This window comes from Aotus nancymaae, unplaced genomic scaffold (genome assembly GCF_030222135.1).
Source record: "Aotus nancymaae isolate 86718 unplaced genomic scaffold, 86718_ANA_hifiasm-v0.15.2.pri h1tg000049l, whole genome shotgun sequence".
NCBI classification, from domain to species: domain Eukaryota; kingdom Metazoa; phylum Chordata; class Mammalia; order Primates; family Aotidae; genus Aotus; species Aotus nancymaae.
This window is the reverse complement of record NW_026988463.1, coordinates 26,659,889-26,715,483: the sequence shown is the minus strand read 5'-3', so window position 1 is coordinate 26,715,483 and position 55,595 is coordinate 26,659,889. Positions and strand designations below refer to the sequence as shown.

The 55,595-nt window shown below is 51.7% G+C and overlaps 3 protein-coding genes and 1 long non-coding RNA gene across 6 annotated transcripts; 2 read left to right on the top strand and 2 right to left on the bottom strand.

Annotated features, from left to right (window-relative positions):
* Nucleotides 1–2,815: 2,815 nt before the first annotated feature.
* LOC105725513 (uncharacterized) lies at nucleotides 2,816–20,284 on the bottom strand. 2 transcript variants are annotated; one of them, XR_001109307.2, is made up of 5 exons: nucleotides 20,201–20,284; nucleotides 15,170–15,331; nucleotides 13,585–13,680; nucleotides 12,275–12,437; nucleotides 2,816–2,905 (listed from the first exon to the last, which is right to left on the bottom strand). It is a non-coding gene; the product is annotated as an uncharacterized LOC105725513 (long non-coding RNA). The 2 variants fall into 2 exon arrangements; XR_010337430.1 differs by lacking the exon at nucleotides 20,201–20,284 and having other exon boundaries at nucleotides 15,170–15,579.
* Nucleotides 20,285–20,484: 200 nt separating this feature from the next.
* On the top strand, nucleotides 20,485–28,012 carry IL27 (interleukin 27). Of its 2 annotated transcripts, XM_012464578.3 has the most exons (5): nucleotides 20,485–20,631; nucleotides 23,418–23,590; nucleotides 23,675–23,773; nucleotides 25,368–25,526; nucleotides 27,451–28,012. In XM_012464578.3, the coding sequence occupies exons 1-5, from the start codon at nucleotides 20,601–20,603 to the stop codon at nucleotides 27,706–27,708; spliced, it is 720 nt and encodes a 239-aa protein (XP_012320001.2). In that variant the 5' UTR covers nucleotides 20,485–20,600; the 3' UTR covers nucleotides 27,709–28,012. The 2 variants fall into 2 exon arrangements, with proteins under 2 accessions (XP_012320001.2, XP_012320000.2); XM_012464577.3 differs by lacking the exon at nucleotides 20,485–20,631 and having other exon boundaries at nucleotides 22,747–23,590.
* Nucleotides 28,013–28,394: 382 nt separating this feature from the next.
* On the bottom strand, nucleotides 28,395–33,260 carry APOBR (apolipoprotein B receptor). Its single transcript, XM_064362611.1, has 5 exons — nucleotides 33,110–33,260; nucleotides 31,673–32,758; nucleotides 29,351–31,144; nucleotides 28,995–29,266; nucleotides 28,395–28,908 (listed from the first exon to the last, which is right to left on the bottom strand). The coding sequence occupies exons 1-5, from the start codon at nucleotides 33,164–33,166 to the stop codon at nucleotides 28,839–28,841; spliced, it is 3,279 nt and encodes a 1,092-aa protein (XP_064218681.1). The 5' UTR covers nucleotides 33,167–33,260; the 3' UTR covers nucleotides 28,395–28,838.
* Nucleotides 33,261–33,524: 264 nt separating this feature from the next.
* CLN3 (CLN3 lysosomal/endosomal transmembrane protein, battenin) lies at nucleotides 33,525–52,830 on the top strand. Its single transcript, XM_064362610.1, has 17 exons — nucleotides 33,525–34,487; nucleotides 36,080–36,275; nucleotides 36,471–36,592; nucleotides 36,747–36,825; nucleotides 39,193–39,289; nucleotides 40,868–40,939; nucleotides 41,791–41,870; nucleotides 41,990–42,075; nucleotides 42,876–42,948; nucleotides 43,036–43,179; nucleotides 45,285–45,397; nucleotides 47,006–47,052; nucleotides 47,133–47,201; nucleotides 47,296–47,351; nucleotides 47,479–47,572; nucleotides 52,260–52,400; nucleotides 52,502–52,830. Exons 3-17 carry the CDS (start codon nucleotides 36,547–36,549, stop codon nucleotides 52,619–52,621), a joined length of 1,317 nt encoding a protein of 438 aa, XP_064218680.1. The 5' UTR covers nucleotides 33,525–34,487; nucleotides 36,080–36,275; nucleotides 36,471–36,546; the 3' UTR covers nucleotides 52,622–52,830.
* Nucleotides 52,831–55,595: the final 2,765 nt, after the last annotated feature.

Below are 55,595 nucleotides of genomic sequence, written 5' to 3'. Positions count from 1 at the left end.
TTATTATGCTGTATTTACTTGGCATTTAAAAACTACCTCCTTACCCTTTTCACTCAAATGTACTTAAAAAGGAAGCTACAGCATACAACCACCAAAAATGGAAAACCACGGTCATGTGTCATAAATAGAAAACCCACCAAAAATGGAAAACCTCAGTCATGTGTCATAATTAGAAAATAACTTCAGGCTAGGCACAGTGGTTCATGCCTGTAATCCCAGCACTTTGGGAGACTAAGGTGAGTGGATCACCTGAGATCAGGAGTTTGAGACCAGTCTGACGAATATGGTGAAACCCCGTCCCTACTAAAAACACAAAAATATTTAGCCAGGCATGGTGGCAGGCACCTGCAATCCCAGCTACTAGGGAGGCTGAGACAGGAAAATCGCTTGAACCCAGAAGGCGAAGGTTGCAGTGAGCCAAGATTGCGCCACTGCACTCCAGCCTGGGCAACAGAGTGACACTCCATCTTAAAAAAATAATAATAGGCTGGGCATGGTGGCTCATGCCTGTAATCCCAGCACTTTGGGAGACCGAGGCAGGCAGATCATAAGGTCAGGAGATCAAGACCATCCTGGCCAACATGGTGAAACCCCATCTTTACTAAAAATACAAAAATCAGGGCCGGGCGTGGTGGCTCATACCTATAATCCCAGCACTTTGGGAGGCCGAGGTGGGTGGATCACGAGGTCAAGAGATCGAGACCATCCTGGTCAACAAGGTGAAACCCCATCTCTACTAAAAATACAAAAATTAGCTGGGCATGGTGGCACACGCCTGTAGTCCCAGCTACTCGGGAGGCTGAGGCAGGAGAATTGCTTGAACCCAGGAGGTGGAGGTTGCAGTGAGCCAAGATTGATTCACTGCACTGCAGCCTGGGTAACAAGAGCAAAACTCCCTCTCAAAAAAACAAAAAACAAAACAAAACAAAAAAATTAGCTGAGCATGGTGGCGTGCACCTGTAATCGCAGCTACTCGGGAGGCTGAGGTAGGAGAATCTCTTGAACCCGGGAGGCTGAGATTGCAGTGAGCTGAGATTGGACCATTGCACTCCTGCCTGGGCGGCAAGAGCAAAACTCCATCTCCAAAAAAAAGAAAGAAAGGAAGAAAGAAAGAAAGAATGAAAAGAAAGAAGAAAGAAAGAAAGAAAGAGAAAGGAAGGAAGGAAGGAAGGAAGGAAGGAAATAAATTAATTGTAAAAAGAAAAACAGAAGTAGTTAGTCCCAGCCACTCGAAAGGCTGAGGTGGGAGGATCATTTGAGCACAGGAGTTCAAGGTTGCAGCGAACTGTGATTGCACCACTGCACTCCAGCCTGAGCAACAGAGCCAGACCCTGTCTCAAAAAAAAAAAAAAAGAGAAGAAAAAGAAAAAAAAGGAACACCTAACTAAAGCATTTTTAAAAGTTAATCCATGTAGGGCCAGGCGTGGTTGCTCACGCCTGTAATCCAAGCACTTTGGAGGCCAAGGCGGGTGGATCACCTGAGGTTGGGAGTTCAAGACCAGCCTGACCAACATGGTGAAACCCTGTCTTAAAAATAAAATAAATAAATAAATAAATAAATTTTAAAAAGTTCATCCATGTACTACCTATGATGACCTTGACCTAAGAGTCACAAGTGTGTGTGTGCTAACCTACCCTGTGTTAGCCAAACTGACTCCATTTTTAGATGAGAGCCAGACAGACGCCATCTTAGCCTCTCCCCTCCCCACCATTTGTCCCTCAGGTGTACAGCTGGGTCACACTGTACCCAGTACCTTGTAATGGTTGTAACCACATCCTGCTCGGCAAGTCCCCAGCTGTTGTGTGCACCCCCATGGCAACCAGCAATCATGGGAACCACTTGTGTATACCCTCCCTAGTAATCAACAATCATGAGAACCACTTGCTTCCTGGTAACCAGCTCCCCCCTCCCAACTTGCTCGTTCTGCTTCTGTAAATTTTGCTTCAGCTAGGCTCCCCCTCCCCTCCTTTAAGCAAGGTATAAAAAGGAATCAAGCCCCTTCTTCGGGGCGGGGGGGGGGGGTGGGGGGGGCGGCGTGAGCTGCCTCTTGGTTGAAGGCAATAAAGGACTCTTAATTTGAAACTCAGAGTGTGGCACTTTCCTTCTGACTCGCTCGGTTGCAACATATGCACTTGGAGCACTGCTGGGTTCTGTCTGCGTGAAAACAGGGTGCAGTCCCTTCTGCACTCTGATGTCTCCAAACTACTCAGAAAGAGCAGGGCATGGGAGTCCTTTCTCAGTGACACATAAGCTCTAGGTGTTTGCTCTCCAAATTGCCTTTCCTTGACTTGGGGAAATTGCTGAAGGTTTGCGTCCCCCTGCCACACCCTAGCCCCATCCACCTTGCTGCTACATAATCACGGCTCTCAGTCTTGAGTCCTCTAAGGCTGTGCAGTGAAGAATGAAGCCATGATGATGGCTCTTCCCTTGATCTATGAAGCAACTCACTGATTGAAGGAGAATGGGCTGAGGACTTGGAAATTAGGCCAGTGCAGTGGCTTACACCTGTAGTCCCAGCACTTTGGGAGGCCGAGGCGGGTGGATCACCTGAAGTCAGAAGTTCGAGACCAGCCCGGCCAACATGGCAAAACCTGTCTCTATTTAAAAATATAAAAAAAAATTAGGGTGGGCATGGTGGCTAGTGCCTGTAATCCCAGCACTTTGGCAAGACAAGGCAGGCAGATTACTTGAGGTCAGGAGATCGAGACCATCCTGGCCAACATGGTGAAACTCCATCTCTACTAAAAATACAAAAAATTAGCCAGGCATGGTGACACGTGCCTGTAGTCCTAGCTACTTGGGAGGCTGAGGCAGGAGAATCACTTGAACTCGGGAGGTGGAGGTTGCGGTGAGCCGAGATCATGCCGTTGGACTCCAGCCTGGACAACAAGAGGGAAACTCCGTCTAAAAAAAAGAAAAAATTATGAGAGGTCATTGTTTTGGGTTGAGCTCCTGCACTAGGCCCCAACAGAAAAGACCAAACCAAAATGGAGTTACTCATGCTAAATGCCACATAATCCAACTGAAACTTGAAGGAAGATGATAGATCCCCCAAACAGACCAGTTTTTCCTGAAAATAGGAGATCCCAGTCAACCCGAGTCAGTGTAATATGGGTTCCTTTTGCTTTAACCCTTACAAAAAGTCACATGAAGAAACCTGATGTTAACCAATCAGCTTTTTTCCTATTGGTCTGTTTCCTTGGCCAGTGAGAGATCTTGATTCTATTTTGTAGAATGAAGGCTACACCAATTCATGAATTGCAAATAAAAGCTAGTTAGATCTATATTTGTTGTCATTTTGTCTTTTGACAGGGTGAAAGGTGACTAGGAGAAACTCCACCTTGGTTTGCATATAAAAATATTATTCAGGCCGGGCGCAGTGGCTCATGCCTGTAATCCCAGCACTTTGGGAGGCTGAGGCGGGCAGATCACCTGAGATCAGGAGTTCGAGACCAGCCTCACCAACATAGTGAAACCCTGCCTCTACTAAAAATACAAAAATTAGCCAGGCATGATGGCTTGTGCCTGTAACCCCAGCCACTAAGGAAGCTGAGGCACAAGAATTGCTTGAACCCAGGAAGCAGAGGTTGCACTGAGTCGAGACACACCACTGCACTCCAGCCTGGGAGTGAGACTCCGTCTAAAAAAAAAAAATCCAGCCACAACAGTTATTATCACACTGGATATTTACCGAAGCTTGCAGGAGGGGAAAAACACCTGGGTCATGGGTTCACTGCTGGTTGGAAGCTGAGCCAAGAGCAAATCAAGTGTGCTGATACCCACGCCCCTGCTTTCTAGAGAGTTCTGTGGCCTTCAGGGAGTCCCAGGGGAGCAGGATAAGAAGAACACCCAGTCCCTGAGTGCCCTGCTATCAGCCGGCCTTGATGGAGGAGATCTCTGCCTGGCGGCTGGAATCAGCACCCAGGGCTCTGTCAACTATTATAGAAACATTTCCTCTTCTCTTTGTAAAACTAAAGTTATCTTTTCTTTTCTGATTGCAAAAGAAGTTATTGCTGTGGAATTGCAAGACAATCCTCATCCTCTGGTCTCTGTCCTTTGTCCCCATGACTGAACTCCAACTTTTGCAAAACACTTACTTTTATTTTATGTTTTATTTTAGAGATAGGCTCTTCTCTGCTGCCCAGGCTGGAGTGCATTGGTGCAATCTCAGTTCACTGAAACCTTGACCTCCTGGGTCTCAAGTGATCCTCCCACCTTGGCCTCCCGAGTAGCTGGGACTATAGGCACACACCACCACACCCTGCTAATTTTTGTATTTTTTTTTTTTTTTTTGGAGAGATGGGTAGGGGATGGGTCTCCCTATGTTGCCCAGGCTTGTCTCGAACTCCTGGGCTCAAGTGATCCTACTGCCTTGGCCTCCCAAAGTGCTGGGATTACAGGTGTGAGCCACTGTGACAGGCCTGCAAAAACATTAAATTATAAAATTAATGTTTCTCTGTCAGTGCTTCATGGAATTCTCATATCAGCTCTGTGCAACCACATCCTGTTCTCTTTTCTGGAAACTAGCTCCTAAAGTTTCATTTCTTTCTTTTTAGATAGAGTCTTGCTCTGTCACCCAGGCTGGATGCAGTGGTGTGATCTCAACTCACCGCAATCTCTGTCTCCCAGGTTCAAGCGATTCTCCTGCCTCAGCCTCCCGAGTAGCTAGGATCACAGGCGTGTGCCACCACGCCTGGATAATTTTTGTATTTTTAGTAGAGACAGTGTTTCAGCATGTTGGCCAGTCTGGTCTTAAACTCCCGACCTCAGGTGATCTGCCTGCCTCAGCCTCCCAAAGTGCTGGGATTACAGGCATGAGCCACCGCACCTGGCTGGAAAGTTTTGTGTCTTTCACTGTTTGGGGAAATATCATTTATTCCTTCAACAAATACTTACCTACCATATGCCAGGGAATAGTCTAAAACTGTGGACATCGTGGTAGCTAGACACACTGTCCTTTCCTTACGGAACTTACGGTAGGGGCACACAAACTATTATGAGTGAACAAACAAATAAGAATTTCAGCACGGCTTGCACAGCTTGGACATTTTAAAATGTCTTGTTTAAGGAACGCTTCACTGAGGAGGCATTTAAGCAAAGGCCAGAAGGAAGTTTCAGTCATGCTGAAATTCCTGTTTGTTTCCTTTAGAGCAGGTATTACCATTTGGCATGCTACATCTTTTACTTATTTATTTACTGGCTGATTTTTTTCACCACTGTCTCCTCAGTGCCTGAACATGGTAAATACTTAACGAATATTTATGGACTAATAATGCTTTGAAGAAAATAAGCAGGGCCAGGTGTGGTGGCTCATGCCTGTAATCCCAGCACTTTGGGAGGCCAAGGTGGGCAAATCACGAGGTCAGGAGTTCAAGACCATCCTGATCAACATGGTGAAACCCCCATCTCCACCAAAAATACAAAAATTCGCTGGTCTTGGTGGCTTGTGCCTGTAATCTCAGCTACATGGGAGGCTGAGGCAGGAGAATTACTTGAACCCAGGAGATGAAAGTTGCAGTGAGCCGAGATCACGTCACTGCACTTCAGCCTGGTGAAAGAGCTAGACTCTGTCTCAGAAAAGAAAAGAAGCAGGGCCAGGTGTGATGGCTCACGCTTGTAGTCCCAGCACTTTGTGAGGCTGAGGTGGGAGGATTGCTTGAGGCCGAGAGTTCGAGACTAGCCTCGGCAATATGGTGAAACCCTGCCTCTACAAAAAAAAAGAAAGAGAGAGAGAAAGAAAATTATCCAGGTATGGTGTCATGCACCTGTAGTCTCAGCTACTCGTGAGGCTAAGGATCGATTGAGCCCGGGAGGTTGAGGCTGGAGTGAGCTATGACTGCACCACTGCACTCCAGCCTGGGTGACAGAGCAAGACCCTATCTCTAAAAGAAAAACAACAACAACAGAAAAAAAAAAAAAAAAAAAAGAGAAGGCGAGAGAGAGGAAAACAAAGCCAGACAGCAGTTAAAGTCATAAGGACAGATCTTACTCTGTAATATACTGTTGCAATAGGGACTGTCAGCGTGTACTGAACTCAACTTCTATTTGTACAGAGAATCAGCGAATAAGAGGGAAGATGAGGAGCAGGGGCTCAGTAAAGACAAGGTGGTGAATTACAAGATGGGGCGGGGCTGGCTCACGTGAAACCCATCTGGGCTTGCTAACTCGTGCTTATCAACAGTGACATTGGGCTGTCACTCTCCCACAGGGGCTGGGAGATGGGCCCTATCGTCAGGTGTTGGCTGGAACAAACGGTAAGTTCTTTTTTTTTTTTTTTTTTGAGACAGAGTTTCACTCGTTGCTCAGGCTGGAGTGCAGTGGCGCAATCTTGGCTCACGGCAACTTCCACCTTCCGGTTTCAAGTGATTCTCCTGCCTCAGCCTCCCGAGTAGTTGGGATTACAGGCTCATACCACCATGCCTAGCTAATTTTTTCTATTTTTAGTAGAGACAGGGTTTTGCCATGTTGGCCAGGCTAGTCTCAAACTCCTGACCTCAGTTGATTCGCCTGCCTCAGCCTCCCAAAGTGCTGAGATTACAGGCAGGAGCCACGGTGCCCAGCCTTATACCTTCTATTAAACAAGTCCCAGGCCAGATGTGGTGGGTCATGTCTGTAATCCCAGCACTTTGGGAGGCCAAGGTGGGCAGATCACTGGCGGTCAGGAGTGACCTACTTGCGAACAATATTTGCTAGTCATGCCAAGTTAAAGAACATGGTCAACTTAACAAATGCCTCTATAAACTCCCCTGGATCCTCCAAAACCCGGCCAAATTTCTCCTGGCAGAAAGCCATATCAGACATAGAAAAAGGCACACGTACTCTGATTGTCCTCCCAGCTCTGTCAGCCACCTCCCTCGGTGGACATAGAAAGAAACTGAAGCTCAAAAGCAAAATAAGCCACACAGCTGTCTTCCGGCACGTCCGGAGCTGCAGCCCTTAGGCCAGGTCAGAGACTGTCTTGCAGGAAGTCCCCGCGGACTCTCCTCATAAGAATGACTCTCTCCTTACCCAGAGCTTGTACCCTTTGCGCCTCTTGCTCCAGTCCCACCTATTTTAAGGTAGTTTGTGTCTATATCTGCTTCCCTTTTGTTTTGTTTGAGAGAGGGTCTTGCTTTGCTGCCCAGGCTGGAGTGCAGTGGCGTGATCTCACCTCCACCTCCCGGGTTCAAGTGATTCTCCTGCCTCAGCCTCCTGAGTAACTGGGACTCCAGAAATGCGCCACCACACCGGGCTAATTTTTTTGTATTTTTAGGAGAGACAGGGTTTCTCCAAGTTGGTCAGGCTGGTCTCAAACTCCCAACCTCAGGTGATCCATCTGCCTTGGCCTCCCAAAGTGTTGGGATTACAGGCGTGAGCCACCGTGCCTGGCCTTAATTTTTTATTTTTAGTAGAGACAAAGATCCACTATGTTGGCCAGGCTGGCCTCGAACTCCTGACCTCAGGTGATCCAACCACCTCTACCTCCCAAAGTGCTGGGATTACAGGCGTGAGCCACCACGCCCCACCATTTTTGTTGTTGCTGTTGTTTTGGAGACAGAGTCTCGATCTGTGGCCCAGGCGGGAGGGCAGTGGCACAATCTCAGCTCACTGCAACTTCTGCCTCCCAGGTTCAAGTGATTCTCCTGCCTCAGCCTCCCGAGTAGCTGGGATTATAGACATCTCCCACCACACCCCACTCATTTTTGTATTTTTAGTAGAGATGGGGTTTCACCATGTTGGCCAGGTTGGTCTTGAACTCCTGACCTTAAGTGATGCCTACCTCAGCCTCCCAAAGTGCTGGGATTACAGGTGTAAACCACTGGGCCCGGACGTGCCCTCGATTCATTCTCTTGTTCATCCATTATAGGCAGTACGGACTAGTGGTGAAGCATGTGGACACTTGAGCCAGACTGCTTTTGTTCAAATTTCAGTTTGGGCTGGGAGGGGTGGCTCATGCCTGTAATTCCAGCACTTTTGGAGGCCAAGGCAGGCAGATCGCCTGAAGTCAGGAGTTCAAGACCAGCCTGGCCAAAATAGCGAAACCCTATCACTACTGAAAAAAATACAAAAATTAGCCGGCCATAGTGTCGGGCACCTGTAATCCCAGCTACTCAGGAGGTTGAGGTGGGGAGAATTTCTTGAACCTGGGAGGCAGAGGTTGCAGTGAACCAAGATCACGCCACTGCATTCCAGGCTGGGCGACAAAGCAAGACACATTGTCAAAAAAAACAAAAGTTCCATTCTGGGCCAGGCATAGTGGCTCACGCTGGTGATCCCAGCACTTTGGGAGGCTGAAGAGGACAGATCACTTGAACCCAGGGGTTCAAGAGCAGCCTGGGCAACAGTGAGACCCATCTCTATTAAAAAAAAAATTCAGTTCTGTCACTGTTGTTTAATCTCAGTTTCTGCATCTGTAAAATGGATTGTTTGAGCAGCCTCCTGTTATCCATGGGGCACACGTTCTAAGACCCCCAGTGGATGACCCCCTATATATAATTTTCTCCTATACATATATACCCATGGGAATTGGTTTTGTTTGTTGATTAGTTTGTTTGAAATGGAGCCTTGCTCTGTCACCCAAGTGGGAGTGCAGTGGCAAGATCTCGGCTCACTGCAACCTCCACCACCCGGATTCAAGTGATTCTCCTGCCTCAGCTTCCCAAGTAGTTGTGATTACAGGCGTCCTGCACCACCCCCGGCTGATTTTTGTTATTATTTTTTTTAATAGACAGAGTCTCACTCTGTCACCAAGTGCCAGGCTGGAGTGCAGTGGCTCGAGCTCAGCTCACTGCAATCTCCACCTCCCTGGTTCAAGCAATGCTCCTGCCTCAGCCCCCCAAGTAGCTGGGGCTACAGGTGCACGCCACCACCCCCAGCTAATTTTTGTATTTTTTAGTAGAGACGGGTTTCACCATATTGGCTAGGATGGTCTCGATCTCTTGACCTTGTGATCCACTTGCCTTGGCCTTCCAGAGTGCTGGGATTACAGGCGTGAGCCACCGCATCCGGCCAATTTTTGTATTTTTAGTAGAGATGAGGTTTCGCCATATTGGCCAGGCTAGTCTCAAACTCCTGACCTCAGATGATCCATCCACCTCGGCCTCCCAAAGTGCTGGGATTACGGGTGAAAGCCACTGTGCCAGGCCCCATGGGAAAATCTGATGTATAAATTACATACAGTAAGAGATTAACAACAATAAGTAATAATAAAATAGAATAATTATAACAATATACTGTAATAAAAGTTATGCAAATGTAGTTTCTCTCTCTCAAAATATCTGATTGTAACATATTCTTCTATGTTTTCTTAATTTAGCCTTGACTTGAAACTCACGGAATCACCTATTTTGGAACCGCAGTTGACCAGGAGTAACTGAAACTGAAGAGAATGAGACCTCGGATGCGGGGGGTTACTGTGTGTAAGTTTTGCATGGAAAACCACTAGAACAATGTCTGGCATACAGGGAAGGCTCAGTAAATGCTGGCTGCCACACCAGGCAGAGACGTATAGTAGTTAAGAAAGCTGGCCAGGTGCGGTGGCTCATGCCTGTAATCCCAGCACTCTGGGAGGCCAAGGCGGGTAGATCATGAGGTCAGGAGTTTAGGAGTTCAAGACCAGCCTGGCCAACATGGTGAAACCCCGTCTCTACTAAAAATACAAAAATTAGCCAGGTATGGTGGCACATGCCTGTAATCCCAGCTACTAGGGAGGCTGAGGCAGGAGAATCACTTGAACCCTAAGACAGAGGTTGCAGTGAGCTGAGATCACACCACTGTACTCCAGCCTGGACTAGACCTCCTGGGGTTGAAATCTAGCTCTGTGGCCCTGGGAAGGTCACTTAACCTCTCTGAGCCTGTTTCATCTTTTGTGTAAAATGAACGTAACCAGCTCCTGCCCTGGCCCCAGACCTGGGTTCAGCCTCAGGAAACAATAAAATAATAAATAAAATAAAATACAATCTAAAATAAGATAAAATTAAACTAAATTAATAAATTAAAATATTAAAAAACATGAACAGTAATATGACATGTAGATAAAACATGCAATAACCTAGATAATAGATAACTTATTGTGAGGATTGTATTTATTATTTATTTATTTTTGAGACAGAGTCTCACTCTGTCACCCAGGCTAGAGTGCAGTGGCACAATCTCGGCTCACAGCAACCTCCACCTTCCGGGTTCAAGCTATTCTCCGGCCTCAGCCTTCTGAGTAGCTGGGACTAGAGGGGCACGCCACCACATCTGGCTAATTTTTTTGCATTTTTAGTAGACATGGAGTTTCGCCATGTTGACCAGGCTGGTCTTGAACCCCTGACCTCAAGTGATCCTCCCCCCTCGGCCTCCCAAAACACTGGGATTACAGATGTGAGGCACAGCGTCCAGCCTATTGTGAGATTAAATAAGTCAATAGTTGAGAAGTGCCTGGCACATATAAGCATTTGATTATATTTTAGTGGTTATTTTACATTATTCAATATAAACACACGGAGCTTTGTATCAGCTTCATTCACCTCTGTATCTCCAGTGCCTGGAACAATGACTGGGGCATACTGAGTTGGTGCTCAGCAAATCTTGACTGAAATATTGACACTTTTCTATCTAAATTGCCCTTGCTGCTGGCTTCTGACACAGTACTCTTTCCACTATATTATACTGTTTGACTTTGTCATGATTTTTTATTTTTTGAGATAAGTCTCGCTCTGTTACCCAGGCTGGAGTGCAATGGCATGATCTCAACTTGCTGCAACCTCTACCTCCTGGGTTCAAGTGATTCTCCTGCCTTAGCCTCCTGAGTAGCTGGGACTATAGGCATGTGCCACCACACCCGGCTAATTTTGTATTTTTTTTTAAGAAGAAATGGGGTTTCACCATGTTGGCCAGGCTAGTCTGAAACTCCTGACCTCAAGTAGTCTAACTCCCTGGGCCTCCCAACCTGCTGGGATTACAGGTGTGAGCCACTGTGCCTGGCTATGATTTCTTTATCTAGTCTAATTTTTTTTTTTTTTTTTGAGACAGAATCTTGCTCAGTTGCTCAGACTGGAGTGCAGTGACGCGATCTCGGCTCACTGTAACCTCCGCCTCCTGGTTTAAGCCTCCTGAGTAGCTGGGATTACAGGTGCCCACCACGCCCAGCTAATTATTTGTATATTTTTAGTAAAGACAGGGTTTCACTATGTTGGCCAGGCTGGTCTTGAACTCCTGGCCTCAGCAATCTGCCTGCCCTGGCCTCCCAAAGTGCTGGGATTACAGGCATGAGCAGTGCACCCAGCCTATCTAGTTGGATTCTTTTTTTTTTTTGAGACAGAGTTTCGCTCTTGTTACCCAGGCTGGAGTGCAATGGCACGATCTCGGCTCACTGCAACCTCTGCCTCCTGGGTTCAAGCAATTCTCCTGCCTCAGCCTCCTGAGTAGCTGGGACTATAGGCACGCGCCACCATGCCTAGTTAATTTTTTTTTGTATTTTAGTAGAGACGTGGTTTCACCATGTTGACCAGGATGGTCTCGATCTCTTGACCTCATGATCCACCCGCCTCGGCCTCCCAGAGTGCTGGGATTATAGGCGTGAGCCACCGCACCCAGCCCCTGGTTGGATTTTTAACATTAGAAAATTAATTTAGAAGAGTAGATCAAAATGAGGAAGAACATCTGGTGCAAGTGATAGAAAAAAATCTAACTAACAACAAAAAATCAAGGTTGACACATGAAACTGAACATTTCAGAAGTAATTGCTCCAGAAATGGTTGGATCTAGGAGCTCAAAGTAAATAACAATCAAGATTCTTGCCGCTTAAGCCCGGGAGCTTGAGGCTGCAGTGAGCTATGATTGCGCCACTGCCCTCCAGCCTGGGTGATAGAGGGAAACACTGTCTCAGAAAAAAAAAAAAAATTCTTGCCAGGCACAGTGGCTCACAACTGTAATCTTAGCACTTTGGGAGGCCAAGGCGGGAGGATCACTTGAGCCCGAGAGTTTACGGCCTCTGCCTGGGCAACATAGTAAGACCCGCATCTCTACAAAAAATAAAATATTTAGCTTGGCATGGTGGTTACATGCCTGTGGTTCTAGCTACAGGGGAGGCTAAGGCAAAAGGATCACTTGAGCACAGGAGATCAAGGCTGTGCCACTGTACTCCAGCCTGGGTGACAGAGCAAAACCCTGTCTCAAAAAAAGGAGAAAGAAAAGGAATAGGGAGCCATGGGAATTAGGGAGCAAATCCTGCAGGCAGCCCGTTGAGACCCAAAACCAGAACCGAGGCTGAGGAAGCAAAGTGGTGGCGGTGGGGCAGAAACGTACATGGTTCACAGACTTTTTTTCTGAAGAGTCTCGCTCCATCGCCCAGGCTGCAGTGCAGTGGTGGGGAAGAGTCTCGCTCCGCGCTCCGTCGCCCAGGCTGCAGTGCAGTGGTGGGATCCTGCGACCTCCAACTCCCGGGTTCAAGCGATTCTCCTGCCTCAGCCTGTTGAGTAGTTGGGATTACAGGTGTGAGACACCACGCCCAGCTAATTTTTGTATTTTTGGTAGAGACGAGGTTTCGCCATGTTGGCCAGGGTGGCCTTGAACCCCTGACCTCAAGTGATCTGCCCATCTTGGCCTGCCAAAGTGCTGGGATTACAGGCATGAGCCACCACACCCAGCCCATAGATTCTTTTGTACAAATCAACCAATATGTAAAAATATTAGCAGCGAGTGGGCACATGTTCTAGGGTGTGTCCTCTTCCTGAGGAGTAAATGGTGCACTCGCCTAGGTGTTCCACAGGACAGGACATGACGGTCCGGAGTGACCGAGCTCCCGGGGAGGCAGCCAGCTGAGGGTGCTGGGACAGGCATGGGGACCCGTGGTAGTCCAGGAGCTGGGGGCCACTGGAGGACCAGGCATGTCAGCCCAGGGCCTGCCACCCCTCTCGGACCCTAGGCAGGGCCTGTCCTAGGGCTCAGCCTGTCTGTGTCCTCATCCCAGGGAAGCTGATGAGCCTGCCGCCGTGCAGAGTGAGGGCTCCTGAATACAAGCGGCACTTGGGGTGGAGCCCACCCCACCCAGCTGGCCTGGGAGCTGAGTCCCACCCAGTGGGACTCACATCTGAGGCTGCACAGACCCTGGCCCAGGGCCTGACTGGCCAGGCCCCCGAGATTTCTGCCTCTGGCCTGAACTCTGCTCTGACTTACATCTCCATCCACTTCTGCCTGTGTGGCTCTCCTTTGTCTTTTTTTGCAGGGGGAGGCGGGAGACAGGGTCTCATTCTATCGCCAAGTCTGGAGTGCAGTGGTGCAATCATAGCTCACTGCAGCCTCGAACTCCCAGGCTCAAGCAATCCTCTCACTTCAGCCTCCCAAGTAGCTAGGACTACAGATATGTGCCACCAACCCAGCTAATTCTTTTTTTCCTTTGTATTTATTTATGGCAACTGACGTGTCTTGAGAATTCCTGTGGGTCAGGCCTTGTGCTAATAACAGCTAAAATCTGTGTCTTATCACAGGCCAGGCCCTGTTCTAAGTGCTTTATGCTCAGTAGCTCACCGAATCCTCTAAACAGTTGTATGCATTTGTGTTATTTCCCTCACATTCTAGATGATAAAACTGAGGCACAGAGAGGTTGAGTAACTTGCCTGAGATCACAGAGCTCTTCAGTGGCAGGGCCATTTTAGATGCAAAATGGTCACAGCAGGTCCTCTCCAGCTGCCGTGAGTAAGTATCCTCCTCACCTGGCAGATAAATCAGCAAACACAGAGGGGCTTCAGGCCTTGATCAAGGTCACACACTGGGAGGTGCTGGAGCTCTGAGGGGAGGGACAGAGGTCTGTTTGGCTCCTGACTCAGCTAGGGGTGCTTGGACCCATGACCACTCCCAAGTTCATCTTTTTTTTTTTTTTTTTTTTTTTTTTTTAAGACAGAGTCTTCCTCTGTCTCCCAGGCTGGAGTGCAGTGGTGTGATCTCGGCTCACTGCAACCTCTGCCTCCCTGTTCAAGCAATTCTTCTACCTCAGCCTCCCTAGTAGCTGGGATTACAGGTACCTGCCACCACGCCTGGCTAATTTTTTTTTTTTACTTTTTACTAGAGATGGGGTTTTGCCATGTTGGCCAGGCTGGTCTTGAACTCCTGACCTCAGGTGATCCACCCACCTCAGCCTTCCAAAGTGCTGGGATTGCAGGCTTCAGCCACCGCACCCGGCCCCAAGTTCATACTGGGAGCATAGGCCTCATTTGACAGAAGTGGAAACTGAAGCCCAGAGAGTGCGACCATCTTGCCCAAGCCGGCACACACAGGAAGTGGCAGAGCCCAGCAGAAATTGAACTGGGACTTTTCATGTGCAGGCTGGTGTTTTTCCTCTGAAGCCCCTGCCTCCTGTAAGCTCTTCCTTCTCTGAATGCAACAGACCTGGCCTCTCACCTTCCCACACCCTCAGAACTCAGTCTTCCCAGGCCTGCATTCACATGTCATTTATGCCAGGAAGAGTGGCCCCTTGCCCTCTTCCTCTCAGCCCTCCCCAGGTACCTACCATGGCTGCGAGAGTATGGGGCACCTGGCACCCCTGTTACAACGAAAAAAATGGTGGGACCAAGGGAGAGAAGCCCTTTCCCCTCTCCAGGCTCTCCTTCCTGGGTCATTGGTCCCATGACAGATACAACACTTAAGGTCAGGCTGGACGCAATGGCTCACATCTGTAATCAGTCCCACCACTTTGGGAGGCTGAGGTGAGTGGATCACCTGAGGTTCGAGACCAGCCTGGCGAACATGGTGAAAACCTGTCTCTAGTAAAAATACAAAAATTAGCCGAGTGTGGTAGCACACGCCTGGAATCTAAGCTACTCAGGAGGCTCAGGCAGAAGCATCACTTGAACCCAGGAGGCAGAGGTTGCAGTGAGCCAAGATCGTGCCATTGCACTCCAGCCTGGGTAACAGAGTGAGACTCCATCTCAAAAAAAAAAAAAAGAAAGAAAGAAAATAACAACAACAAAAACCACTTAGGGGCAGTCCCCAAGGTAGGCAGGAGCAGGCTGGACACACAAGCCTCTGGATGCTGTCTGAGTGCACACTGCTGGAGAAATCCAGGCGCTGTCCAGGCCTAGCGTGGTGTGAGGTGTGTGGGCATACAGGGAGGGAGGTCCAGGAATCAGAGGTTCGGGGACTGTGGGTCTCAACCACAGCGCCTTTCTTGGGGGAACAGGAGCTGTCGTAGCCTCAGGGTCTCACCTTCTGTGCTCGGGAGTCTCTGAGGCGAGACCTCCACTGCAGCCTGGCTTTACCTTCTCCAGCCTTCCTGTCTTCACCAAAGCATCTTGTTAATCCAGGGCTTAGTTCCAGGACTTGCAGCTGACATCACAAAAGTGCAGGGATTCCCCGCACTGGCCAATGCTGAAAATAGGGGACTTGAGTTCCAGTCTTCCTTCTGCTACCGATCAACTCTGTGACCTTGAACAAGACTTCCCCTCACTGACTCCATCCTCTCGTCACATCTGAGGCCTCCAACTCCCGCCCCTGAGCTCAGGATTCCCAGCCAACACCACGGAGTGCCCCACAGGGTCAGAGCCGTAACAGAAGTTGGAAAATAACCCGAAAATTGGTGCATGGTTCTTTTCTTCTGTCTCTCTCTCTTATTTTTATTTCTTTGTTGTTGTTATTCAGATTTTAATTTCCCTATGTAATAATACTGGTTTGCTATCACTTTTCTTTTTTATTTATTTCTTAATTTATTTAGAGACAGGGTCTCACTCTCTCACCCAGGCTGGAGTGCAGTGGTGGGATCATGGCTCACTGCAACCTTGACCTCCTGGGTTTAAGCGATCCTCCCGCCTCAGCTTCCGGAGTAGCTGGGATTGCAGGTGAGCCCACCACGCCCAGCTAATTTTTTTTTTTTTTTTGAGAAGGAGTCTGGCTCTGTCACTTAGGCTGGAATGCAGTGGCACGATCTCTGCTCACTGCAACCTCCCGGGTTCAAGTGATTCTCCTACCTTAGCTTCTCAAGTACCTGGGATTACAGGCACGTGCCTCCATGCCTGGCTAATTTTTGTATTTTTAGTAGAGATGGGGTTTCACTATATTGACCAGGCTGGTCTCGAACTCCTGACCTCGTGATCCACCTGCCTCAGCCTCCCAAAGTGCTGGGATTACAGGCATGAGCCACTACTCCCAGGCTGCTCTCACTTTTCAGTGAGGAAAATGAAGTCCAGAGCAGGCCAGTGACTCCCCTGGGGTGAACACAATAGATGGCTACACCCAGGAGTCTACATCCCAGGCTTCCCAATTTCCCTTCTCTCTGTCCTTATCCGTTGCTACATCCCTTCCATTTTCTGCTGACACTAACCCAAGCCTCAGCTCATAGGCCAAGACCCACCTGGCTTGTGGAACCTGTATTCTAATGAATGGAAGCAGTCAAAAAAGTAAATTAAATTGGGCCAGGTGTGTTGGCTGATGCCTGGAATCCCAGCACTTTGGGAAGCCCAAGGCAGGAGGATCACTTGAGGCCAGGAGTTTGAGACCACCTTGGGCAACATAGCAAGACCCCTGTCTCTACAAATGGTTTAAAAAATTAGCCAGGCGTGGTGGCACACACCTGTAGTTCCAGCTACTCAGGAGCCTGAGTGGGAGGATTGCTTGAGCCCTCAGTGAGCTGTGATTGCATCACTGCCTCCAGCCTGGGCAACGGAGCAAGACTCAGTCTCTACAAAACTGAGACAATAAATAATTTTTTTAATTAAAAAAATGTAAAAGTGAAAAAAATGTTTAAAAATGTAAAAAAAGGGCCAGGTGCAGTGACTCATGCCTGTAATCCCAGCACTTTGGGAGGCCGAGACCGGCAGATCACTTGAGGTCAGGAGTTCGAGACCAGCTTAGGCAATGTGGTGAAACCCCATCTCTACTAAAAATGCAAAAATTTGCTGGGTGTGGTGGCAGGCACTTATAGTCTCAGCTACTCAGGAGGCTGAGGTAAGAGAATTGCTTGAACCAAGGAGATGGAGGTTGCAGTAAGCCGAGATCGTGCCACTGCACTCCAGCCTGGGTGATAGAGTGAGTCTCCACCTCAAAAAAAAAAAATGTAAAAAAAGATGTAAAAGTGAAATGTTCATTTGAGACAAGACAAGGATAGCCATTCAGCGGGGCAGCCAGAGACAATGTTGGTGCATAGATTGGAAGAGAGGGCACTCCAGGCAGAGAGGAGTTTCCACAAGGGCCAGGAAGTACCAGGGGGCTCATCACATTCACACGTTGAAGCAGCAAGTTGCTGGAGCTGGCACAGGATGAGGATGAGGTGTGAGGCTGGAGGCATTGGCTGCAGCCAGGTTAAGAAGAGAAGAGGACAGGTGCAGTGGCTCATGCCTGTAATCCCAGCACTCTGGGAGACCGAGGTGGGTGGATTGATTGAGGTTAGGAGTTTGAGACCAGCCTGGCCAACATGGTGAAACTCTGTCTCTACTAAAAATACAGACCAGGATCGGTGGCTCACACCTGTAATCTCAGCACTTTGGGAGATTGAGTCGAGCAGATCACTTAAGGCCAGGAGTTCGAAACCAGCCTGGTCAACATGGTGAAATCCCGTCTCTACTAAAAATACAAAACTCAGCCAGGTGTGGTGGTATGTGCCTGTAGTCCCAGCTACTTGGGAGACTGAGGCACGAGAATCACTTCAACCCAGGAGGTGGAGGTTGCAGTGAGCCAAGATCGTGCTACTGAACTCCAGTCTGGGTGACAAAGCAAGATTCTTGTCTCAAAAATAAAACTAAATTAAATAAAAATAAAAATAATTAGCTGGGTGTGGCAGCACACACCTATAATCCCAGCTACTCGGGAAGCTGAGGCGGGAGGATTGCTTGAACCTGGGAGTCAAAGATTGCAGTGAGCCGAGATCGTGCCACTGCCCTCTGGCCTGGGCAACAGAGAAAGACTCCATCTCAAAAAAAAAAAAAAAAAGCAGAGGAGCAGCAAGGGATGGGGGGGTGTCAGGGAGCCCTAAGAGAAGATGGAGTTCAGGACTTTTTTTAAAATTAGAGATAGAGGTCTCACTATGTTGCCCAGGCTGGCCTTGATCTCCTGGCCTTAAGTGATCCTCCCGCCTTGGCTTCCCATAGTGCTAGAATTACCAGCATGTGCCACAGCACCCAGCCGACCATCTCCTACCCTTTCTTTTAAAGACAGGATCTAGCTTTGTCGCCCAGGCAGGAGTGTGCTGGTGCAATCCTAGTTCACTAATTGCAGCCTCCAACTCCTGGACTCAAGTGATCCTCCTCCCTTAGCCGCCCAAGTAGTTGGGACTACAGGTGTGCACTACCATGACTGATTAACTTTTTTCTTTCTTCTTTTTATTTATTATTTTATTTTATTATTTTAGAGATGGGTTTTCACCATGTTGGTCAGGCTGGTCTCGAACTCCTGACCTCAGGTGATCTACCTGCCTCGGCCTCCCAAAGTGCTGGGATTACAGGCATAAGCCACTGAGCCCGGCCCCTGGCTAATTTTATTTTATTTTATTATTTATTTGTTTGAGATGGAGTCTTGCTCTGTCGCCCTGGCTGGAGTGCAGTGGAGTGATCTCAGCTTACTTCAACCTCTGCCTCCTGGGTTCAAACTATTCTCCTGCTTCAGCCTCCTGAGTAGCTGGAATTATAGGTGCCCATCACTATGTGCCTGGTTAATTTTTATATTTTTAGTAGAGACAGGGTTTCACCATGTTGGCCAGGCTGGTCTCAAACTCCTGACCTCAAGTGATCCACCTGCCTCGGCCTCCCAAAGTCCTGGGATTACAGGTGTGAGCCACTGCGCCTGGCCTTATTTTATGTTGTTTTTAATAGAGATGGGGTCTTGTTATGTTGTCCAGGCTGGTCTGGAACTCCTGGCCTCAAGGGATCCTCTCACCTCAGTTTCCCAAAGTGCTGAGATTACAGGTGAGAGCCACATCACCCAGCTGGGATTCAAGATTTGAGACATAAGGCAGTTCTGGGTGACAGTAGAGGTTGGGAGGGGTGGTGGAGAAAGCCGAAGGGAGGCTCAGTGTGGTCAAGGCGGTGAGCAGGTGGCAAGCCTCCAGGATGACAGCAGGACTCGGGGACGTGCTAAAGACATTCCAGGCCTCTGTCTGCCCTCACCTTCTGTCTCCGGATATTGGAGCCCCAGCTGCATGGGCTGCTGGGGAGTGAGCTGCCACCAGTAGGCGGTGCTGCAGGGGAAACCTGTCTGGACTCGGGAGGCTCCAGCCCCACTTCCCTGTCCAGCTCCAGCGGGTGGTGGGACTGCTCCCCTGGCGGCCTGCGGGACTGCTCCCCTGGGGGGCCTGTGGGACTGCTCCCTCTGCAAATGCTGGTATTTCCCTGGTGCACTCGTTCCCACATGGCCTGGTGGGCAGTGCCCAGGGAGGCCGAGGAGGCAGAGAACAGGAAGAGGAAACCCCCCTGGTTTCTATCTCACAACAGGGACCTGGCAGGGAAACCCCACACATCCTAAAAAGAAAGTGGCAGCAGTGGTTCTCGGGGAAGACCAAGAAACCCCATCCTCTCCCTGAAGATGGGAAATCCAGGGCGGGGCTGAGGGCGGGGCTGTGCTGGAAGGGAGATCTGTGGTCCATGCAGCCCAGCCCTGATCATGGTCTCTACAGAGCAGAAACATCAAGATTATTCTGGGACCTGGCTGAGACCTGATCCTGACCTCAGTCAACCCGAGCCTGGCCCCAGGCTGAGCCCCAATCCTGGTGACAGACTGAGCTCTCATCCGAGCCAAAGCCTGGCCCCCCCCAACAACACTCCGCACTGAGTCACGGCACCAGTCAGCACCTTGGCCAAAGACCAAACTGTAGACCCAACCCTATAGGCCACAGGCAAAGCCCCAGGTCACCAATAGCTCTGATCCTAAACAAGACACAGCAGGAACACTGGCCCTGGACTAGGTTGTGAGTTCAGCTGTAGATTGAGTCCTGATCCTGATTATAGGCTGAACTCAAATCCTATGTCTGACTGTGATTAAAGGTGGAGACAGAGCCCTTGGCCCTGGAGGAAGCCCTAACCCTGGTTCCAGACATGGCCTCAGACCTGGTTTTATCCAGCCCTGACTGTAGTTACAAACTGAGCCCCAATTCCACCATCACACTGAGCCTCTGCCTGGCCCCATGCAAAGGTGCATATGGCCATCCCTTGAGCACTGACTCTCTTTGCGCCACCTCCCTTAGCCATCTGGTAAGCCATAAGGGAGTCAGATGACTCAAGCCCCGAGTTCCCTTGGGTGGGCCAATCCCCTTACCTGGTCATCCATCTTTGGAAGGACAGGAGACCCTAGGATGGTGGTGGCAGAGCTGAGAATTAGAAGGGGGTTTGGGACTCTGGGATCAACCAGTGAATAGGGCTGGATGGCTCACCCAAGCATGGGGCATTGAGGACAGGGCTCGACATGGGAGCTTAGCAGTGGGTCTGGAGCTTGGATGGCCCGAAACCCCAGCTTCCTGTCACCCCCGACCATACCTCCCACCCTCTCCGGGAAGGGAAATTACATTTCCCCATTTTAGCAAGGGGTGGCGAAAGGGAAGAGTGAGTGAACACAAAGCTGAAAGTACAAGCAGGACGGAAAGTGAAACTGGGCACAGCCCCCAGTATAAGACCCCCCCTACCCAGGAGATGGCTGACCAAAGAGGCTGGGCCCCGGCATGGACCAGATGGCAGGCGACCTTGGCTGGCGTGAGTTTGAAGCCAGGGGTGGGGGGCTTGGCTGAGTTTGGGCAGAGGATGGATGAGCTTGGCTGGTGCAGATGGGGGCTGAGAGCTGAGAGCAACAACTTGACCAAGACTAAGGACTCAGCTGGCTACAGGATGGGAAGAAGGCTAGCGTAACCGGGTGGGGCCCTGAGGCAGTGGGGTGGTGGTTTGACCCAGGGCCGGGCAGAGGATGGGAAAGAAGCCTTGGCTAGCGGGAATGGGGAGGGTTCGACCAGCAATTTGACAAGGACCAGGTCTAGGCAGATCAATGAAGAGTTTGGAGTGAACAAGCAGAAGCCAAACAGCTTGGCTAAGACTGAGGATGGGGCTGGCTGGAGGAAGAGCAGAAGGAGGCACTAGCACGAGTGGGGCACTGGGACCAAGGCATCAGCAGCAGCTTCACTGGGCCAAAGGTCTTTAGTTTGATGCTTGAAAGGAGGTTCAATCTGCGGCTGGTGGCTGCAGAACTCAGGGGCTAGAACCAGAGCAGTAGGCAGAGGAGAAGGTAACATGCCATGTAGGGCAGGTCGGGACCAAAGGCTGGATGACGGAGACAGAACCTTCAAAGGCCAGAGCCAACAATCCAGGATTGGCTACAGAGGGTAAAGAGAGGGTCTGGGGACTCCAGAGCTCAGGTAGGAGATGGCATATCTCACTTATGGTTGCGCTTGATCCACCAGGGCCTAGGGGCACCCACTCCCGTCCCCAGCACTGAGCTAGGAAGAACCCCACTCTGCCTTAAATCTCCAGGATGTCAGAGGGTCCGAGTGGCCTCCGAGCCAGGGAGTCTGAATGCCAGAGATCTTAGGTTAGGCATTGCCCACCATACCTGGAAGTCCATGAAGGAGGTGGATGTCCCTAGAAGCTCCCCTTCACCTTTATCAAGGGGACATTTAGAAGAGCAAAGCCCAGGGGTTAGAGATCAAGAGAGGACAGGGAAGAGGCAGGGAGAGAAGGGAGAGCAGGATGGACTTCGGGTCAGTTTTGGTTTGTGTTTTGCGGAGAACTGTGTAACTTTTGTGCTTGCTAGATTTCCTTTCCCTGAGCGGGAAATTGCTGAAGCTGTCCTCTTCCTAGAGCCCCCACCTCCTACCCCTCTTTCCAGGAAAACAGGTCAAGAAGCACACTCAGAATTCAGCCACTCTAGGCTGGGCGCAGTGGCTCATGTCTGTAATTCCAGCACTTCGGGAGGCCAAGGCGAGTGGATCACCTGAGATCAGGAGTTCAAGATCAGCCTGGCCAAATGGCAAAACCCCATCTCTACTAAAAATTAGAAAAAAATTAGCCAGGCTTGGTGGCATATGCCTGTAATCCCAGCTACTCGCTGAGATTACAGATGAGGCAGGAGAATCGCTTTAACCCGGGAGGTGAAAGTTTCAGTGAGCCAAGATTGTGCCACTGCACTCCAGCCTGGGCGACAGAGTGAGACTCTTTTTTTTAAAAAAAAAAACAAAACTCCCACATTGTCGATTCTCCCCAGGCAGGTTCCCCTGCCAGGATCCACCTGCCGTGTGGAGGCTGGACCAACCTGTCCTTTTGACTCCCTGGGATAGAGCCTCGGGCATTGCCAGCCCATCCCTGGGGACCACATGGCCAGTTCAAGCCATCAGAGCTGCCTGGCTGAGCCCAAGGAATCCCTGGCAGAACATGGTGTGCCCACTCCTGGGGCAGGTGGCTGCCTCCCTCTGCATTCCCTGGGGAAAACCCATGGGCTCTGCATTTGGAAAAATCTGGAATCCAGTCCTGGCTCCCCACCTTCTGGCTATTTGACCTTGGGCAAGTCAACCTCACTGAGCCTCATCCGCAAAATGGGGAGAACAATAGCACTGAGTCTGCCACACGTGGTTGTGCAGGTCGCTCGCTGGAAAAGGCATTTGGCCAAGGGAGTTTATGGGGATCAAAATCCAGCCTCTGTCCTGGCACAGTGGCTCGTGCCTGTGATCCCAGCAGTTTGGGAGGCTGAGGCAGGAGTATCTCTTGAGGCCAGCAGGAGTTCAAGACCACTCTGGGCAACATAGTGAGACCCTGTCTCTACAAAAAAAAAAAAAAAAAAAAAAGAAATAATTAGCTAGGCACAGTGGTGTGTCCCTGTGGTCCCAGCTACTGGGGAGGCTGAGGCGAAAGGATCATTTGAGCCCAGGAGTTCAAGGCTACAGTGAGCTGTGATCACACCACTGCACTCCAGCCTGAGTGATGGAACAGAACTCTGTTAAAAAATAAAGGAAAAGGATCAGGCTTCTGGTCTTTCTGCAAAAGTGGGCACTCCATATGGAGATGCCATATGAGGGCCGTGCTGGCTGCATTGTGGGGTTTTATTTTGTTTTGTTTGAGACGGAGTCTGGCTCTGTCATCCAGGCTGGAGTGCAGTGGCGTTATCTTAGTTCACTACAGTCTCCGCCTCCCGGGGCTCAAGTGATTCTCATGCCTCAGCCTCCTGCGTAGCTGGGATTACAGGCATGCGCTACCACGTCTGACTAATTTTTGTATTTTTTAGTAGAGACAGGGTTTCGCCATGTTGACCAGGCTGGTCTTGAACTCCTGGCCTCAGGTGATCTGCCCGCCTCGCCCTCCCAAATTGTTGGGATTACAGGCATGAGTCACTGCATCTGGCCTCTATTGTGGTTTTGAGGGGGCAGTGAAATGATGCTGGTGAAAGTGCCTGCACCGTGCTCACAGCTAGCACGGGCTCAGAAAAGGCATGCTCCCTTCCTTCCCCCGAGTTCTCAAGCTCTCTCCTCATCTTGTCCAAACTCTCCCCATCTCTCCAGGGCTCAGCCTGTTGCTGCTTCCCTTGCTCCTGGTGCAAGCTGGTGTCTGGGGATTCCCAAGGCCCCCAGGAAGGCCCCTGCTGAGCCTGCAGGAGCTGCAGAGGGAGTTCACGGTCAGCCTTCATCTCGCCAGGAAGCTGCTCTCCGAGGTTCGGGGCCAGGCCCACCGCTTTGTAAGTCTTCCTAATGCAGCTGGTGCTGGGCATGGGCAGACCCCCAATCCCTTCTGGCCCCCACTAACAGACCTTGCCCTCCAGGCGGAATCTCACCTGCCGGGAGTGAAACTGGACCTCCTGCCCCTGGGAGAGCAGCTTCCCGGTGTTTCCCTGACCTTCCAGGCTTGGCGCCGCCTCTCTGTGAGTGAGGGCTGGTGGGGTGGGGCGGAAAGCTCGCTATAGGCTGGGGCCAGGGTGCAAGATGAGGCTGGAGATTGAGCCGGAGATGCACCGGGGATAGAACCTGGATGAGGTTGAGTATGTCATTGGACATAAAGATGAAAGCCAGGCACTGTGACTTACACCTATAAACCCAGCACTTTGGGAGGCCAAGGTGGAAGGACTGCTTGAGGCCAAGAGTTCAAGACCAGCCTCAGCAACATAGAGAGATTCTGTCTCTACAAAAAAACTTTAAGAGTTAGCCAGGCACGGTAGTGCAGACCACTGTGGTCCTAGCTACTCAGGAGGCTGACGTGGGACAATGGCTTGAGCTCAAGAGTTAGAGGCTGCAATGAGTTATGATCATGATGATCATGACACTGCACTCCAGCCTGGGTGACAGAGGGAGACCTTGTCTCAAAAAAAAAATAAATGAACAGCCAGGCGTAGTGGCTCATGCCTGTAATCCCAGCACTTTGGGAGGCTGAAGTGGGCCGATCGCCTGAAGTCAGGAGTTCAAGACCAGCCTGGCCAACAGGAAAAAAACCCATCTCTGCTAAAAAATACAAAAATTAGCTGGGAGCAGTGACTCACGCCTGTAATCACAGCACTTTGGGAGACTGAGGCAGATGGATCACCTGAGGTTGGGAGTTCGAGACCAGCCCAACCAACACAGAGAAACCGCATCTCTACTAAAAATACGAAAATCAGCCAGGTGTGGTGGCATGGGCCTGTGGTCCCAGCTACTCAGGAGGCTGAGGCAGGAGAATTGCTTGAACCCAGGAGGTGGAGGTTGCAGTGAGATGAGATCGCACAACTGCACTCCAGCCTGGGTGACAGAGCGAGACTCCATCTCAAAATATATAATTAAACAAACATACAAACAAACAATAAAGATGAAGCTGGAAATAAGGAAGTGGGGTTGGGAAGAGGTCAGAGTGGAGCTGGGTGTGGAATATGGCGGGCGTAGGACTAGAGTGAGGCTGGAGGTGGAGATCACAGCAGCATGGAGGGGGTGGAGGTGGCACTGGGGTGAGACTGCGGATAGTCAGAGATGAGAAGGTTGGAGATGAGGGTGAACATGAAGCAGGGGATGGAGAAGGGGTGGGGTTGTTGGTGGGGAAGGGAATGGAATGGGGTTGGAATGGAGTTGGAGATGGGATGGGGAGATGGGAAGAGTGACTGTGCACATGGAGCAAGGATGGAGTTGGGGTTAGGAATGGGAACGAGGCTGGAGATGGGATGGAAACGCGTGGCAGGAGGTAGGATGGGACGGTGGAGGAGGAAAGGGCACAGGGCTGCGGGTGGAGGGTGCTGTGGGGACTAGGTGGGGTGGGTTAGAGAAGATCATGGGCATGGGAGTGAAAGGGAGGCTGGAAAAGCAGATGGGGCAGAGGTCCTAGACGGTGGAGATGGATGGGATGGGGACAGAGCTGGGCCCAGGTTAGGAAGAGCTATGGGGATGGATTGGAGGCTGTAGTGTGGAATGGGAAGGGGACCCGGATAGGGAGGAGGTGGGTGTGACGTGGCCATCTTTGGCCTGTGGGCCTTTCCTGACCATCTCCCTGCCCTTCAGGACCCGGAGCGCCTCTGCTTCCTCTCTACCACACTTCAGCCCTTCCATGCCCTGCTGGGAGGGCTGGGGACCCAGGGCCGCTGGACCAACACAGAGAAGATGCAGCTGTGGGCCATGAGGCTGGACCTCCGGGATCTGCAGCGGCACTTCCGCTTCCAGGTAGAGCCCGGCCACCCTCAGCCACCCCAGACCATGCAGGAAAGAAGACTCGCTGGCTCATCCATCGATCTCATGTTCTGAGTGTGTGTGAGTGACAGTGTAAGCGTGTGAGCGTGGCTGTGAGTGGGTGAGTCCATGAGTGTGCGAGTGTGGGGGTCTTGAATGTGAGTGTGTGAGTGTGATTATGTGTGTGTGTGTCTGTGCATGTGAGCGTGACTGTGAGTGGGTGAGTCCATGAGTGTGTGTGTGTGACTGTGTGTCTGTGTGAGCGTGACTGAGTGTGACTGTGAGTGTGTGGCTCTGTGAGTGTGTGTGAGCATGACTGTATGACTGTGACTGTGTGGCTCTGTGTGTTAGCATGACTGTGTGAGTGTGACTGAGTGTGTGAGTATGGGGTCTGTGCATGTGAGTGTGATCGTGACTACATGTGTGTGGGTCATGAGTGTGAGAGTATGTGTGTGTGGCTCTGTGTGGGCATGACTGTGTGAGTGTGTTGGTCCATGAGTGTGAGTGTGTGACTGAGATTGTGTGTGTGGGTCTGTGAGTGTGTGTGTGGGTCCATGAGTGTGTGTGTGGGTCTGTGAGTGTGTGTGTGGCTGTTTGAGCGTGACTGAGTGTGTGGGTCTGTGTGTGTGTGAGCATGACTGTGTGTGTTGGTCTGTGTGAGTGTGTGACTGTGAGTGTGTATGTGTGTGTGTGTGTGCACGTGCGTGCAGCCACACCAGGCCCTGGTGCCACCCCTTAATCTTCGAATTCTCCTGGGGCTCCATCTTGAACAGGAGGCCATTGGGCTGTGAGGTCACTCAGGGTTTGTCCTGAGCGCCCTGCTGTTTCCCTTCTCCCTCTGATTCTCTGACGTCACCCAGATCTTCCAGAACCTTTCAAAGGGAAATCAGAATTTTACCCTTAATGAAATGAGAGTAGAAAATGCAAGCAGCAGGGCCAGGTGTGGTGGCTCACGCCAGGAATTCCAGCACTTTGGGAGGCCAAGGGGGGTGGATCATTTGAGGTCAGGAGTTTGAGACCAGCCTGGCCAACATGGTAAAACCCCATCTCTAAAACTACAAAAATTATCTGGGTGTGGTGGTGCATGTCTGTAATCTCAGCTACTCGAAAGGCTGAGGCAGGAGAACTGCTGGAACTGGGGAGAGAGAGGTTGCAGTGAGCTGAGATAGCGCCACTGCACTCCAGCCTGAGTGACAGACTGAGACAGAAGGGAAGGGGAGGGGAGAGGAGGGGAGGGAACAGAAGGGGAGGGAAGGGGAGGGGAAGGGCGCAGTGGCTCACACCTTTAATCCCAGCACTTTGGGAGGCCGAGGTGGATGGATCACGAGGTCAGGAGTCCAAGACCAGCCTGGCCAACAAAGTGAAACTCATCTCTTTTAAAAAAAAATACAAAAAATTAGCTGGGCATGGTAGCAGGTGCCTGTAATCCCAGCCACTCAGGAGGCTGAGGCAGGAGAATCGCTTGAACCCGGGAGGTGAAGGTTGCAGTGAGCCGAGATCACGCCATTGCACTCCAGCCCAGGTGACAGTGTGAGACTCCATCTCAAAAAAAAAAAAAAGGAAAGAGCAAGCAGCAGGGAAACTGAGCTATGTCACCCTCTGCCTGTTGTTGGCCCAACCCAGGAGCAACCTTAACAGCAGAGAGAAACTTCCTGAGCCGCAGCCCCCAGGGCCGTCCTTGGGGTGACCTAGCTCTGTGAGCATCCTCATGCTCCTTGACTTCCATTTTCTCAAACCGAAAGATTAAGCAGGATGCGCTAGCGGGTGACATCATGGAGGATCACGTAGGGAATGTCCCGGGGAAATCCTGACCTTATGTTCAGTGACGTCATTAGGAGCCGCTCGGCACGAATAGGGAATGAGATTTCACTCCAGTTCTCTGCCTGGCCCCTCCCTGACCCATGGTTTCTTCTCACAGATGCGGGCTGCAGGATTTCACCTCCTGGAAGAGGAGGAGGAGGAGGAGGAGGAAGGGAAGGGGCTGCTCCCAGGGGCACTGGGCAGTGCCTTGCAGGTGCCGGCGCAGGTGTCCTGGCCCCAGCTCCTCTCCACCTACCGCCTGCTGCACTCCTTGGAGCTCGTCTTATCTCGGGCCGTGCGGGACTTGCTGTTGCTGTCCAAGGCCGGGCACCCAGTCCAGGCCCTGGGGTTCCCAACACTGGGCCCCCAGCCCTGATGGGGTGGCTTCTTAGCCCCCTGCCCCTCACCCTTTAGGACTTTAGGATTGGAGTCTTGGCATCAGAGCAGCCTCCACATCATCAGCCTTGGACAAGGAAAGGCTGTTCCAGCCTGCTGCCCCAGGCGCTACCCACTAACTCAAAGCCCCTCCAGTCCTCGCCAGCTATTTATTTCCTGGATACTTATTTATTGTTTAGGGAGATGATGGTTTATTTATTGTCTCGGGGCCTGCTGGTCCTCCAAGGGCAGAGCCCTCATGCTGGGTGCCTAATAAAACACTCTCACCCAACCCTGGCCTCCGCTTCTCTTCGGGGAAGGGTTGCCTGACACCCAGAGGGCAGCGCAGCCTGGAATGGGGTTAGCAACCTCTAACCATCTTGAACCCCTCTCTGCTCCTACATTTTTGGGGTCCCTGGCCCACCTTCCCTACTATGTCCTGCTCAGCCAGGCAGTTGCCACAGTAACCAGCAGAGTTCTGAGCTACTGGAAGCTCAAGGCAGCTCGTCTTTGACTCTGAACAGTGCTCCTTATGCCCTCCTAACCGCTTTCCTTTGGACTGGCCTTGACTCCAGAGGTCTGTGTTACCTCACCCAGTTCTGAGGGTCTTGGTGCAGGGAGGTGGGCTGGGGAGAGGGAGTCGGAGAGGGAGCCTATAAGGAGAATGGTCTCTCTTCTGTCTCAGTCTTCCTTGCAGTCTATTTTTTAATTTTGTTTTTAAAAGATGGGGTCTTTTGCTATGTTGCCCAGGCTGGTCTCAAACTCCTGGTCTCAAGCGATCCTCCCACCTTGGTGTCCCAAAGCTCTGGGGTGACAGGCGTGAGACCCTGTGCCTGGCCTCCTTGCAGTCCAGACAGCTGACTCAGGCTGGGGAGGAACCACGGCAGGAACCCTGAGAGGTGGTCTCAGTGGGGTAGGTGGTCCACCAGCCTGCACTGGAGAATCAGACTCAAGTTCAAGGTCTTCCCAGACATCTGGTTTTGCCTGCTCCATGAATTATACACCAAGACGCTGAGGCCCGGAGGGTGGAGAGGGTGCGTCCACAGTGGCAGAGGGAGCACGGCTCAGTGGCGTCCAAGCGAGGCTTCTGGTCCCCACCCAGGGCCTGGCTTCCAGGGTGCCGGGTCTCAGTCACTGGGGCTTGGGCCGGCCCAGACGGGCATGCAGCTCCTGCATCATGCCAGGGTGCGCGAGGCCAAACCTGGAGGCAGAAGTCAGACCCGTGAGAACAGCTCCCCAGGTGCCCAAGGTCTCTTCCCCACCCCAGCTGAGTCATCCTGTGCTTACCCGTGTCCCAGGGGCCTTTTCCTGGCTGGCACCGGGGTCCCATCATGCCTTGGAGGGCTTGGCTCGTGGGGTTCCTCCGGCTGGAGGAGTCTCTGCTCAGGGGCCGACGGCTCCTCCTCCTCGGAAGGGTTGGGGACTGGGGGCTCCTCCTGCTGCTCTAGGGCCAGGGTCCGACGAAAAGAGGGCCGCGAGCGACGCTGCGAGGAGCTTCTCGAGAGGTGCACGCGGCTCCTTGGGACAGAGACATCTAGGAGGGATCCGGGGAGCAGAGCCTACAGGAAAAGGGGCACGGAGGACAATGGGGCCAGCTTGGGGATTCCACTCGGTCCCTGCCAGACCCCATCAGGAGCCCTCACCTCGCTCCAGCTGCTGGCAGCACCTCCTCTGGCACTGCCGATGGCCTCAGCTGTCTCAGCATTCCCAAGTGACCCCGGTGTAGCTTCTGCAGGGGCCTGGCATGTCGGCCACTCCTCCTGGCCCCTGATGTCCTCCAGGCTTTCTGGCTCAGTCTCCTCGGCCCCTGCCCTCCGGCCCCCAGTCACCGTGAGACCCTCTGCATCAAGGAGCCTTGGTGGCTCTCCCTCGGGGTGGTGATCCCCACGCCGCCCCTTACTGTCTTCCCTCTGTTCTCCCTCCTGCCATCCCGCAGCCTCTTCTTCCAACAGCGTCCGCTCTTCTAAAAGCCCCCCAGCCTCCACCATGGCTCCTGTCCCCTCTGCTGTAGCTGTGTGGGAGCCCGCACCATCCAGTCCACAGCTGTCCTCTGCACCTGCAGATTCCCTGGCCTCTACCCGCCCTCCCCCACGCTCTCCCTCCCTGGCCTCAAAAGCCTCTGCTGGGCCGCCTCTGCCAGTCACCTCTTCCTCTGTTGACCCCTCCAGGCCAAACTCCTGCCCGCCTGCATCCTCTCCTGCTGCTGCCTCCTCCCTTTCTTTCGAGTCCCATCCTTGCCCAAGCGCCCCTTCCAAAGCTTCACCAGCACCAGCAGCGCTGACGTCTAGGACCACCTCACCCCCCATAATCTCAGCAGCCACGGAGCCAATCTGTGTGTCCTCATGGTCATGGAGGCCCACAGCTGCTGCCTGCAGCCTCCAGCCTCTCCCAGGTGGCCTGTCGGCCTCCGCCTTCCCTTCCTTGGTTTCCCTGGCATAGGCCTCTCCCAGTGACTGGCCTGGCCCTGAGTCTGCCCCTGTGCTTCCGTGCAGCTCCTGGTTCTCTGAGACAGACGTCTCTCCCTCCTCAATTCCATACCCCCTGTGTTTGGATGCCGGCCCCTCCCCACCTGCCTCTGGGACTTCTGGCAGTTCGGACTCTCGGTCTCCTTCAGCCTCAGCCTCCGGGATCTGGCCTCCTGCAGCCTCCTCCTCCCGCTGCTCACCATGGGCCGCTTCCTCCTGGGTATTTCCTGGGAAAGCTTCGGAGGCCTCAGGTTTTACAAACCCCACGAGCCTGGGACCTGCCTCCAGGCTCCTCTCCTCTTTGCTCAGGGTGAGAACTCCCCAGAGCTCCGCCTCACCTGCCCACCCTTCCTCGGGTTGCTTGGTTGGGGTCTGGGCACCCCCCATCAGCTCAGGCTCCTGGCCTATGGAGACCCTGTGTGTGAGACCACCCCACTCCGCCCCCAGGGCGCTGCAGCTGGTCTGGGCTACCTCACTCTCCTCCCCTGTGAGCTCCTCCTCAGGCCTGGCCTCTGGGGTTGCCTTCAAGTCAGCAGCTCCTTCAGCCTCTCCATCAGAGGGCAGCTCAGCCGCTGGGTCCCCACTGCTCCCTCTCTCCTCCTGGGCCTCCTCTGCCTGTACCACCTCCTCCAGCCCGGCCCGGTCAGCCCTGATCTCCAAGTGCCGACTCACCTCGGCCTCCTTCCCATGCAGGTCGGCCTGACCCTCAAAGCTCTCCCCTGCCTCCTGGCCTCCCACAACCTCCCTCCCTGCTGTCTGGCTCTCAGCGGCCTCTTCCATTCTCTCAGTGCCCAGGGCCTGGGCCTGTTTGGGGAAAGGGCTCACCTCAACCTCTCTCTCCTCATCCCCCTCCTCCTCTAGGACCCAGACTTTTCCAGTAGCCTCTAGGAGCCTTTCTCCTGGGATTGCTCCATATTCTGTCTCTCTGACTCCTAAGAAGTCAGCCTCCTCCTTGCCTGAGGCTGTCCCGGCCTCCTCCCCACCTGAGGCTGCCTCCTCTCCACCTGAGGCTGCCTCCTCTCCACCTGAGGCTGTCCCGGCCTCCTCCCCACCTGAGGCTGCCTCCTCTCCACCTGAGGCTGCCTCCTCCCCTCCTGAGGCTGCCTCCTCCCCACCTGAGGCTGTCCCGGCCTCCTCCCCACCTGAGGCTGCCTCCTCCCCACCTGAGGCTGTCCCAGCCTCCTCCCCACCCGAGGCTGCCTCCTCCCCACCCGAGGCTGCCTCCTCTCCACCCAAGGCTGCCTCCTCCCCTCCTGAGGCTGTCCCAGCCTCCTCCCCTCCTGAGGCTGCCTCCTCCCCTCCTGAGGCTATCCCGGCCTCCTCCCCTCCTGAGACTGTCCCAGCCTCCTCCCCTCCTGAGGCTATCTCGGCCTCCTCTCCTCCTGAGGCTGCCTCCTCCCCTCCTGAGACTGTCCCGGCCTCCTCCCCTCCTGAGGCTGTCCCGGCCTCCTCCCCTCCTGAGACTGTCCCGGCCTGCTCCCCTCCTGAGGCTGTCCCGGCCTCCTCCCCTCCTGAGGCTGTCCCGGCCTCCTCTCCTCCTGAGGCTGTCCCGGCCTCCTCCCCTCCTGAGACTGTCCCGGCCTCCTCTCCTCCTGAGGCTATCCCGGCCTCCTCCCCTCCTGAGGCTGTCCCGGCCTCCTCACCTCCTGAGACTGTCCCGGCCTCCTCACCTCCTGAGGCTGCCTCCTCCCTGCCTGAGGTTGTTCTGGCCTCCTCCTGGCCTGAGGCTGTCCTGGCTTCCTCCCCATCTAAAATTATCCTGGCCTCCTCCCTACCTGGAGTTGTCCTAGCCTCCTCTCTGCCTAAGCTTGTCCAGTCCTCAGACTCTGCCCCTGGGCCCCACATCCCCTGTGCCTTTCTTCTTTCACTGGCCTCCTCCACCACCGCAACCTCTTCTCCCTTCCCAGCCCCTTCAGCCCCAGGCCCCTCAGTTTCTTCGGCATCTGCCTCCCTGATCCCCTGCTCAGTATCCAGGTTGTCCCCCGCCACCTTTGTCCCGCCGGTACCAGCCTTCCCCTCCCGCTCCCTGTGCCAGGTCCACTCTGACTCCACCCCTCTGGCCATCCCTGGCTGTCTTGCCCTGACCTCTTCTTTCTCCTCCTCCTCCTCCTGTTCCCAGGTTCTCAGCCTCTCCTCTCTGTTCACTTCCTGTTCATCGGGCTCCTGCCTCTCCTGGGCCTGGCCGCTCCTGTCTTGGCAAGCCCTAGACCCTACCTTGGACTTCTTTCTGGCCTCCAAGGGGGCACTTGGCTCCTGGCACCTGGCTGCCTTGGCTGCCTCCCCAGCCCCACTGTCCTGCCTCTCTGCTTGGGACCCATGGGAGCTGCCATCTCCCCAGCCCCAGGTCTGTTCCACAGTTGAGCTTCCTGCTTCACGTCTTCCGTCCTCCCCAGGCCCTCTCAGCCGTCCAGCCCCCTGGCTTTGGCCACCTCTCCGGCCCTCCAGGGCCTCCTGGGCTTCCTCCTCTACAGTCTTCCCTGTCCTTCCCACTGCCACCACCCCCAGTTCCTCAGCCGCCCGCGCCTCCCGCTCTACAGTGGGGACTGTGTCTCCCAAGAGGTAGGAGACAAAGGTGCCGAGGGAATCCTAGAAAAAAAGAGGGAGGGGAGAGGCATTAAGGGGAGTCCCAGTGCTTTCCCGGGGGTCCCTGGCTGGAGGAGCCCAGGTTAAGGAAGAGGGTCCTGGGATCTGGGAGGAGAAGAAGATTTGCAGAAGTAGCCAGAAAGGGCATCGATTAGGGGTATGAGGATGCTGGTGTGGGGGTGGGGACTGAAATTTAGAATGATTAGGCTGGAGCCTGCCTGATCCCAAGAAAGCAATCTCCAGTCCGAGGAGACCAAAGGGAGGAGGGGAAAGGTAGGGCCCCAGGGGAGGTGCCCAGGGGTGAGGCCCCAAGAAACAGGGTGCAAGTATCGGGCAGCTCTTTGCCCCTCTCACCAGTGCCCCCCTCAAGGCCTGGTGCAGCCCAGGGAGGTATAGCCGGAGAAAGTCCATCCTGTCTGTCTCTGTCCGTGTGTCCAGAAAGCTGATAATGACTGTCCCCACCCACCAAGACAAGCCAGTCTTCCCCAGGACCCAAGACACTTCCTCTTCCCCTGTGTCTCCCTGACACGTCCCCACCCTGGGCCCTGCCCCTGGCCCCCGATGCCCAGAGCAACCCCCACTGCAGCCTTGGAAATGGGTGAACATCACACAGGGACTCAGGCGCTCATTTGGAAATAAAGGGCAAGGGAGAGGCCGGAAAGGACGAGTTGGAAGCAGGAGTCCTTAGAGCTGGGGGTGGGGAAGGGGGAGGGAGGGGACATGTGGCAATGGCAGCTCAAGTGACTCAGGTCTTGTATCCACACCTCAGCCATTTCCGTCTCCCCTACAAGCCGCAGACCCTCTGCGAGAGGAAGCTGGGGTTTGTGGTTCCTGTTTTGCCTGAGGAGTAAGAGCAGCAGTGAAGAGGGTGCTGTTGGGAGCTCTGACACAATTCACTGTCATTACTGCTTCTCCTCGAGGCGGAAGGGGCTGGATTGGTGGCTCCAGTGCACAACCCCTCATCTATGATTAGCCTCGCAAGAGAGAACTTGGCTAAACTTTGTACTGTAGCCTCATCTGTGTCTTCCTCCCACCTTCCTGTGACTTCCTTGATGGCAGATGCCACGTATGAAATGCTGCTGCATTTCTAGAGCCCTGCACAGGTAATAGGATTCCACTTTCCATCAGTTGAGTGACGTGGGAGGCCTCCTCCCCTCCTGAGACTGTCCCGGCCTCCTCTCCTCCCCGCCTGGCCTTTGGAGTCCCAGAGGCAGGCCTCCCAAAGTGCTGTGATTTTGGTGTGATACACCGCTCCCTGCCGCCTCAGAATTTTTTTTTACCCTAAAGGGGAGGGGTCACATTTTTCTTTTTTCTTTTACTTTTTATTTTTTGGACTGAGTCTCACTCTGTCACCCAGGCTGGAATGCAGTGGTGAGATCTTGGCTCTGCCTCCCAGATTCAAATGATTCTCCTGCCTCAGCCTCCCAAGTAGCTGGGATAACAGGTGTGCGCCACCACGCTTGGATAATTTTTGTATCTTTAGTATAAACGAGGTTTTCACCACGTTGGCCAGGTTGGTCTTGAACTCCTGACCTCAGGTGATCAGCCCCCTTTGGCCTCCCAAAGTACAGAGATTACAGGCATGAGCCACCTCTTCCCGCCAGAGGGCACATTTCAAACAGCATTCTGAAGGCCTGGTGGTAAGAAAGAGCAGATAGAGGTGACACAGCGCACAGCAGAGATGAGGCCAAGGACAAGAGAATGCAGGATGCCGCTCCCCACCTAGAGGAAGGTAAGGGTATGACTCCTTATTTGGAACTACACAAAGCGACCTTGCTCTACATCTCTTCCCATACCCTCCTTCTCTCCTCCCAAGCCCCACTTTCCTATTCCAATTAGGGCAATTGGATGAAATCACAGAATCAGAATCTTAGGCCTTAATTAAAATAATTTAGTCTGGCGGAGCACGGTGGCTCACGCCTGTAGTCACAGCACTTTGGGAAGCTGCGGTGGGTGGATTGCTTGAGCCCATGAGTTCGAGGCCAGCCTGGGCAACATGGCAAAATCCTGTCTCTACAAAAAGTACAAAAATCAGCTGGGCACAGTGGTGCGCACCTGCTGTCGCAGCTACTCGGGAGGCTGAGGTGGAAGGACTGCCTGAGCCTGGGAGGTCAAGGTTGCAGCAAACCAAGATCCTGCCACTGCACTCCAGCCTGGGCAGCAAGACTCTGTGTTAAAAAAGAAAAAAAATCGGGTCGAAGCACCAACTTTGATGGAGGCAGGAATCCTGCAGCAGCCTACAGCCAACCCAATGGCTCCCTGCCTCTGGTGCTCTATTTCTTATCACCATACAGGTCTCTAAGGTCACCTTTAGGCCTAACATTGAATGATCATCAGCAACTTTCCAATTTTTTTCATATATATATCTTTTTTTTTTTTTTTTTTTTTGAGACGTAGTTTCGCTCTTGTTACCCGGGCTGGAGTGCAATGGCGCTATCTCGGCTCACCGCAACCTCTGCCTCCTGGGTTCAGGCAATTCTCCTGCCTCAGCCTCCTGAGTAGCTGGGATTACAGGCACGCGCCACCATGCCCAGCTAATTTTTTGTATTTTTAGTAGAGACGGGGTTTCACCATGTTGACCAGGATGGTCTCGATCGCTTGACCTCGTGATCCACCCACCTCGGCCTCCCAAAGTGCTGGGATTACAGGCGTGAGCCACCGCGCCCGGCATATCTTCTTTTCTTTTTACATTTTTCTTTTTTTTTTAAGACAGGATCTCTGTCGCCCAAGCTGGAGTGCAGTGGCGCGATTATAGCTCACTGTAGCTTCAACCTCCTAGGGACAGTGATTCTCCCACCTCAGCCTGCAAGGTACCTACGACTACAGGCATGCGCCACCATGCCCAGCTAATTTTTGTTGTACATGTATCTGATATATATGTATTTGTACCTTAGTTTTCTCATCTGTAACACCGGAGGTTGAACCGCCGTGATATTTTTTGGTTCTAGGATAATTTGGAAAAGGGAATCTCTTAACATCTTGGATACTGTCAACAGATAATTCATGAAAACCCCTTAGGTGGGTGTTATGTTTATTTAGGTCTCTAAAATAATTTGTAAGGGCAACAGATGGGAGTAAGAATGATCTGAAGCTGGTCGTCTTTGTTCGCAACCGCAACAGTCCTGCCTTAAAAAAAAAAAAAAAAAGGAGGGGTGGGTGGGGAGGAGTAGGCAGGTGGCCATATTTGTTTCTGGCAAGTGAGTACTGAAGGAAAAGGAGCTGAAGCCTCCCGCAGCCACGGCTAGTGCTGGCAGGATACCGTCTCGGTCTTGGGCGCCTTTGATCTAAGGTCGTGGCTCTGCTTGCTGCTCCCACACGCTCCAGTTTAAAACCTGCGGTTCCAAGGTTCTCCGGCTTCTCCCTTTCTCACGCTCCAAAGCTGTGAAGGCCCAAAGCGAAGACAGAGAGGACCCGGAAGTAGGGAGGACCTCCGCGCACGTGATGGGGGAACCCGCGGGTGCTGTCACGTGACCCGACAACCTGCCTCCTCACTGTGCCGAAAGTTCTGCTGCTCTTAAAGGTACAGGCCGCAGGGTCCCTGCTGTAGACGGGGCGGGGGCAGAGTCCGATGGGTGGGGCGTGGTGGGTGGTGGTGGGTCGTGGGGCCCGCGAGATGGAGTCCCGGGCTTCCTTGATGGATCGCGGGGCACGAGTGCCGCAGACAATCCGGAGCTGGGACCGACAATCGGACGTCGATCCTTGTTGCCTGTCACAGACCCTGATCCCTCCCGTGGGAGCCCCCTCTGGACACTCTGTGACCCTGGACCCTTGGGGGACCTGAACTTGATGCCATGGGAGGCTGTGCGGGCTCGCGGCGGCGCCTTTCGGATTCCGAGGGTGAGTATTCCTGCCCACCCTCCTGGGAGCGACCACCTCTGACTCGCAGCCCACCCGAGGGGAGTGAGAGCTGACTCGGCCCCGAGAGGACACGCATGGGGCCGTCGTGTGCCTGAGAGTGGGTGGGGGTCATGCCCTCTTCTCACTTTCCCAGGGGAGGAGACCGTCCCGGAGCCCCGGCTCCCTCTGTTGGACCGTCAGAGCGCGCATTGGAAGAACGCGGTGGGCTTCTGGTGAGTAGCCTGAGAGTTCAGCAAAAGTGACGATGGCGTAGGAAGAGGGAAGTGACAGGAGGACAGGGGGAAGAAAGAGTTGAGCTGCTCAAAGGAACTGAACCCGCAAAGATTTACCGAATCCACTGGTTTGCCCCCAGGCAGCATGTAATCATTCCTTATTATCTTCCAGATTTGGGCAGATCCTCATACCACCTGTAGGATTATTTACCTGTGTTTTTCCTCCAGCCATTTCATCCTTGAAGTTTTTTAATGCATGTATTTTTAAAAAGAAAACTTTAAATCACTATTCCACATGGAAAACCAGTATTTTCCTAATGAACATTTAAATAAATGCATCACTACTAAAACTTTTTCTTTTAATTTATTTTATCTTATTATTTTTTTTTTCTTTTTGAGACAGGGTCTTACTCTGTTGCCCAAGTTGGAATGCAGTGGTGCAGTCACAGCTCACTGAAGCCTGGAACTCCTGGGCTCAAGTGATCCTCCCACTTCCTCCTCCAAATAGCTGTGACTACAGGTGTGCACTACCACACCTGGCTAATTTTTTTTATTTTTTATAGAGATGAGATCTCACTTTGGGACCTAGACTGGTGTCCAACCCCTGGCCTCAAGTGATCCTCCTACCTCAACCTCCCATAGTGCTGAGATTACAAGCATGAGCCACCATGCTGGGCCTAAAACTTTTTTATTTTATTTTTTTTTATTTTTTATTTTTGAGACAGAGTCTTACTCTGTCACCGATGCTGGAGTGCAGTTGCCTGATCTCGGCTCACCGAAACCTCCGCCTCCCAGGTTCAAGCTATTCTCCTGTCTCAGCCCCCCGAGTAGCTGGGATTACAGGCATGTGCCACCACACACAGCTAATTTTTTGTATTTTTAGTAGAGATGGGATTTCACCATGTTGGCCAGGCTGCTCTCCAACTCTTGATTCTGGTGATCTGCCTTCCTCCACCTCCCAAAGTGTTGAGATTATAGGCGTGAGCCACCACGACCAACCCTAAAACTTTTTAAATGGTCATCCATCCATCCACCTTCAAAACTTATTCAGATACCGAGCCTTGGGAAATACTTTTAGCATTAACCTAAATGTTGAGGACTTGGGTCCTCAACCCACTTCCAGACTGGGTTGGAAGTGGCTTCCCATGTACTATCTGGAAGAGTCACTTAACCTCTCTAAGTCTGGTTCCTCAACAGTCAAATGGGAAGAGTAGTATTGTAATTTTACTTCGAAGGCTTATGAAAAGGCCCCTGATGAAATCCGTGGCATGAGACCCAGATTCCCTCCCATTGCTGAATGCAGCTCTGGGAGATGAGAGTAGCAGACAGAACCTTCCTGTATCCTAAAGGCCTTTGGTCTTACCATGTTTTGATCCATGCAGCATCTTGTGGGGTAGTCAGGAGAGAAATTTGTATCCCCATTTTACACATGAGTAGACTGAGAAAGTGGGAAGAGGCAGACTTGGGACTTGAACACAGTCCCTTCAATTTCCAGCTCTAGGATTTTTTTCTTTTCTTTTTTTTTTTTTTTGAGACAGAATCTTGCCCTGTTGTGCAGTCTGGAGTGCAGTGGCGTGATCTTGGCTCACTGCAACCTCCACCTCCCTGGTTCAGGTGATTCTCCTGCCTCAGCCTCCCAAGTAGCTGGCATTGCAGGCTTGAGCCACCATGACCAACTGATTTTTGTATTTTTAGTAGAGACAGGGTTTCATCATGTTGCCCAGGCTAGTCTCAAACTCCTGGCCTCAAGTGATCTGCCTGCCTTGGCCTCCCAAAGTGCTGGGATTACAGGTGTGATCCACCTCACCTGGCTGCCCCAGGATTTTTTTTTCTTACTGTACTGCAGTGTATCAGTGGATGAGAAATGCCCCAGGAACTGAGTCCCAGTGGGAGCTCAGAGAAGAGAGTGGTGGCAGAGAGCTTCCAGGAGAGGCCTTAGAGGCAGGAAGTGAATCCAAGCCTGAGATCCCAAAGCCCCTATTTCTTCCTTTTTATTTTTTATTTTTGTGACAGGGTCTTGCTCTGTCACCCAGGCTGGAGTGCAGTGGCATGATCACAGGTCACTGCAGCCTCTAACTCCTGGACTCAAGCAGTCCTCCCCCTCAGCCTCCCAAGTAGCTGGGATACAGTGCGAGCCACCACAACTGGCTAAATTTTAAATTTTTTGTAGAGACAGGGGTCTCACTATGTTGCCCAAGCGCCAAAGCCTGTATTTCTGACCCCAACACTGAATGAGGATGGGATCTGGGGATAGAGAAAAAAAAAGAGGGAGCTGATTGAAGGGCACAGGTAAGGGGAGATTTGACATGGAGGCTGCAGATGGCTGCAGGATCCAAAGAGAGATGAGACCTGGCCTGCTCCTTCCAGGCTGCTGGGCCTTTGCAACAACTTCTCTTACGTGGTGATGCTGAGTGCCGCCCATGACATCCTTAGCCATGAGAGGACATCGGGAAACCAGAGCCATGTAAGTGACCCTCTCTCTACCACCACCACCATGGTTAGTCCCTGTGGGAAGATGAGGGCATGGGACAGAGGCCCCCTTGAAAAACTCATGGAATGGGGTGGGACAAGGGGGCTAAAGTTTCCAGTCTCTGGCTGGGCGCGGTGGCTCATGCCTGTAATCCCAGCACTTTGGGAGGCTAAGACTGGTGGATCACCTGAGGTCAGGAGTTCGAGACCAGCCTGGCCAACATGATTAAACCGTGTCTCTACTAAAAATACAAAAAAATTAGCTGGGCACGGTGGTGGGCACTGGTAATCCCAGCTACTCGGGAGGCTGAGGCAGGAGAATTGCTTGAACCCAGGAGGCAGAGGTTGCAGTGAGGCGAGATTGCGTCACAAGATCACATCACTGCACTCCAGCCTGGGCGACACAGGGAGACTCGGTCTCAAAAAAAAAAAAAAAAAAAAAATAGTTTCCAGTCTCCCAGACCCCCAGAGCAGGAAGGGAATTTAAGAGATTCATGGGCACCAGCTTTGCAAACTTCAACACTGGCTGGGTGAGACAGTCATCTACAGCAGGGTTTCTTAACCTGGGCCCTGTGACATTTTGGGCAGGGTCTTTGTTGTGGGGCTCTCCTGTGCATTGTGAGACATTTAGCAGCATCCCTGGCTTCTACCCACTCAATGCCAGTAGCACACCCTGTGACCCCCAGTAGTGACAACCAAGAATGTCTCTAAACATTGCGAAATGTTGCCCGGAGAGGTGGTACTGCCCTTGGTTGAGAGCCACCTGTCTGTGGTAAGCTGAGGCGTGCATTTCCCATCCAAAGGGAGCAGCTACCACCTGGCATGTCCAAGATCAGATTTTCTGGCAACCCATATTTTTATATGAAAGCTCTTGAGGCTGGGCTCAGTGGCTCACGCCTGTAATCCCAGCACTTTGGAGGCCAAGGCGGGCGGATCACCTGAGGTCGGGAGTTCAAGACTAGCCTGACCAACACGGTGAAACCCCATCTTTAAAACAAATAATAAATAAATAAATAAATAAATAAATAAAAAGCTCTTGAGGCTGGGCTCAGTGGCTCACACCTGTAATCCCAGCACTTTGGGAGGCCAAGGAGGGTGGATCACCTGAGGTCAGGAAACCACCCTGGCCAACATGGTAAAACCCAGTCTCTACTAAAAATACAAAAATTAGCTGGGCATGGTGGCGCACACCTGTAGTCCAAGCTACTCAGGGGGCTGAGGCAGGAGAATTGCTTGAACTGGGAGGCGGAGGTTGCAGTGAGCCAAGATCACACCTCTGTACTCCAGCCTGGGCAACAGAGTGAGACTGCATTTAAAAAAAAAAGAAATCTCTTGAATGTGTTACCTAAACAAAGTCCATTTACAGGGCCATCTTTGGCCCGTGTCTAGTAGGGTGAGACTCACATGGAAACCCCCTCTTCATCGTGCATGCAGAAAAGCTGAGCTCCTGAGAGGTTAGTCACTGCTGACCCAAAGCCATTCTTCAAGTGAAGGCAGAGCTGGGACTGGAGCCAGGCTCTGTGTGTCTATCCCTCTGCCTCCTGGAGTGAAAGATGTTCTTCTCTCCCATCAGGTGGACCCAGGCCCGACGCCCATGCCCCACAACAGCTCATCACGATTTGACTGCAACTCTGTCTCTACAGCTGTGCGTACCTCTCACCTGGTCCCCTTCTGACCCAGGGACCCTGGGTCTGCAGACCCCACTCCTAGCCCTTCACTACCCAGCTGGGACTGTCATGATTTAAACAATTGAGACCTGGGCCAGGTGTAGTGGCTCACGTCTGTAATCCCAGCGCTTTGGGAGGCCACAGTGGGAGGATCACTTGAGCCTAGGAGTTTGAGACCAGCCTGGGCAATCTAGTTAGATCCCATCTTAAGAAAAAAAGAAAGAAAGAAAAAAATGTATATGTAATAATTGAGACCTTAATATAATTTCTGAGGCCGAGGTGGGCTGATCACTTGAGGCCGGGAGTTCGAGGCCAGCCTAGCCAACATGGTGAAAGCCCATCTCTACTAACAATATAAAAATTAGCCAGGCATGGTGGCACGTGCCTGTAATCCCAGCTACTCGGGAGGCTGAGGCAGGAGAATCACTTGAACCAGAGAGGCAGAGGTTACAGTGAGCTGAGATAAAGCCATTGCACTCCAGCCTGGGTGACAGAGCGAGACTGTCTCTGTCTCAAAATATATATATAGATATAAAATTTATGAACTGTTTCTGTACATAGCATATTTAGCTCATTTAATCCACACAGCAGTCCTGTGAACTAGACACTATGATATCCCCATTTGCCAGATAAGAAAATTGAAGCTCAGAGAATATAAACTCTTGACACACAACTAAGGAGTGGCAGAGCTGAGACTTGAACCCAGCTCTGCCTGACTCCAGCTACAGACACTCCTGTGTTTGTAGCAGACCTGTTTGGCCAGCTCCTGCCTCTCTTTGGCCACGTGGCTGGGGAAGCTCTGGGGTCTCACTCTATTCTCCTGTCTCAGGCCGTGCTCCTGGCGGACATCCTCCCCACACTCGTCATTAAATTGTTGGCTCCTCTTGGCCTTCACCTACTGCCCTACAGGTCTGCGTGGGGGTGGTGGGAGGCAGGGGGGCGGGAGCTGAGGGTGGGGAGGCCGGGAGGGCTGGGCAGCTGAGAGTAGAGGCTGACCTCCCCCTTCCCTCCCCTTTTCACCCCCTCAGCCCCCGGGTTCTCGTCAGTGGGATTTGTGCTGCTGGAAGCTTCATCCTGGTTGCCTTTTCTCATTCCGTGGGGACCAGCCTATGTGGTGAGTGTGTGGTTCTGTGTCAGATGGGGGGCCCTGAGGAATCACATTGGATCATTTGTGGGGAAAGTCTCCCCAGCCTCCCATAGGAAAGGGATTCATTCTATCAGCCGCAGAAGCCTGCTAGGGCTGTCAGCAGTAGGAGATGGGAGACGGACAATTTGGAGGCGGTGGAGGAGATGGGAGAAACTGGATGGATTAGATGGAGATTGAGGTCAACAGAGTCAAGATTCTGGGATGGGCCAGGCGTGGTGTCTCATGCCTGGAATCCCAGCAGTTTGGGAGGCTGAGGCAGGCGGATCACCTGAGGTCAGGCGTTTGAAACCAACCTGGCCAACATGGTGAATCCCCGTCTCTACCAAAAACACAAAAATTAGTTGGGTGTGGTGGCACACACCTGTAATCTCAGCTACTCAGGAGGCTGAGGCAGGAGAACCTCTTGAACCCAGGAGGCAGAGGTTGCAGTGAGCCAAGATCACGCCACTGCACTCCAGCCTGGGCAACACAGCGAGACTCTGTCTCAAAAAAAAAAAAAAAAGAAAAGAAAAAGACTGTGATGGAAGGGTGGAGACATCAAGGGTGCCTGTCTGCCCCTGGTCTGATGACTGGATGGATGGAGGTACCACTCTCCATGAAGGGACTCGCAGAGGACGGGGGCTCTGCTTCAGACCCGGAACCTGGCCCGTGCGCGGGATCTCTTGGAGCCTCTAGCTGATACCTAGGAGGCTGTGGCCAGACACCTTAGGGGCCTGGGCAATGTGGCAAGGCGAGGTGTGACCATCCCAGTGCTTCTCTCCCCCCAGGTGTGGTCTTGGCTAGCATCTCGTCAGGCCTGGGGGAGGTCACCTTCCTCTCCCTCACTGCCTTCTACCCCAGGTAAGCAGGCGGAGGAGGGAGTATGGGGAGGGACTGTCCCACGGCCGGCCTTGGTCCTCCTGAACGCCCCTGTGTTCTCCTTCCCAGGGCTGTGATCTCCTGGTGGTCCTCAGGAACTGGGGGAGCTGGGCTGCTGGGGGCCCTGTCCTACCTGGGCCTCACCCAGGCCGGCCTTTCCCCTCAGCACACCCTGCTGTCCATGCTGGGTATCCCTGCCGTGCTGTTGGCCAGGTGAGCTGCCCTGAGCCAGGAGGGAGGGGGGTCCAAGGAGAGAAAACTCGACCATGGCTGTGTGCGGTGGCTCATGCCTGTAATCCCAGCACTTTGGGAGGCCAAGAAGGGCGGATCACCTGAGGTCAGGAAACTATCCTAGCCAACATGGTGAAACCCCATCTCTACTAAAAATACAAAAATTAGCCGGATGTGGTGGCACGTGCCTGTAATCCCAGCTACTCGGGAGGCTGAGACAGGAGAATCGCTTGAATCAGGGAGGCAGTGGTTACAATGAGCAGAGATCATGCTGCTGTACTCCAGCCTGGGCAACAGAGTGAGACTCTGTCTCAGGAAAAAAAAAAAGAAAGAAAAAAAACTTGATCATGATTACATCTTCATATCCCTGTAGCCTTGCTCTGAAGGGAGGCGGAATCTGGACTCTGATAGCCCTGGGTGTGAGTCCTGGGGCTGCTAGTTTTTAGCTTCGTGGCTTTGAACAAGTCACTCTACATCTCTGAATCCTCAGTTTTCCCATATTTCAAATGGCAATCGTTCTTGCTTTCCTGGGAGGTGATGAGTGTAATGCCTTCCAGCACAGTGTGGTTCCCAAGGTGATCAGAAGTAGGATGAGGGTGGACTTTATTTGATTAGTTCTTTTTTTCTTCTTTTTTTTTAAGACAGAGTCTCACTCTGTCACTCAGGCTGGAGTGCAGTGGCTGGCGTGATATCGGCTCACTGCAACCTCAGCCTCCCAGGCTCAAGTGCTTCTCCTGCCTCAAGCTCCCGAGTAGCTGGGACTACAGGCCTGTACCACCACGCCTGGCTAATTTTTTGTATTTTTAATAGACACAGGGTTTCACTGTGTTGGCCAGGCTAGTCTCGAACTCCTGACCTCAAGTGATCCGCCTGCCTTGGCCTCCCATAAGTGCTGGGAATACAGGGGTGAGCCACTGCACCCGGCCTGATTAGTTCTGTGTGTATTTTCATGCATATTAGGAAACAATTTGAACTAGCCAATCACACCTGGCCCTTTACAAGATTAGTGCTTAGGACAAATCCAGGTAGAAAAAGTGAGTCCATTTAAAGGAAATTATTAAGTAAAAATTATTATATACAGGAGGAATGTGGATATGGCAAATAACGTGAAGCCAGAACCTTAGTGACTAAAATCGAGAAAGTTCTGGGCTAGCGCAGAGTGAATGTATAATTAATGGGAGCTAGAATAATTATTAGAATAATAATGGCAAGAAAACATAACTGACTTGCTTAGTGTGACCCAGTGGTCCAAACAAAGGCCTTCTGCTCACGCCTGTAATCCCAGTGCTTTAGGAGGCTGAGGCAGGAGGACCACTTGAGGCCAGGAATTTGAGACCAGCCTGGGCAACATAGCGAGACTCCCATCTCTACAAAAAATGGAAAATATGAGACAGGCTTGGTGGCACATACCTGTAGTCCCAGCTGCTTGGGAGGCTGAGGCGGGAGGATTACTTGAGCCTTGGAGGCTGAGGCTGCAGTGAATTATGATTGAACCACTGCACTCCAGCCTGGGTAACAGAGAAAAACCCTGTCTCTGAAAGAAATCAAAACAAAACAAAGGCCCATGGATAGGAACAGCAAGGAGATAAATTCAGCTCCAGCTGGGCACAGTGGCTCACGCCTGTAATCCCAGCACTTTGAGAGGCTGAGGCAGGCAGATCACTTGAGGTCAGGAGTTCAAGACCAGCCTGGCCAACATGGTGAAACCCTGTCTTTACTAAAAATAAAAAATTAGCCAGATGTGGTGGCACGTGCCTGTAATCCCAGCTACTTGAGAGGCTGAGGCAGGAGAACTGCTTGAACCCAGGAGGCGGAGGTTGCAGTGAGCCAAGATCACGCCACTGCACTCCAGCCTAGGAAACAGTGAGATTCTGTCTCAAAAAAAAAAAAATCAGCTCCAAAGAAGGATGCCTTTGCCCATAATTGGAGCTCTCCAGCACAGGGTAGGCACCTCAGAGGCAGTGAGCTACCCATCTTTGGAAGTGTTCAATGGTAGAGGTGTTCCCTGGGAAAGAGTGGCCTAGACAGTTCCTGGGACCTTCCCAGCCCAGTAGGGCTCTCTGACTTTGCCTTCCTCCTCCTCCTAGCTATTTCTTATTGCTCACATCTCCTGAGCCCCAGGACCCTGGAGGGGAAGAAGAGGCAGAGAGTGCAGCCCGGCAGCCTCTCATAGGAACCGAGGCCCCAGAGTCGAAGCCAGGTAGGAGACACAGACCCTCTGAGAGGTCACTTTCTTTCTCTCTGGGTTTGGTCTTTTCCTCTCTACAATGGACCCAGTTAAGGGGGGACAGAGAGTGGGTGTACTGGTTATGGGAAAAGCTTTCATCTATTTCAGAAATACTTGTTGAGGCCGAGCACAGTGGCTCACGCCAGTAAACTTTGGGAGGCTGAGGCAGGAGGATCACTGGAACTCAGGAGTTTGAGTCCAGCCTGGGCGACAGAGCAAGACCCTGTCTATTAGAAAAAAAAGGAAGAGAGAGAAGAAGGAAGAAAGGAGGGAGGGAGGGAAGGAAGGAAGGAGGGAGGCAGGGAGGGAGGGAGGGAGGGAAGGAAGGAGAACGAGGAAGGAGAGCTCCAATTATGGACAAAGGCTTCCTCCTTTGGAGCTGAATTTTTTTTTTTTTTTTTAAGATGGGGTTTCACCATCATGGCCAGGCTGGTCTTGAACTCCTGACCTCAGGTGATCCACCCACCTTGGCCTCCCAAAGTTCTAGGATTACAGGCGTGAGCCACCGCACTCGACCTTTTTTTTTTGAGACGGAGTCTCACTCTGTCGCCTAGGCTGGAGTGCAGTGGTGTGATCTTGGCTCACTGCAAGATCCTTCTTACCCTGTGCCAGGCATTCCAGTCACAAGTGCTGAGGCCCTGCGGTGGGAATGAGCTGGGATGTTCTAGAACCAGAGAAGGGCCAGTGAGACTGGGCAGGGTGGGCCGATGGCCAGCTGTGGAGCTGTACAAGAGATGTTGACTGGGTGCAGTGGCTCACGCCTGTAATTCCAGCACTTTAGGAGGCCAAGGCAAGCGGATCACCTGAGTTTGGGAGTTCAAGACCATTGTGGCCAACATGGAGAAACCCCGTCTCTACTAAAAATACAAAAATTAGCCAGGTATGGTGGTGCGTGTCTGTAATCCCAGCTACTAAGGAAGCTGAGGCACAAGAATCGCTTGAACTCAGGAGGCGGAGATTGCAGTGAGTCAAGATTGCGCTACTGTACTCCGGCCTGGGTGACAGAGTAAGACTCCATCTTAAAAAAAAAGAAAGAGATATGAAGAAGTCTTACCTGGTTAGCTCTTTTTTTTTTTATCGTAGTAAACTATGTACATTACTCAGTGTTTACCATTTTATATTTTATTTTATTTTTATCTTATTTTATTTATTTGAGACGGAGTTTCGCTCTTGTTGCCCAGGCTGGAGTGCAAGGGCACGGTATCGGCTCACTGCAACCTCCGCCTCTAGGGTTTAAGTGATTCTCCTGCCTCAGCCTCCTGAGTAGCTGGGATTACAGGCATGTGCCACCATGCCTGGCTAATTTTGTATTTTTAGTAGAAATGGGGTTTCTCCATGTTGGTCAGGCTGGTCTTGAACTCTCAACTTCAGGTGATCCGCCCGCCTCGGCCTCCCAAAGTGCTGGGATTACAGGCGTGAGCCACCGCAGCCGGCCATTTTAACCATTTTTAAGTGTCCAATCCAGTGGAATGTAATTCGGTTCCCACTACTGTGTGGTCTGGTTAATTCTGGCGCACCGGCGCCTCTGCCGAGTCTTAGTGTGAAAACTTTATCTGCCTTTCTCTGTCCGTTCCCCTGCAGGCTCCGGCTCTAGCCTCTCCTTTCAGGAAAGATGGACAGTGTTCAAGGTTCGGATGAAGGCTGGGGTGTGTCCCCGTGGGGGTTGCCCACCTCCGGGCCCCTTGCTTAGATCTTCCGCCTCTTCCAGGGTCTGCTGTGGTACATTGTCCCCTTGGTCGTGGTTTACTTTGCTGAGTATTTCATCAACCAGGGACTTGTGAGTGAGGGGTGCTGGGAGGGGTGTGGAGGTGGTGATTGGGGCCGGGACCCACACGGCCCCGTTGATCTCCCCTGTCTGGTCTTTGCTGCAGTTTGAGCTCCTCTTTTTCCGAAACACGTCCCTGAGTCATGCTCAGCAGTACCGCTGGTAAGAGGAGCAAGATATGATGGGCTGGGAAGGTGCCGTGGTGATGGGGCTGCCCTGCCCAGTAGGCACCCAGGGGAGCAGGTTGTTGCCTCGAGGAGCCTCCTCCCACCCCCTGCCCCCACCTTAGGTACCAGATGCTGTACCAGGCTGGCGTCTTTGCCTCCCGCTCTTCTCTCCGCTGCTGTCGAATCCGTTTCACCTGGGCCCTGGCCCTGCTGCAGGTACCAAGCCGCTGCCCCTCACTCCACTCCCACCTTGGCTGCCAGCTTGCCCAAACCCCCCTGTTTCCCACTATCACTGGGAAGTGTAAATTTTTTTTTTTTTGACAGGAAGTAAATTTATTGGTTTATATTACGAGGGGGCAGCACAGTGGAAGCCCTCATGAGTGCAGGGCCCACCACTTGTCCAGAGGGCCACGATTGGGAATGTACTTAACCCCACAGCTATCTGGGATGAGCCGCTTCTCAGCCACCATATCTTCAAATGCATCGGCATTGAACTTGGTGAAGCCCCACTTTTTTGAGATGTGGATCTTCTAGCGGCCAGGGAATTTTTTTTTTTTTTTTTTTGAGACAGAGTCTCGCTCTGTCTTCCAGGCTGGAGTGCAATGGCGCAGTCTCGGCTCACTGCAACCTCTGCCTCCCAGTTTCAAGTGATTCTCCTGCCTCAGTCTCTTGAGTAGCTGGGATTACAGGCTCCCTCCACCATGCCCGGCTAATTTTTGTACTTTTAGCAGAGATGGGGTTTCACCATATTGGCTGATTTCGAATACCTGACCTCAGGTGATCTGCCCACCTTGGCCTCCCAAACTGCTGGGATTACAGGGAAGTGTAAATTGTACACTATCATTTCTTAGCACAGGCAACTGAAGGCCAGGAGGGCTCCATGTAAAATATATAGCCTCAGGAGCCAAGCAAAGCTGGTGCAAAACCAGACTTCAGTACTCACCCACTGTGTGACTTTGGGCAGGTTTCCTCATGTATAAATCGGGTGTGGCCAATACCTATTTTTCAGGGTAGTTGTAAGAAATAGACATGAGGGAAAGAATGGAAGAACAAGATTTTGTGGAGGGGGGTGGTATATGTGTGCGTGTGTGTGTTTGTTGTTGTTGTTGTTTGTTTGTTTGTGTTTTTAGTGGAGACAGGGTTTCTCCATGTTGGTCAGGCTGGTCTCGAACTCCCAACCTCAGGTGATCAACCCGCCTTGGCCTCCCAAGGTGCTGGGATTACAGATGTGTGAGCCACAGTGCCCGGCTGTGGTTTTTTTTGTGTGTTTTTTTTTTTTTGTTTTTTTTTTTTGAGACGGAGTTTCGCTCTTGATACCCAGGCTGGAGCGCAATGGCGCGATCTCGGCTCACCGCAATCTCCGCCTCCTGGGTTCAGGCAATTCTCCTGCCTCAGCCTCCTGAGTAGCTGGGATTACAGGCACGCGCCACCGTGCCCAGCTAATTTTTTGTATTAGTAGAGACGGGGTTTCACCATGTTGACCAGGATGGTCTCGATCTCTTGACCTCGTGATCCACCCGCCTCGGCCTCCCAAAGTGCTGGGATTACAGGCTTGAGCCACCGCGCCCGGCCTGTGTGTTTTTTTTTTAATAAGAGCTGGACTTAGGCTGGGCCAGGTGGCTCATGCCTGTAATCCCAGTACTTTGTGAGGCTGAGGCAGGTGGATCATTTGAGCCTGGAAGTTAAAATCCAGCCTGGGCAGCATGGCAAAATCGCATCTCTACAAAAGTTAGCCAGGTGTGGTGGTGCACACCTGTAGTCCTAGCTACCTGGAAGCAGAGGTGGGAGGATCACTTGAGCCCAGGAGGTGGAGGCTGCAGTGAACTGTTATGCCACTACAGTCCAGCCTAGGCAACAGAGCAAGACCCTGTCTCCCAAAAAAAGAAAAAAGAAATAAGAAAGAAAGAAAAAGTCAGGACCTTGCTCTGTCTCCCGGGCTTCAGTACAGTGGCATGAATCATAGGACACTTACCTCATGCAAAGAGACATTATTTCATGCAAACATTATTTCAAATAACGTTTCTAACTATAAGAAAATGTACAGTTCTTTTATTCCAGATGGTTAATTATAATAGAATCAGTGACTTTGTAGTCAATGGATTATTTATCTTAAGTGTGCTGAGCAAATTCAACTGCCCTTGGCAAACAGTAGTTCACAGCTTTAAGGGCACAAACACCCTTCCTTACAACAGTCTACTAAAAGGAGTTTCATATAACCAGCATCCATTGTTTCAAGGTTACAAATCCACAGCCCCTGAAGGTAACTATTACAATAAACTTTCAACTCTGACAGCAAAGTCCTCTGCCCTTAAAATTTAGGAACTCAGCCTGCCTCCGCCTCCTAAGTAGCTGGGATTACAGGCACACACCACCACGCCCAGCTAATTTTTGTGTTTTTTAGTAGAGATGGGGTTTCACCATGTTGGCCAGGCTGATCTTGAACTCCTGACTTCAGGTGATCCACCTGCCTCAGCCTCCCAAAGTGCTGGGATTACAGCCATGAGCCAGCACTCACAGCTGCTATACTGGGTTTTTATAATTTATAAATGGTTTTAGCTGGCCAGGAGTTGTGGTTCATGCCTGTAATTCTAGCACTTTTGGAGGCTGAGCCAGGTGGATCACCTGAGGTCAGGAGTTGGAGACCAGCCTGGCCAACGTGGCAAAATCCCATCTCTACTAAAAATACAAAAATTAGCCAGGTGTGGTGGTGGGCACCTATAATCACAGCTATTTGGGAGGCTGAGGCAGGAGAATTGCTTTACCCCTGAAGGCGGAGGTTCCAGTGAGCTGAGATCGAGCCACTGCACTCTAGCCTAGCCAACAGAGCGAGACTCCGTCTCAAAAAAAAAAAAAATGGTTTTAGCTATAATTTTAACCAAGCCTGTTTCATAGTTAGGGCTTATATCATTTATTTTCATTACAGAAAGCACCTAGAAGATGCAAGTGTTGGGAGTGTTTCACTGGTTCCATTAGTATCACTGGGGTGTGTTCTTTTTTCTTTTTTTTTCTTTTTTTTTGAGATGGAGTGTCGCTCTGTTGCTCAGGCTGGGGTACAGTGGTGTGATCTCAGCTCACTGCAACCTCCGCCTCCCAGGTTCAAGAGATTCTTTTGCCTCAGCCTCCCTAGTAGTTGGGATTATGGGCGTGCGCCACCATGCCTGGCTATTTTTTGTATTTTTTGGTAGAGATGAGGGTTCACCGTGTTGGCCAGGCTGGTCTCGAACTCCTGACCTCAAGTGATCCACCTGCTTCAGCCTCCCAAAGTGCTGGGATTACAGGCATGAGGCACCACACCCAGCCAGGAGTGTGTCCTTTTTAATGCTCATCTTTAAGTCCACCTCAGACTTAATGAATTAGGACTGCTAGGGGGAGGCCTGCTTGGGACATTTATACCTAGATCCCCACGTGATACTTATGTATACGAAGAATATGAACCTCCGAGAGGCAGCCTACACACTGCACAAGAGACAGCGTGGTGTCGTCAGGGCAAGGAGAGTGGCACCTCCCTGAGATACTGCACAAGAGGCAGCGTGGTGTCGTCAGGGCTGGGAGAGTGACACCTCCCTGAGATACTGCACAAGAGGCAGCGTGGTGTCGTCAGGGCTGGGAGAGTGACACCTCCCTGAGATACTGCACAAGAGGCAGCGTGGTGTCGTCAGGGCTGGGAGAGTGACACCTCCCTGAGATACTGCACAAGAGGCAGCGTGGTGTCGTCAGGGCAGGGAGAGTGGCACCTCCCTGAGATACTGGGGCACAGAGGCGGGACCTACACCCTGGGTCAAGGAGGCTTCCTGGCCAGATTTGGTGGTTCCTGCCTATAATCCCAGCGCTTTGGGAGGCCAAGGCAGCAGGGCGGCAATGGGCTGCCCAACTATTCCCACCTTGTTTTATTGAGCCAGTGGTTTTTCAAATTGGGGCAATTTTGCTGCCCAGGGGACATTTGGCAACGTCTACAGGCATTCTTTGGTTGCCACAAACGAGGGATGCTATTGGCATCTAATGGGCAAAGGCCAGGAATGCTGCTAAATGCGCTACCATGCATAGGACAACCCCCACCACGCAGAACGACTGGCATCAAATGCCAAGAGTGCTACGATCGAGAAATGCTGGTTTCAATGGTCCCACTTCCTTTAGGAAGCCTCCTTTTTGTTTTTGTTTTTTTTTGAGACAGGATCTTTCCTGTCTCCTAGGCTGGAGTGCAGTGGCACAATCACAGCTTACTGCAGCCTCCACTTCCTGGATTTAAGCAATCCTCCTACCTCAGACTCCCAAGTAGCTGGGGCTACAGGTATGTGCCACCACTCAGCTAAGTTTTAAATTTTTTGTAGAGACGGAGTCTTGTTATGTTGTCCAGGCTGGTCTCGAATTCCTGGCCTCAAGTGATCATCCCACCTCAGTCACCCAAAGTGCTGGGATTACAAGCATCAGCCACCACACCAGCCTGAGGTTGGGATTTTTTTTTTTTTTTTTTTTTTTTTTGTGATGGAGTCTCTTTGTTGCCCAGGCTGGAGTGCATTGGCATGATCTTGGCTCACTGCAGTCTCTGCCTCCCAGGTTCAAGTGATACTCCTGTCTCAGCCTCCTGAGTAGCTGGGACTACAGGCACATGCCACCACACCCGGCTAATTTTTGTATTTTTAGTTAGAGATGGGATTTTACCATATTTAGTACAGACCAGGCCAGGCTAATCTCAAAATCCTGACCTCAGGTGATCTGCCTGCCTCGACCTCCCAAAGTGCTGGGATTACACCCAGTGCGTTGGGCTGGTGTTGGGATTTTATCCAGGCCTGGCAGCCCTCCCCTTCACCAGTATCTTCTAGAACCAGGGGCCCCTGGAGGGGAGGCCCCCCCAACCTCCCTGGTCCTCCCTGGTCCCAGGCTCAGCCTCTCCCTCTGCCCACAGTGCCTCAACCTGGTGTTCCTGCTGGCAGACGTGTGGTTCGGCTTTCTGCCAAGCATCTACCTCGTCTTCCTGATCATTCTGTATGAGGGGCTTCTGGGAGGTGCAGCCTACGTGAACACCTTCCACAACATCGCCCTGGAGGTCAGCACTGGCCAGGCAAGGGCTGTGGGTGGCCTGTCCAGGGACGTCCAGGGCAGGGATGTCTGGGACTGAAGCCTCACCCCTGCTGTCTGCCCTCCCAGACCAGTGATGAGCACCGGGAGTTTGCCATGGCAGCCACCTGCATCTCTGACACGCTGGGAATCTCCCTGTCAGGCCTTCTGGCTTTGCCTCTACACGACTTCCTGTGCCAGCTCTCCTGATACTCGGACTCTTTGGGCTCTTCTGCCCATAGGGACTTCCCTCTGCCAGGTTAGACCACCCCAGAGCCCCTCCAGGAACTGTGCTCCCAGCCTTCCCAGCAGGGCCGGGAGTAGGGAAGGGCTGAGCCTTGTTCCCCTGGCAGGGGGGCCAGTCATGGTCTCCTACTTGGGGAGTTTCCCTCTGAATAAATGCCGATTTTATCCGTGGACTTCTTGTGCTGTTTTTGTCTCTAAAAAGAAAATACTTGGCCGGGCGCGGTGGCTCACGTCTATAATCGCAGCACTTTGGGAGGCCGAGGCGGGTGGATCACGAGGTGGACAAGAGATCGAGACCATCCTGGTCAACAAGGTGAAACCCCGTCTCTACTAAAAATACAAAAATTAGCTGGGCATGGTGGTGCGTGCCTGTAATCCCAGCTACTCGGGAGGCTGAGGCAGGAGAATTGCCTGAACCCAGGAGGCGGAGGTTGCGGTGAGCCGAGATCGCGCCATTGCACTCCAGTCTGGGTAACAACAGCGAAACTCCGCCTCAAAAAATAAATAAATAAATAAATAAATAAATAGAAAATACTTTTATTATGAAAGTAATACATACCCTCTTTCCTATATGTAGAAGGCATAGAAAAGGTGTGTCAGCAGATTTCTGCCATCTTTTTTTTTTGTTTTTTTTTTTAGACGTAGTCTCCTCTCTCAGTCTCCCAGGCTGGAGTGCAGTGGCACCATCTCCGGTTCACTGCAACCTTTGGCCTCCTGCCTCAGCCTCCTGAGTAGCTGGGATTACAAGCACAAACCACCACGCCCAGCTAATTTTTGTATTTTTAGTAGAGATGGGGTTTCATCATATTGGCCAGGCTGGTCTCAAACTCCTGACTCAGGTGATTCACCCGCCTTGGCCTCCCAAAGTGCTGGGATTATAGGTGTGAGCCACCCTGCCCTGCCTCTGCCATCTTTGAGAACTTATGTATTCATTCATTCATGTATTCATTGTATGGGACAATCTGTAAATAATCATATTGGACATTCTAACGTGAAAGTTTTCAAACAGAGAAGTAGAAAGAATTGTGCAGTGAGTTGTCCTGAGCATACACCCCTGGGTTCTATGTTAACATTTTGCTTTATTATGTAGCCCAGCCCCCATCAAATCTATCTACTCATCCTTACATCACACCCTACTGATGCATTTTATTTTATTTATTTTTAGAGACAGGGTTGCACTCTGTCACCCATGCTGAAGTGCAGTGGCACAGTCATGGCTCACTGTAGCCTTGACCTCCTAGGTTCCAACAGTCCTCAAACCTTGGCCTCTCAAGTACCTGGGACTACAGGTGCACGCCGCCAAGCCCAGCATTTTTTTTTTTTTTTGAAACAGTCTTGCTCTGCTGCCAGGCACCAGGCTGGAGCGCAGAGGCGCCATCTCAGCTCACTGCAACCTCCGCCTCCTGGGTTCAAGCAATTCTCCTGCCTCAGCCTCCCAAGTAGCTGAGACTACAGGCACATGCCACCACGCCCAGCTGATTTTTTTGTATTTTTAGTAGAGACGGGGGTTTCACCATGTTGGCCTGGATGGTCTCAATCTCTTTTTTTTTTTTTCTTTTTTGAAAGAAAGAAAGAAAAAGAATAAAGAAAAGGAGGAAAAAGGAAAAGAAAGAGAGAGAGAGTCAATCTCTTGACCTTGTGATCTGCCTGCCTCAGCCTCCCAAAGTGCTGGGATTTCAGATGTAAGCCACTGCACCCAGCCTTTTTTTTTTTTTTTTTAAGAGACAGAATCTCCTATGTTACTCAGGCTGGTCTTGAACTCCTGAGTTCAAGCAATCCTCCCTTGGCTTGTAGCCATGAGCCATTGCTCTTGGCCTATAGTACTGTTATGAGGTGCAATTCATATACACAGTAAAATATACAAATTGTTACGTATTTTTACAGTAAACTAAGTCTGGGCAAGGCACAGTGGCTCACACATATAATCCCAGCACTTTGGGAAGCTGAGGTGGGTGGATCACCTGAGGTCAGGAGTTCAAGATCAGCCTGACCAACATGAAACCCTGTCTCTACTAAAAATACAAAATCAGCTGGGCCTGGTGGCACGCACCCGTAATCCCAGCTACACAGGAGACTGAGGCAGGAGAATCGCTTGAACCTGGGAGGCAGAGGTTGCGGTGAGCCAAGATCGTGACATTGCATTCCAGACTAGGCAACAAGAGCAGAACTCTGTCTCAAAAAACATATAAAATTAGCCAGGTGCTGTGGCATGCGCCTGTAGTCCCAGCTACTTCGGAGGCTGAGGCACAAGAATTGCTTGAACCCAGGAGGCGGAGGTTGTGGTGAGCTGAAATTGAGCTACTGCACTCCAGCCTGCGTGACACAGCAAGACAGAGTCTGGCTTCGTGTTTCTCATACTTCATTGTTACCCTCTCTACCATATTTGCCATATCTGAACCTAACAGTACTTTTATTTACTTAATATTTTTCATCAAAGCAACTAACTCTTATTATAAATTCAGTTATTTAAAAGGGAACCATTATTATTAAAATCATGAGTTTGAGGTGCTATGTATGTATTTTGTACTATGCATTAAATAGTTACATAACTATTGGAATTTAAAATGAACATACATAAAAGTTCCCCCTGAGACTACTCCATCATGACCAGTGATGTTTGTGGACCCAGATCTGGGAAATGCTGATGCACCGGTTAACAGCATGGGCTTTGGGGATAGAAGGAACTGACTTTCAGGTGCCAACCCTGCCATCCACTAGCTCTATGACCTTGGGCAGGTCACTTCACTTCTCTGCACCTCACTGCACCTCAGTTTCCCAGTCTGTCCAATGGGATAATAATAGCACCACCCCACCAATTCATAAGGTGCTTTTGGAAATTACATGAGATCATGGGAAAGCCCAGTCAACACTCAGGAAATTTCAGCTCTGATCATGCTGTGATGACTCCTGCCTCTCACCTTTACATTGCATTATACCA

Coding starts and splice junctions, on each gene's coding strand:
- CLN3 (XM_064362610.1), top strand. CDS start 36,547: ATGGGAGGCTGTGCGGGCTCGCGGCGGCGCCTTTCGGATTCCGAGG. Junction 41,871..41,989: donor CTTCACCTACTGCCCTACAG/GTCTGCGTGGGG, acceptor TCACCCCCTCAG/CCCCCGGGTTCTCGTCAGTG. Junction 47,352..47,478: donor CATGCTCAGCAGTACCGCTG/GTAAGAGGAGCA, acceptor CCCCCACCTTAG/GTACCAGATGCTGTACCAGG.
- APOBR (XM_064362611.1), bottom strand. CDS start 33,166: ATGGACTTTCTCCGGCTATACCTCCCTGGGCTGCACCAGGCCTTGAGG. Junction 32,759..33,109: donor AGGCCTTGAGGGGGGCACTG/GTGAGAGGGGCA, acceptor CTTTTTTTCTAG/GATTCCCTCGGCACCTTTGT. Junction 29,267..29,350: donor CTGCCAGCAGCTGGAGCGAG/GTGAGGGCTCCT, acceptor CTTTTCCTGTAG/GCTCTGCTCCCCGGATCCCT.
- IL27 (XM_012464577.3), top strand. CDS start 23,348: ATGCTCCCTTCCTTCCCCCGAGTTCTCAAGCTCTCTCCTCATCTTGTC. Junction 23,774..25,367: donor AGGCTTGGCGCCGCCTCTCT/GTGAGTGAGGGC, acceptor CCTGCCCTTCAG/GACCCGGAGCGCCTCTGCTT. Junction 25,527..27,450: donor AGCGGCACTTCCGCTTCCAG/GTAGAGCCCGGC, acceptor TTCTTCTCACAG/ATGCGGGCTGCAGGATTTCA.